Genomic DNA, 72,089 nt, shown 5'->3' with positions numbered 1-72,089 from the left:
AACTCAAAAACAGACTGCTTAACCAGGAATTTGAACACCTACTAAAAATAGAAAGTGAAGGGGTGTCACTGACTGAACCAACTTCCAAAGCTGATTTAAACAAAGGCAACCTTACAGTTGTCCAGGATTTTCTATAGCAGGCAGTTGTTTAAGTTGAGTTTTAAACAAAATTGCTCAAAAATGCGACCTTGTAGCATGACAGGCTATGAACAACCTCCCACCAAATATGATTGTTTATGCTCGTCAGTAGAATTTACTCAGGCACTTTGTTTCTGCTTATTATGAAACATTGTAGGGCGGCCACCATCCCGTAGAGATATCTGGTAAACATTTTATGAGACAGGCGTACCTTTTAGAATTCCTTTTGAGCTTTGTTAAATTGAACATGTGAAAATAAAGTTGTCCAGTGTGAAGGAGGAAAAGCATTTTTTAGTCTGGAGGGAAAGATGAAATCATGCAGGGTAGCTTGAGCTGGCAGCCCTGATTTAGTCACTGCCAAACCCACCAACATTATTCATTCTGATTGATTAAGGAAAACATTCTGTTGATTTTCATGTGAGAGATACAGCTACATCTGGTGAGTGCTTGGATCCCATTTCAATTCTTACGGGGTTTTTTATTATTATTTTGCAGAATGAAGATGGCTCTATCACAAATAATAAGAGAGTGATAAATAACTCAATGGTTTTTAATCCTGCATGAGCGAAAACAGAATAAAATAACGTGGACAAAATGAAAGCCATCCTGCCCTAATCTTGCATGTTTTGTGTAAGGAGGTTACAGCTGGTTTGGTACAACACTGTTGTTATTAGGTTAACGATACACAGCTCCTGTCAAGCTGTTCATGCTATTTTGGAAAAGCCAGTATGTATGTGTATATATATATATATTTAAAATTTTGGACCTCCATAGATCAGAGCTGTGTTTTCAGAAAAGTATCCCATCCTTTTGAGCGCTGAATTCTTCATATTAATGAATTATCTTTGGTTGTCATTCAGCCTATCTACCTCTAAACTGGAAAAGAACGAGTGATATGCTGTTCAAAACATGACAGAAGCTTTCTTGCCTTCACTTTCCTAAAATTTTATTACCCGCCACCGCCCGCCCCCCCCCCCCCCCGCCATTTGTAAAATATGTTACTAATTTCCATTGAGTGAACTCTAGCTTGTGGCAACTCGAAACGTAACGGGACAAAACAGTGTCTGGTCCTGTGCCATCTTCGTAAGTGTTGTAGCTTGTAGAATACTGTGTATGTTAAATGCTGAGTTTGGAGATACTACTGGGAAAAGACTAGCTCTAAAACCAAACCAAACCCATTACCGTCGAGTTGATTCTGATTCAGCTCTAGAACCTACCTAACCGGCTTGTGTTACAGTTAATAATGATTTCAGGTTTCTTCATGGAAATGGTAACTCCTTGTAACTTTGCGGGGTTCATAACTGACCAAAAAATAAGTTATATTTGGAAAAGCCATGTATCATATCAAAGCAGTGTCTCTTTTAATGAGCTGTAAAGTTACAAGAAAAGATTTCCTCAGTGTTCCCTGACAGCTAGTTATATGGACGCACATTCACAAAGAGACCGTAGCATGATAGAAAAGCCCTTAGAGCAGCTAAAGGAGCCCTGGCAGCGCAATGGTTCAGTGCCAAGCTGCTATTCAAAAGGTCAGCCTTTCAAATCCACCAGTGGCTCCGCAGGAGAAAGGATCTAGTGATTTACTCCCCTAGGGAACACAGCCTAGAAAACCATATAGGACAATTCTACTCTGTCCTACAGGATTGCTGTGGGTCGGAATCGTGGAAACAGCAACGTGGTTGAACTTTAAGAAACCCTGGTGGTGCAATGGTTAAGCGCTGGGCTGCTAACCAAATGGTCAGCAGTTCCAACCCACCAGCCGCTCTGCGAGAGAAAAGACCTGGTGATCTGCTCCCATAGAGATTACAGCCTTGGAAGCCCTAGGCTGGGGCAATAGGACTCTATCAGTGGGGTATCTACGAGTCAGAATCAATCCAAAAGCAGACAACAACAAAGGCTGAACTTTACCCTTTCATTATCATTGGCACAAACTATAGGCCAGCCACTTCTTAGGCCTCTGGACCTCAGTGGCAGGGTGTTATTCTGGCTCTAATGCATGAAGCTCAACAGACCTGAGTTAGAGCCTCATTGTTGTGTATTCTATTGGGTGATGCTTCCTGGATGTGTTAGTTTTGTAAATTTTTGCCTTTTCTCCCTTTATTTCCATGAGATAAGGTTTCAAGCATAATTATGGCTTTCCTGTGTGATAGCTAGGGAGCCCTGATGTGTTTGTTTTGGTTTTTCTTTGTCATATTTGGAAAACCAGAGGTTCCCCATGTAACCTAATGGGCAGGTACCCACAATAAATTACATCTCTAGTTTCCATTGACATGCCTTCATACCGCACATTGGTGGCACCACAGTGCCACTAGCATCATTGGCAGATTGCATTGCCAGATCATATTTCTCAAAATTCATATTACCAACCAAAAATTTGAACACACTCAATTAGTGAGCATACATTCCAATTCTGAAAATACATGCCATCAAAAAGGAGAAAAAATATAGTTAAGAAAGGGTTAAGAAGCTTGAGGTCAAAATGGCTTCTCTATCCCAATAAAATTTAAATTAATTAAAGGACTTTGAAAATGTAAAGTGCTGGGAACTGCATGGCAATGATTTGGAAAAAGGAAGGCTATTTTTTCTTTTGCTAATCCTTCAAGTTTACCATTGTACTGAGGGCAGCACCTAGTTCACAGGGAGCGCTTTATGGGAATTAGCAAAAGGTCCATCTGGGCAGCTGCTGCTCTGTGGACCTAAGTTTGAGAAGCAGTCGGTGACTTTGTGCTAATTTAAAAATTCACCTGCTTTTCCAGGGCGACGCAGCCTCCACCGGGCACAATGGCTTAGAGAGTAGAGCAAGGGTTGTATTTTGTCACTTAGATTGGGTGTCTTTTATAAGGTGTAGCCTTGTATAAGGAGTCCTGATGGCACAAATGGCTAAGCATTCGACTACTAACCAAAAGGCTGCTGTTAGAACCCACTCAGAGAAGCTTCAGGAGACAGGCCTGGTGATATGTTTCTGAAAGTTCAAAGCCTTGAAACCCCTGTGGAGCACAGTTCTATACTGCACGCGTGGGGTCACCATGAGTTGGAATTAACTCCAAGGCAACTAACAACAATGACAACCTTGTATAGGTCTCAAACTAGTGTAGGGTACAATTTTTCAACTGCACGACTGGACACTACTGTCTCTGTTGCTTCCTCTAGTAACTGAAGTCAATTGAATTGACAGAAAAACTTCCAGAAGACAATCTAAAGGCGGGAAGTGACATTCTTTGAAGCTTGACTGCATTGCTTTCATTAGCAGAAGAACGTTGCAAAGAGTTAAATGATGGCACTCTTCTATCAGTTTCATTCAATATTCTAAGCCAGAAGATGAGTTAATCCCAGTAATGAATCTTTTTTTCCCCCCGTTTAATTCTTGGAATCAAAATAAAGACTTGGACACTCGTTCTGTCAAAGGTGAGACATCTAAGATCAATGTAAGTGTTATTACTTTAAATGTTCAACATTAAGATAAAATCCTGTGATATTCTTCAAATGGAAAGAGAGTATGATTGTCTAAATGCACGCGTGCATATACACAGAGTAACTTCACTATATTTTTGTGTGTGCATGAGATGAAACGTACAGTGAATTTAAAAAAATACTTTAGCATTGTGACACACTCTCTTTTAGCTGCCTGTGATCAACAGGATTTTAGGAAGTTCAAGCCTTTGAAAAACTGCTTTGTAAATCATCCTTAAAAATCTACCAGTGGCTGACTCATGCCAACCCACGTGTGTCAGAGTCAAACTGTGCTCAACACGGTTTTCAGTGGCTGATTTTCAGAAGCACCTCATAAGGACTCTCTTCTGAGGTGTCTCTGGTTGGACTTCAACCTCCAAACTTTTCTACAATAGCCAGTCACACGAACCATTTGCATCACACAGGAACTAAATCATCTTTAAAACCCAGAACCCGTTGTCATCGAGTGATTCCGACTGATTCACAGCGGCCCTATACAATAGAGAAGAGCTGCCCCCCAGGGTTACTAAGGCTGTAAATCTTTACGGAAGCAGACTGCCACGTCTTTCTCCCGAGGAGTGGCTGGTGGCTTCCAACCACTGACGTTTTGGTTAACAGTTGAGCGCTTTAGCCACTGTGCCACCAGGGCTCCTAAATCATCTTCAGTGGTCTATAATTTTGTTGAATTTTTTGTACTTCTAAATGAGTCATTGGTATTTTGTTCAAAATCAGTTGGAAATGTTTAATCAAATTATTTACCAAATGGAGCCAATCCCCCTCCCACCACATCTATATTTTGAACATTTCAACTTGTGGGAATAGTATTTTGACAGAAATCCTATTTTAACTCAAATAGATAAATTTACATTCATTATCTGAATGGAATTCAATTGAGAAATCCCCCAATTTTTCAACATCTAAATTTGGTGAACATTAAAAGAATGACAATTAGAGACATTTTATTTGACAAATTTAATCTTGCAAATATTTCTCAAGTGAAGATGCTCTGAAATGAAGTAAAATAGATACATACTTCAATTTAAAAATACAGAATGTAAACTCTATTTAACCTTTTTTTTTTTTTTTTTGAGGTTACCAGCTACCTCAGCACATGGAGAAAATATTTTCTCAACTAAAAAATTATATTTAACAGAAAGTTAATGGAGGGTGCCTAAAAATTGAAAATTTTTTAACCATAAAATGCAACTTTAAGAAGATTCTAGGCTATTTTTTTAATTAAAATTTATTTTACTAAAAAATACATTATTCATAAAAATACCATTGACCTGATACTGTTGTTGTCAGGTGCCCTAGAGTTGGTTCCAATTCATAGCAACCCTATGAACAATAGAAGAAACTCCACCAATCCTGCACCATCCTCACAACTATTGCTATGTTTTAGCCCATTGTTGTAGCCACTATGCCAATCCCTCTCATTCAGGAACTTCTCTTTTTAACTGAACCTCTACTTTCCCAAGTATTATGTCCTTCTTCAGGAACTGGTCACTCCTGATAACTTGTCCAAAGTATGTGAGGCTAAATCTCACCATCCTAGCTTCTAAGGAACATTCTGGCTGAACTTCTAAGACAGGTTTGTTCATTCTTCTGGTAGTCCACGGTATATTCAGTATTCTTCACCAACACCATAATTCAAAGGCGTCAACTCTTCTCTGGTCTTCCTTATTCATTGTCCAGCTTTCACATGCACATAAGGTGATTAAAAACACCATTGCTTGTGTCAGGTGCACCTTAGTCTGTAAAGCGACATATTTGCCTTTAACATTTTAAAGAGGTCTTTTGCAGCAGATTTGCCCAATGCAACACATCCTTTGATTTCTTGACTGCTACTTCCATAGGTGTTGATTGTGGATCCAAATAAAATGAAATCCTTGACGAATTCAGTCTTTTCTCTGTTTATCACGATGTTGCTTATTGGTCCAATTGTGAGGATTTTTGTTTTCTTTATGTTGAGATGTAGTCCATAGTGAAAGCTGTGGTCTTTGATCTTCATCGGTAAGTGCTTCAAGTCTTCTTCACTTTCAGCAAGCAAGGTTGTGTCATCTGTATATCACAGGTTGTTAGTGAGTCTTTCTCCAATCCTGATTCCCCATTCTTCATAATATAGTCTGCCTTCCCAGATTATTTGTTCAGCATACGGATTGAATACGTATGGTGAAAGGATACCACTGTGACACACACCTTTCTTGATTTTGAACCACACAGTATTCCCTTGTTCTGTTTGAAGGACTGGCTGGTAATAAACCCAAAAACCCATTGCAGTCGAGTCAATTCTGACTCATACTGACCGTACAGGACAGAGTAGAACTGCCCCACAGGGTTTCCAAGGAGCACCACCAGATTTAAACTGCCAACCTTTTGGTTAGCAGCTGTAGCACTTAACCACTATGTCACCAGGGTAGAGATATGGAAATTGGACAAATATATTAATATATGTTATTGTTACGTGTCATCGAGTCAATTTTGGACTCAGAGCAACCCCTTGTGACATGGTAGAACTGCCCCATAGGGTTTTCTAGGTTGTAGTCTTTAAGGGAGCAGATTGTCAAGTCTTTTTCCTGAGAACCTGCTTGGTGGGTTTGAAGAATAATTTTTTATGTTATTTTTAATAATAAGATAAATATTATAAACAAGGATATTTATTTTCTTTTTAAAAAATATTTGTGGTTATACATTATTTTTTACTTTTTAGAAAAAAATGGATTTTTTTTAATTGAACTATTATACAGGGCCATTGAAACAGTGAAACTTATTTATGTGCTAATAAATAAAATATTTCAAAATTTTGTAACCTTATTTTTTGCACTCTTTTATTCTAGAAAAAAAAATTATAGGATGTGCTTTAAAGTATATGGTTACCCTGGGCAAATAGACTTCTTTTGGATGAGAGTTGAAGAGTACCATACTCTTTCACTCCAAATCCATTTTCAATAACTGGCCAAAATATATTATCCCAATGGTCTGTAGCAGAGCCTGAGTCTCAGGCACCTTTCCAGGAATTGTAGGAATTCATGGAGCACATGAAGGAGGATGAAGGTGGGACACGACGCACAAGTTAATTGCTAATTGCTTTAATTGGTTGCCATCTGTCAGGTGTGATCATTTTTGAGCTACCAATATTGATGTCATGTTATTTCAGATTGATATTTAATGAACCCATGAAGTGTTTCCATATGTGCTTTTGTCCCTAAAGAGTGATGATGATGTTGGCTCCACGTACCTCATTTATAACTTAGATTTTCCAGTGTGCTGTAACAGAATTGCTTTAGCGACTTGGAAGCATCCATTGTTTTATGACATTAGAGCGGTCCAGTAGATATGACTTTGGTGTCTGTAAGCTAGAGAGGGTACACTACTCGATCATTACTTTAATAAGGATTTCAGATTACAAGGAAAGTCTATTTTTATATTCTATATTAATAATTATATATATTTTTTTATATTTTATATTTTTAGTCTCATATTTCTACAGCATCAATACCAACATTTTAGAGGAATTTCTGCTGACCATAGCACTATGAATTCTAGCTTCCATAAAAAGAGAAATCACATGGTAGATGAGAGGGACCATAATTGATACATATGCTGTCCCTTGAAAAAAATTTTGTGAGAAAGATTGAATAATTTTTCCCTAGGAATTTTTGTTTTCTGAATGAGTAGGTATCTCCCTGTGTGAAAATATTTGAAAACTATTTGGTAGGAAAAATATTAAGTTGGTAGCCCAAGAAGGAGTCTTTTGCATGTAGTCCTATATGCATACAAAGATATGAGGGAAAAATCACATTCAGGATAAACTCATCCAATTGATATTATTAAATTCAGAAGGGGTTTCACTTGACTTTAAAAAAGAAATGCTTAATCCCCCATTACCTATGGTAAGAGCAAAGGAAAATCAAAAAAACCAAACCCAGTGCAATCGAGTCAATTCCGACTCATAGCTACCCTAGCAAAGGAAAAGCCCCATAAACGTTCTATAGATGATATATCGTGGAGTCATTAAAGCTTAAATTGGAATCTAGTTTTATGGGCAAATGAAAAATATTTAGAGATATTCTACAAATAAAGTAGACAAAAAATTACTCAATTCGTCATTAAACTCAATTGTGTTTATAAAAGGATAGAAAAAAAGACTGAGAGGAAATATTCCAAGATATGTTGCCTCTAGGTGGTTTAATTGTTTTACTAGATTTTCTAAGTAACAATAAGGATATGTTAATTTTATAAGAAGAAAAAAAACTCTCAATTATTAAAACCTTGAATTGGTAGATTAATTCAGAAATTATCAGTGATCAGGGAAAGACCTTTATTTGTTTAACTAATATCCCACAAATTTATTACAATGCCATATAGTATTGATATTAATTCACAGAGAATTACATCCTTGTGCAACTTTATTATCAGAATTTTTCACCCTATTATGTACAAAGAAACCTAGCCTTCAAAACGAATCCTAAATAATAGCTCTTAAACATACCAAAAGATGCTGGTTTCCACTCATAATTTTAAAAATGCAAAATAAAACCATAAAATGCCATTTTGCACATACCAAATTGGCAATTTTTTAAAATGACAATAATCTGAGTTGATGAGTCTGATTGAAGAGGTGCACTCCCATGTGCTAGTTGTACAAATATAAAAATAATTTCTCTAGGGACAGTAATTTGGCAACTTTTAGCCACGATATAGATTTGTATCCTTTGATCCCATGATCCCACATCTTGGAATCTATCCCAAAGGCGAATGTATAAATACAAAATGGCATTGAGACAAGATTATTCATTACAGTATTATCTGTCCAAAAATTGGAAGCATCTCAAATGTTGGTCAATACGAACTGTTAAAATAAATTTTGGAAAATCAAAACAATGGAGTAATATGCAGCCTGGAAGAAAAATTAAAAAAAAAGAAGACAGAATGGGGAGGATCTCTCTAGACTGTTAGAGAATCATTTTGGGGATATATGGTCAACGAACAGGTCCCTGGGTAGCACAAATGGTTTGTACTTGGCTGCTAACTGGAAGGTTGGTTGTTCAAACCCACCCAGTGGCATCATGGAAGAAATGACTGGTGATCTAATTCTGTAAGACTACAGCCATTGAAAATCCTATGGGGCAATTCTACTATGAAACATGTGGAGTTGCCATGAGTTAACATTGGCTTGAGGGCAACCGTTTTTTTTGTTGTTGTCGTTATAATCAATGAAATTAGCAAGACGCAGAACAATGGAAATTATATGCTACCTTTCATAAGGAAAGGGAGAAAAAAGAACATACGCATAAGATATGCATATATTTGCTGCAACAACAACAACAAAACTGCTAAAAGATAATCCTGAAACTAATTAAAATGATTACACATAGAACATGGTTGGTGGGAAGAGTGTATCAGGGGTAGAGACAAAAGTAAGAGTGTGCCTTTTCGTAAAACTCTGGTTTGAGGACTATGCCAGTGTTTTTACATATTAAATTTAAAATATCCAATCAAAATGAACAAAAATGCAAGACTTCAAATTGAAACCAAAATAAAACAAGAGAATCTAACTGTGTATCATATTAGCAACAAACCATCTCAGAGGGAAAAATATATTTCAAGTGACACTACTTAATTGTCCATCCTTTGTAGGATATCTTCTAGGGTAATAAAGAGCTAAAAGGAAACTTTAAACTGCATTCTACAACTAATTGTTAGCAGTATTATTGGCATTCACCATCTGACTGTCAATTTGTCATACTGTGATGGCTTGCATGAGCTATGCCACCAGTGTTTCAAATACCAACAGGGTCACCCATGGGGAGAGGTGTCAGTGGAGCTTCCAGACTAAGATAGACTAGGAAGAAAGCCTTGGAAAACTACTTCCTAAAATTAGACATTGAAAACCTTATGGATCACAACAGAATATTGTCTGATATAGTGCTGGAAGATATGCCTCATAGGTTGGATGGCACTCAAAATACACAGTTGAGGCAACAATAGACTCAAGCATATTAACAACTGTGAGGATGATACAAGATCGGGCAACATTTTGTTCTGTTGTACATGGGTTCGTCATAGGTCAGAGTCAACTTGATGACAACTAATAACAATATTGCTGTATTTTCTTTAAAAGTTTTATCTACATTTCAGGATAAAGCAAATGAGTCATAATTTTAATGTTATTAAAGCCAGAGTTTCAATGTAAGATCATATATACTCAAGAAAGTTGAGTGAATCTCTGATATGTTAAATAGAAATGGAAATAAAAATTAGTATGATTTTTTCCCACCACAGAAAAGGTCTGGTAGCCATATCATTTCCCAGGATACAGGCCAATGACAGGGGAGTGACTGAATTGAGAGTCTGAAGTAGGAGGACAAGAAAGACGAAAGGGATTGCCTCAAACTTCTTTGTAATCCTCTGTAACCCTTCTTTGTAATCTGCTTTAGACCAAACCCCATGTGCTATTCTGGGGAATCACTGGAGTCAATGGGTCTCCCCATAGTCCACAAATGGAGAGGGATCAGAGCCTCTCTACTGAAAAGAATGTAAGTATCCCTCCTCCTTTTTCTCCCAGTAACACAGCAGTTCCAGGAGGCAAAATATATTTCTGAACATCTATGTTCCTATAAACGTATGGACAAAATACAATCAATTGTCACATGGGGAACAATGGCATAGCCTGATCTGCCTCTAAGCAACACTGAGATCTTGGGTAAGTCTCTTAACCTCTAGGAGAAGCTCTGTATTTATTCATTTGTAAAACAAAGAGGTTGCAAAGTGATCCCTGAGGTTTATTTTAATAAAAGAAGAATGACCTTTGAATATTCAATGTGATTTACTTGTAATCATAGCAGAAAGCCTATTATTGTATTATTCTAACCAAGACCATTTTCTGGGAAGCCCGTGGAATCATTTTTGTCCCCAAATCACTCACTTTACAATAAGGGAAGAAATAATGTTTTTCTTAGTTTAAAAACATGCACCCTCTATTTCATTTTAAGTAACACAAAAGTTGGCCATCAAAGTACAAAACCAATGTAAAAACAATTTTTCCCTGTCAATTAGATTCTGACAGTCTTTTCTTTTTCTTCACTATATCCATAATCGCAGCAAGGAAGTGTCTCTGTCCCACGCTTTCAGCAAATAACTATTTTGAAGGTGTGAAATGGAGACTGGAGAGAAGGAACACTCTGTGCAGATTGTACATTTCACTCCTGCCCCCTTCCCCCCACAAGTGAATTGCTGTTTGGTTTTGCTTGAACAGTTTGCTCACATTTGTGACTACCTCAAAGGAGCCATGTTCTACACTAGAACAATGTGATGAAAACAACCATCCAGAGAGTAAGACTTTCTTTTAACTATCAGGCTCTAATAGAAAGAAGAGGAAAAATGGCAATGCAAAAGTCTGGTTTGTACATAAGTGCATAATTTGAAGCCAGCCAAGTTTTTTTTTCTCAGAGAGGACAGGCAGGCTGTCACGCCATTACTTTCCACAGCAGAAACCAGGGTCTCCTGCCAAGCAAAATTGACCATACTTTCTTTAGTCTCGAGACATATTTGATTTCTAAAAGATTGTTTTGGTGTATGAATCGATTAATTCATTCTCCTAGGTCTTCTGTTGCTACTGTGGATGATACAATGATCTCATCACTGCTCCTGTCTTTTCCAATTATGGCTGACGATGCTCATGAATCTACTTGTGACAACTATCGTTTTGAGTGTGAAGGGGCAGTAGGTGCCCTGGTTTCAAAAACAGAAATAGCAAAGATAATAAAATCTTTCGGTAGACCCACTTTTTCTGTGGGTTTATTGAACAAACTAGTGTGAGGGGCATAGCTTTCAATACTTTGTTGGTGACATCTGGTGAAGTTGAAGAGGACTGACTACCTGGTTCTGCAAAGGTGGGGACCTGCTCTGGAGTTCCCTTCTTGACTATCCATATGGCCCTTACCCCAACTGTGCAACGTTACTGAATCGCTGTGCACTGATAGGTCTTGGTGTTATTGTAATGTTTCATTCTTTAATGTCTTCACTCCACTCCCATTTTTTTATCCAGTGAGGACAGAGTCCTCCAAGGCATTTGAAAACTAAGCTCCCGCTTTGCTTCCCAAATTTCATTTGTAGACAATTAGTCCTAAATTCCTAGGAGTTAATAATAATAGCAGTTATACAGGTAGCATTTATTTGAATAGTTGTTGTGTACCAGGAATCATGCTAAGTTTTTTACAACCATTACTTCATTTAGTCTTTAATCTTCACATTAATCTATGAGATGTGGACTATTATTCTTCTTTTAACAGATGCAGAAATGGAGGCTCAGAGAGGTTTAATAATTCATCCTAAATTCACACAGCAAGTGAATGGCTACCTTGGAGATTCACATTCTTGTTTGCTAACTACCTGACTGACACACTCTTTACCCATCACTAATCTCTGCTGCTTCTTGAAGGAAGCCTAGATGACCTTGTGCTGCAACCCAAGACATTTTCAGTTATCTGCATGCCAAGCAGTTTCACTCTCCGCTATGGTCCGCCGCCAGATTCACTATCCTTCTTGCCTTCTGCCTCTCCTTCCTCTCCTCTATTCTTCCTGCTACCAGTTGCCCAATCTTCCCAAACCAGATATCCAGTATTCCTGAGACTGAGCCTCAGGCTAATGATCTTCGTTGGTCATTCCGTCTGGCTGGTTGGTCATTATTAACAGAGCCATCTCTCTTACTTGACTGGCCACCTTAGTGCCTACCTGGTCGGGGGCTTGGTTCTTTTGGCAGAGGACCAGGATCTGATTTTCTTCTTCCATAGTCTTCCTCTGAGGGCCCTTGCCTTGTACAGGATCCTGAATGAATTCTTAACGAAACTTCTCTTATTCAAGAATATGAAGGATAGTTCTCTTTTCCGCAGGTGTAAATACTTCCCTACTGAAATTTCTTCTGAGCCTACAAAGAGTCCAAGAACGCTCATGTTTCAACTCACACAGAACAAAGGCAAGGTCCTTTTTTTTTTTTTTCAAGAATCTCTAATTTTCCAGCCAGAGCCCAAGTTCATTCACTCCCTGCTGTAGTTCAAATAACCAGACACCACTCCTGGGTGGTATGTAAATTGTGTCCCTGCCTTCAAGTGGCTTAGGGGTTTGTTTCCATATGATTGAGGGTATTGTGCTTCCCACAAACTTGCACTGAATTGTCCCTTCCTACAGGGAATTCATTATCTTGGTTATTTCTGCGTTCAAAACCAGGACACATTTCTCTGACAGGTTTCTGCCTTACAGGGGTTCCAGCTTTCACAGGTTTTACTGTATCTTTTTGTGGGACACAATTCAATCCACAACAGGTACCCCAAACATTGAAGAAATAATATTGTTATGAGAATGGAAAGAGGCAGAGCTGTCATGAGTCAATTGATGCATCAATAAACCTAACAGTAAATATGGTAATTCTAATAGAAGATTTCCAGTAAATAATAAAAGGGTGCGTGTATGTGAATGTTTCTTGTTTGTGTTAAGCACACAAAAAATTAAGCAGCTTTTTGGCATCAATGGCCTGCTACATGCACTGTGCTGGGTGCTGGAATTAGTGGGCCTGAGGTATCAAGATGGAAAACCTGGTGGTGTAATGGTTAAGAGCTACAGCTGCTAACCAAAAGGTCAGCAGTTCAAATCCACCAAGCGCTCCTTGGAAACACTAAGGGGCAGTTCTACTCAGTCCTATACGGTTGCTATGAGTCTGAATCGACTCGACAGCAATGGGTTTTTTTAGGTATCAAGATGGAGAGGAGGTAAGTTCAGCTGAAATTCATCCAATTATTGACACACTATGAAGGTCTTTATATTAGCTACTCCCACCTATACACAAAGTGAGTCAGAGTCAGTGGTATTGTAATTATTTTGCAAACAGCTGGGTTAGTAGGATCCACCCACACTGTACAAGGAAATTTCTACCCAATAATTAATGTACATGGTATGGTACAAGGCTAAATAAATCTTTGTGATGAGGGAGAGAAAGGACCATAAGCACTTAGTTTTCATAATCTTTGAGCCTTCACTGTTACCATTCGGTTTTATTCAAAAAGGTTTCCCAGGTTAGTTGTACAATATGTTTTACATGTCAGCAGCCAAACTGAGCTTAGTAGTGTGTGCATTTGGAGAAGGCAATAATCTAGAACACTTTAACCATCTACAGAAAAAGTCTGAAAGTACCTCCCCTATGAGAATTGGTGGTCTCTTGTTTATTTCCTGCTCAGGCAAGAGGAAGATAACATGAAAGCTGCAGTCACGCCCCTTTATTCAAGAGTCTCTTAGCTGGGTCACTGTCTGCTGCAGGAAATGCTAACGTTGGCTTCAGTCTGATTAGTTGTAGTGCTCAGAACCTAGAGGGGAGCAATGAGAGGGGGAAGCCGTAGGATCATTGTTTTTGTCCCAAGTACTTGCAGAGAGGAAATGCACAGCAGGTGATACATCAAAAAAGGGTAGGTCACCGATAAAGTATGGATCCAGGGGGAGCAAATCCGGAGCAGCCCTCCCTCGGCCCGCAGATCTAAAGCAGGAGAGTATGCCAGTGGAAGTGGTGCGAATTCATCTTTAAAATGGGAATTCATCTTTAAAATATCTGCAATACCCTGGCTTTCGTAGGATGAACCAGGCCCAAGGAGACCAACTTTCTTTTATTCTCCCTATAAATCAGTGTTTTCTGGCTGCTGTGCAGCAGGCAGTCTGAGGAGTGAATTCAGCACTAAAGGCCAAGTGTTTAAGCTGCTCCAGCAAGTATTTCATTGTGATTTGGATACTAGAGCAATGCCAGCAACTTTTCCTTGACTCAACTAAAAAAAAAAAAGAGAAGGGGTCTCAAAATCCAATGGCCTGCAGTGTAAATCAGGGTTCATTGAAGTCATGTCTTCTTAAAAGTTTTGGGGACTAGACAGGAACTTGCCTTTCCTCACTGAAATGCAACATCAGGAGAAAAACTTGATAGATTAGCACAGCAACGGACAGTTTTCTAAGTAACATCAAAATAGTATACATTTAGGTGCTATGCTTACCCTAACACCTCTCTGGGAAAGAGGTTTAAAAAAATTACCCTCTTAAAGAAAGGTTTAATCTGTTTTGTTGTTGTTTTAACGAGAAAATGCCTGACTTAGGAACTGACCTGAGAACGAACAGATCCCACACTGGTGTATCAACACAAGTTCTTAAGCAAAACCACAGCCTACTGCTATCTGGGTTAAAGACTGGTATGAGGAAGGGGCCGCTGGGTAGTGTCCCGTCATGCCCCAGACCTGTGCAGCCCGTCGGAACCACGTGCTTCTGCAGGTCACTGGTTTTTCTCACGCAGGTACCTGAAGCTTATTTGAACGGAAGCAGCCAGGCAATTTTTCTTCTCAGGAGGAGCAGATTCATGTGTAGAATAGTTCTAAAAGCAGCCGACTATCAACTGAGTTTGACATTTGAAACAAATATTAGAAATTGTTTTCTGGTTCTATTTACGGTTTCTTAAATAACATGCAGCGCTGGTAGTGAGCATCTTCTAGTAATCATAACAATTTCACAGGAAAGCCAGGAATGATAGTACAAACATCAGGTAAATTCTTTTCAAGTTTCCAGAAACTCCAAAATTCAAAGTCATAGATTTTTCAATTCTTGTAAGACGTGGCAAAGCACTAAATTGAAACTATTACCTAGGAGGGTATTGAAATCCCCAAAGAATTTTGATTCTATTTGAAATTATTTATTTATAGTCTAGCACAGTTTAAAAATGACTTTCTATATCGTTTCTACTATAAAAATTTGAGTTGTGTTTTGGCTTTGCCTTGGATTAGCTGTGTGACTTTGAGATAGGTGATTTATGAAGATGGATTAGATTATTTCTAAAGTCCCTTTTAGGTCTGATCTGACTTTTTATTTTTCCAATATATCTACAGTGTTCCCATCAAAACTGTCGGTGTTTGTGTAATGATTCTACCCAGAGCGCTAATGCTGTATTTGGGATATTGCAGATGCTAAAATCCATGAAGAAGGGAACTATTAAGCATTTACTGGTGCCTTCACACACAGTGAAACCTGCAAAAACTGGAAACTGTGTAAGCTAAAAACCTGTCAGAGAAGTAAAAATCAAATCTTTTCCACTAAAACAAGTGATAGAAAAGTGGTAAGACTGTACCCTGTCAAAGTTGGAAAACTTGTGAGACCCGGAGAAACGAGGCAGTCCCGTGAAGTTTCAGCTCTCACAGGTCTCCATTTAATCCAAACAACAAGCCTGTAGGATACTTATGCCTATAGAAATTGTGATTTAGGAAAATAAGAGACATTTCTAAGCTCAACCAGTCAGTAAGGGTCAAAGTCGGGAATCAGGAATTAAATTTAAGCTTTAATAATTCCACGAGTCCCTGGGTAGGACAAATGGCTAAGTCCACTGCTACTACCAAGAAGGTTGGCAGTTTGAACTCACCCAGAAGCGCTTCAGATGAAAGGCCCAGTGATCTGCTTTCAGAAGGTCACAACCATGAAAACCTTGTGGAGCACAGTTCTACACTCGTCCACCTGGAGTTGCCAGGAGTCAGAACTGACCGATGGCAATTCATGTGCGTGTATAGGCATAATTCCAAAGTCCACAAGCTTTGAGAAACACCTTGTTCTCCCCATCCACTGAGTTTCTCATGGAAGTGGGAAACATCTTTTTTCCATAGTTTGCTTTATGACAAAGGAGAATGTCAACAATGGCATTTGGCTAAGAGAAAGACTCTAAGCTCCTTGAAGGCAATAATGTTGTTGTTATTAGATGCTGTTGAGTCGGTTCTGATTCATAGCAACCCTACGCACAACAAAAGGAAACACTGCCAGGTCCTGTCCCTTTCTTACTGTCATTGCTATGCTTGAGCCCACTGTTGCAGCCACTGTGTCAATCCACCTCATTCTGGGTCTTCCTCTTTTCCACTGACCCTGTACTTTACCAGCATGATGTCCTTCTCCAGGATCTGGTCCCTCCTGACGACGTCTCCAAAGTATGTAAGACGCAGTCTAAGGAGCATTCCGGTTGTACTTTTTTGTCTCAACAGGGCCAATGATACCATCTCAAAAATTTTCAGTAAGCATTTTTTGGATAGATAAAATCAATTGTGTTATAAATTAATAAATAAACAAATGTCCTTAAAATCCATCTAAAGGTGAGCGAGTTCTCCAAAGACACATGATTTTCCTCCCTGAAAAATCAGATAATTTGATTATTCAGTGCTTAGTATTGATGACAAACGTTTCAAAATTTGCATCTCATTCTAGAAAATTATTTTATGACATTTAAAATAGAAAAATTCCTTGAATTGTACATGCCGGTATTTAAAATGCAGAATTTTAATGTAATAAGATATGTGCACTGAAATTCAACATACGAGAAGTTGCTGCTATAACTATCGTAAAATAAAATATATACCATCTTACTACATTTAAATTATCTGTAAATGTCTTGTGTAATTTATTAGCATCCAAGAAGCACTGTTTTCTTAGAAAATCTTCAAAATGACTGAACCCTTCATCCCAATTAACATCTCCACATGAACTACTTGGTCATTTAGCAAATACGAACCACTAATTTGCTGTAAGCATTGTTTCCTACACAACTCTTATATCTTTTCTATCTTGACTGAGGCATTTCTTGAAGTGGTTTTAGAAGAGAGATTACCAATCTCAGTTTTGAACCACTTGTCATGAAGTGAATTCCAAGATATGGAATTGTGTGTCAGAGTAGAACTGTGTTCAAAAGTGTTTTCAATGGTCAATTTTTGGAAATAGTTTGCCGGACCTTTCTTCTGAAGCATCTCTGGGTCCACTCAAACCTCCAATCTTTCATTTAGCAGATAAGCACAATAACTATTTGCACCATCCAGGGACTAGTTAAGATTACCACAATTCACATAAAACAGAGTTGTAAAATCACTTAAAACAAGATTAATTTTAATTCACTTTTTTAAAAAATATTTCCAAAAATCAGTTTTGGGCCATTGTAATATTAAGTGTTACAAAATCAAAAAATCTTAAAAAAAAAAAAAACTTTTACCAAAATATGGCAGAATATTTTAAATCACATTTTAAATCCATCTAACAAAACACAAATCTCGTCTTCAACTGCCTTTATTTAACTGGCTCAAAGCTCAGATTCTTCTCATGACATTGTTCCTGGCCAGGAGAAAATCATATTATAAAAATTTACAAACTAAAACTCTATGTCCAACAAGATATTAATCCAGTTTGAGGGTAAACCCAAAAATTTTTCAGCATTCACTTTCTCAAAAAGCTTTTGAAGGACGTAGGCCAAAATAAACAATGGTATGGATCCAAAGGCAGAAACACATGGAATACAGAAAACACGGGATTTCATCTAAGACAGATGTACAAGGAAGACCTAGTGAATAGTAAGAGAGATCTCAGAATGACAACTTCCCTTGGTTCTGATTGAAGTTTGTGTGAAGTCTGTGTGATACCTGTCTCCTGGGAGACAAACTAATAAGGTGAATACCTGATGAGTTTGCGTATATTGAGATAACATGTAGAGAACTGAGTGAGCAGGTGACAGCTTGGGAAAGAATAAATCTTAAGGTCATAGAAAACTAAAAAAAAAAAAAAAAAAATTAAAGCTAGATAACTATTTACTCATTGAAAATAAAATTTATACAAAAAATCAAGGTATTCTACTTGGCTGAACTATAAATAACATTTAAAAAAAATTTTTTTTTTATGTATATCAATGAAAATCCTGGTGGCGTTGTGGTTAAGAGCTATGGCTGCAAGCCAAAAAGGTCGGTGGTTCGAATCTACCAGGTGCTTCTTGGAAACTCTATGGGGCAGTTCTAATCTGTCCTATTAGGTCACTATAAGTCAGAATCGACTCAACAGCAACAGGTTTTTTTTTTTTTTTTTTTATGTATATCAACACAGAATATTAATCTAACCAAAACTGTGAAACAACTGGGCAGAAATGATGGGAGACGGGAGATGTGTGTGTAGTTGAGTGGAATCATCTTCCATGGTAAGAGGTCAATACATAATGCTTAAAACTGAAAAAACAAAGAGTAGACCTAGAAGCTTATTGTTTAATTATGGGCACGAATAGTAAAGCAAACAGGTTTTTAAAGAGTTGGGGAAAGACTGGCTGCCTCTGGAGAACAGGTTAGGTGGAATGACAAAAAGGTGATGCTGTTTTGAAAATAAATTTTTTGATATGTGCATCATAAGAAACAAAACTCAATTTAACAAAAAGACAATGATGACTTCATTTTCAGTAATGACAAATGTTGTTAGGTGCCATCAAGTTGGTTCCGACTCATAGAAACCCTGTGCACAACAGAACGAAACGCTGCTGTGTCCTGTGCCATCCTCACAATAGTTGCTATGTGATAAAAATTTTTCTCAGGCACACATACATATGTCATTCTCTCTGGAGCTTTTTTTTTTCTTTCATATCCCGTTTATCAAAAGTTTGCAGTATACTGAACACTCTCATGAGAGTTTTAAAATAGCTGAATATCTCATCTCCCACTAAATATGACCTGGGACTAGTGACTTAACCATAGGGGATCAATTTTCCACCTCTCTAAAAAGTATATGGAGCCCTGGTGGCATAGTGGTTAAGAGCTCGGCTGCTAATCAAAAAGTTGGCAGTTTGAATTCACCAGCGACTCCTTGGAAGCTTTGTGGGGCAGTTCTACTTTCTCTTATAGGGCTGCTATGAGTCCAGAATTGACTCGTTGACAACGGGTTTTGTTTTTGGTTTTAAAAAGTATATAGTTTGTCATTAGTTGATGTCTTAAGGCCCTTTCCAGAACATAAATCCTGTTTCATACTACCTCTGTCCAGTGTTGTCATTTTGTCAAAGGATAAGTTATAAGTTATATCAAAAATTGCCATATACCTACTCCTTCTTCCTGTTCCTCTCCTCTCCCTTTCTCCCAGATTTCTCTCTTCTCATTGTTATATGTGACTGTTGCCCCAACCAAGTGAACCAATTGAGATGGGAGCAAGTAAGTGCCAACACTGAGCTGGAAAACCATACCAGTACACTCTGCCTACAAATGTCACCAAAAATAAATACTTCGTTGAGAAACAATATGATAGATTAGTTGATAACTTGCAAACTTGGACTCTGGAAGTCAACTGCTTAGGTTCAAATCTCAGCTCCAGAACTGACTAGTTCTGTGATCCTTTCTCTCTGGTCCTAGTTCCTGATCTAAGTTGGGATTAATAACATTGCCTCCTAAAACCGCTGTGACCTGAAACAATTTGATGTATTTGAATAGGACAGTGTTCTGGAGCATAACTAAGACTCACGGTGTTACCTTTATTATTATTGACCTCAATGAATAAGTATTTGAGTACCATATGCCTGGGACCAAAGAACAGTTGGTTTTATGAGAAAGTACATACTCTACTATACATTAAAATAACACCTTCCTTTTTTTTTTTTCCTACTGCAGCTCTTTATTGTGGAAAGGGTGCATTGTTGTTTCAGGAAAGAATAATTTTTGTTATACTATGGTTGTAAGATTCTACGGTTATCACACATGGTTGCAGATACTTGGCTTTTGGTTAATCCATATCTAAAGTCACGAGAGTTCATGCATCTCCACTGGATGCCCGCCGAACGTGAGTTTATAGTGATGATATGATAATCCACTAGGCTCTGAATTTAGAATATTTGAGATTGCTTTTTCTTTTTTGTAGCTTCTTAAGCTTTCAGGATTTAATTGAACAGCTTTAAAGTAATGTGAATCTTGTAAACAAAATATTGACAAGGGGCAGGTAAGAGGATGCACAGAATTGATCATGTGCAACGTCAGCATGGTAGATGGCGTAACTCCTAGGCCATTTAAGGCATGTGGACAGTATACCTACAGAATCACGTATGAATTCTAGTTCGAGAATTGTAACAGCCTCCTGAAATATCTATCTACTTCCAATCTCTACTACATACACCTACCCTTAGAATTCTCTTAGGTACCTCTATGATCTAATCAATATCCTGTTTAAACATCTTCATTACCTCCCCATTGTCTATATGAAATGAATTTCACATGGTTGATACAGGAATCCAAGGCATAGCACAGAGTGAACTACACTTTCTTACAAGCACAGATCTGTGGCTTGGCTTAGCTTTGCAAGACACCACCAAAAGGGACTATGTAACTCTTCCCAAATATGTCCTACACAGGTCACTTCAATGCCTGTTCTTATGCTTTCTTCCATAATTTATCTACATATTCTACATAAAGACCCACCTGTGTATTTCCAAAATATACTAATTCTTTATTTTCTAAGTCAAGAAGCCTTGCTTGTTTTCCCCAAGCACCATGCAATTAATTTCTAATCACTGCTTTCCCTGTATTTTGTAACCACCTTTTAATGTTCCTCATATTCTATCATATACTATCTGCATAGTAGGATCATGGAGAACAGAAACTTACCTTATAGTTCTTTTTTTTTTTTAATCTTGCACAGAATTTGCTAAAGTGCTATACACTTGAAAGAGTTTAATACTCATTAAATTAAGTTGTACTGGTTGCTGTCATACTTACTCGAATTAACCCCCTTAAAATTAGTCACTGAAATTAATTTTCAAAGTTGTAAATCTGTCTCCCATTTTATGATATAAACATAAATAATTTTCTGATACCAAAAGCTTAGAAACCCACCAATTTTTAAGTTGATTTTAGAAGATACTCAAACCTCCATTCATTAACCACCACCCCCAAAATAGTGACTGGGAATCTATTTTATGTTTCAGTTATTGAACTAACACAAGGGATTGGATTATCAAATCAGAAGCACATGAACCTAGTGTGTAGTTTTCTATTACGTCTGTAACAAATAACCAAAAATTTAATGCATAAACAACACAAACATTAAAGCTCTAGAGGTCAGAAGTCTGAAAGGGGTGTCACTGAAATAAAAATTAAAATGTTGGCAGGGCTGCATTCCTTTTGGAGGCCCTAGGAGAGAATCCATATCCATAGCCATATCCTTGCCTTCCAGCTTCTAGGGGCCACCTACATTCCTTGGCTCTTGACTTCATTCCATGTCAAAGCCAGCGAAGTCAGTCTGAGTCCTGCTCGTGCTGCTACCTCCCTGGTTCTCCCTCTTCTGCCTCCCTCTTCCAATTACAAGGATCCCTAGGGATTACACTGAATTTACCAGATATTGCAAAATAATCTCCCCATCTCAAGGCCGGATGATTAGCAACTTTAATTCCATCTACAACCTTAATTCCCCTTTTGCTCTGTAACCAAACATATTCACAGATTCTGGGAATTAGGATGTGTACATCTTTGGGAGCCATTATTCTGCTACTGCAGTCTTCCCTCTTACCTCTAAGATTCACATAATAAGTCCAGACATTATAGGTTTGTTTTTTGTAAGTAATCCTAAAACAGTAATCCTAAATCCTGCGAAACACAATCTATTAATAAGTACTCTCTTCCTATCCAGTGTCCTTAGTTTATTTACCAGGAGGCCCGTGATAAGCATGGTCACAAGATTAAACTGCATTACCCACATTCTTTCCCTGGGAGGATCCTCCTGGTAACGGGGAGGAAAATGGATTACAAGCTTGCTACTTTAGGCCCTTTCTCCACAGTCACTACCCAAGGTGCTAATGCTAAAAAGGATACATACAAACAAAGATGGAATCTCTCTTCTTGAGTAGTCCATAGTATTAGTGGAAGTAGATGTGGAAATTAATAAGAAGAATAAGTGTGCTATGCTAAAGGAAAAAAAAAAAAAACTGAGATCAGTTCTGAAACAATGGAGAGCCTTTGAAAGATCTTTTAGTCAGATAGGATTTGGAAGTGGTCATGTATGGAGACAGGGTAAAAAACATTTAGAAAGCCACTACCTTAATATAAATTAAGCCTGATGAGTGCCCAAAAGAAGGCAGAGAGACTGAGTACAAAGAGAAGGAGGAAATATAAAAATTATTGAGGAAATAGAATATATCCTACTTGGTGAAGGCTGAATATGCCAGAGATTCTATGGTAGGGGAAGAGAAACAGAAATACATGCTAAAATGAAAGAAGCAGAGTGAACACAGCTGGGGAAAGTTAGAAAAGAATCCAGCGTTTCAAAGGTGTCATCTGAGTTGAATCTAGAGGCACACGTAAGAGCTATCAAGGACAAAAGAGAGGAAAAAAACAAGCATAAACTTGTAGGGAGTCTATTTTTTTATTATCACATCTTATTTATTTCCAAAAATCAATATTCATATTAGCCAAGAACTTTATTAACTTCTCACCTTCAAATAACTTAAATTAACCCCCACGACTAAATATGTATGACCGTAATGATATCTAAAAAAGATTGATCAGCTTTTGAAGGAGATTCTAACAGAAGAGTTTCAAATTTTTTAAAATAAAATACGTATAATTTTTGCTGCACAGTTGTAAGCACTTGATTAATGTTAGCTGTTTTTATTTATTTTTAATTATGAAATATTAACAATGTTGGAACACAAGTATTACTCTGAAAGATAATTACTCATTTAGATAGAATATATTATGTGTTTAAAAGCAGTCACATGGCTTATGCTCATGAAGGATTAACTGCTACAGGAATTGCCTTCTCACCATTAACAACTTGAAAACAGGACAAAAGACATGAAAAAAAAATGCTTTTCAGACATTAGTCAACAGGTGTTACAGGACTATTACCACTGAGCAAAGAGAAACAAAATAAACCCTATGATTATTCCCGTTTACTACATAGAGGCTGTTCCCAATTCCAATTTATGGACAGGAAAATCCAAACAAAGCCTGGCTGACTCACTTAGTTGAACAGAAAAAATGATGCTTGGAGAAGCTGAGGTGGTTAGAATTTGTGTGGCAGACTACAGAAGAAGAGGAGACACACAGAGAAAATTTTCCAGAGATTTATTTAGAGGTTTCCTTGTGTCTTTGGTTGAGTATTATAAATGCATACACTACCTGAAACCAGGGAAGAATATCAGAAGGAAATAAAAAAGTTGATTCTTGGAGCTCTTACTGATGTGTTCACATAAGCCAGAGTGGTGAGATTTTGTAATACATATGGCATTGGATAGAGTACACAAAAGGATCATGTCTTAAAAGTGAGACTAAATTAATTCTAGAGTAAATGTTGCTCTGGTCGCCATAGCAAACTTTCAAAAGGATCCAATTGATCTACATATTACTTAACTGTGTTGGAACAAAAGTCAACACTCTTAAAAGGAACACAACAAAATCCAGCATCCACCAATGTAAAATTCATAATATACAGCATCCAATCAAGAATTAGAGGGATGCTAAAAAGAAAAATAAGTATTAACCATAACCACAAGGAAAAAATCAACAAAAACATACCCATAAAGGATATAATAGAATGAAAATAAATACCTAGTATATATCTTGTAAATATGCTCAAATACATAAAGGAAACACGAATATAAAGAGGAAAGAAATGGGAAATGTAAGAAGAGCCCATTTGGAATATATAGGAAGGAATAAGTCAATATATAAAATGTAAAATGCGCTGGAATAACAAGAGATTAGACAATGCAGAAAGAACTATAAGCGAATATAACCCACTCCCATTGCCATCTAGTAGATTCCAAGTCAAAATGATCATATAGGACATAGTAGAACCACCCCCATAGCGTTTTCAAGGAGGGGCTGATGGATTTGGTCGGCAGTCTTCTATTACCTTAATAAAAAGCCGAGCTCTTAACCATTACACCCCCTTTCTATTTCTAAAAATAGAAATTATTCAACATGAAGCAAAAAGAGAAGATATACTTAAAAAAAAAAAGGAGATAAAGCAGAGTGACCCGTTGACCAATGGGAATACATCAAACCTAAAATATGTGTAATTGGATATCCAGAAGATGAAAAGGAGGAAGAAAAATATTTGAATAAATAAATTTTCCAGAATTGATGGAAATTATAAACTCAAATATCCGACAAGTTCAATGAACACCAAGCAGAAGAAATGTAAAGAAAACAACATCATATCATAATCAAATTCAAAAACTGGAGGTAAACAGAAAATCTTAAAAGGAGCCAGCGGAAAAGATATGTTACATACAAAGGAACAAAGAAAAGAATTACAACCGTCTTCTCAGAAATCATGAAGGCCAGAAAACAATGAAACAATTTCTTCAAAATCTTAGGAAAAAAAATGAAAGCATATAATTCTATAACCAGCAAATATGTCTTTCCAAAATAATGAAATAAAGACATTTTCAAATGAAAGAAAGCTGAGAAAATATACTTCCAGTATACATCCAGCTCAGCTGAACTATAATATGTATTTAAGGAAGTACTTCCTTAGAAGAAAAAAATAAAATAAAACCCCAGATGAAAGTTTGGATCCATACATAAGAATAAAAAGTTCTGAAATGGTATATATGTGAGTAAACATAAAAGACATTTTTGTTCATTAAGATAATTGACTTTCTAGAGCAGAAATAGTAACAGTGGATTGTGGGATTTGTGACATGTAGGATTAAAATCTATAACAAAGGAGGAAGGAGGGTAATCTTAGTTTCCTAGGGCTGTCATAACAAAATGCCACAAAGTGGGTGACTTTAAAGAACAGAAATGTATTGTCTCTGGAAGTCCTAACTCAGGGCATCAATGGAGCTGTGGTCTCTCTCTCTCTCTCTCTGCTCTGGGGAAGATCCTTCGTTGTCCTTTTCAGCTTTGGTAGCCTTGGGTATTTCTTGGCATTCCTCGACTAATAGATGGATCCTGATATGGTGTCTTTCCCCTGTGTGTGACTTTTTCTGTGATTGTTCTCCCATTTTATAACTCACCACTCAGAGTGATTTGGACCCAGCCTATTTCTGTGTGACCTTGTTGACTGATAACCTCTGAAAAAGAAAAACCTTTCTTTAGGAAATCCTAAACAAGGTCATACTCACAGATACAGAGGTTAAGACTAAAACGTATCTTGTGGGGGGGGATACTATTCAATCTATAACAAAAAAAAAAGGGAAATGGAATTATACTTTGTAAGATTCCTATATGATACATGAAGTGATTGATATTTGAATATAGACTACAAAAATGTAAAAATGAATCTTATAAATCTGAGCAATCACAAAAGATTAAATAAAGTTGTTTAGCAAATAATCTAATAATGGAGATGAATTTAAATAATAAGAAATACTCAATTACTATCAAAGGTGACAAGAAAAGAGGGAAATGGGAATAAATAACAGATGGAACAAACAGAAAATAATAGCAAGGTATAATATTTAAACCTAACTATATCAATACTTACATTAAATATGAAAAAATATATAAATGGTCCTAATATTCAGATAAAAGCCAGAGACTGTCATATTGGATATAAAACCAAGAACCAACTCTATGCTATCTCCGAAACACAAACTTTAAGTATAAAAACACAGATATATGAAAACTTCCAATCACCCCCACATGTCTGTCAGCTTGTTGTACTGTGGGGGCGTGTGTTGCTGTAATGCTGGAAGCTATGCCACTGGTATTCAGATACCAGGAGGGTCACCCACGGAGGACAGGTTTCAGCTGAGCCTTCAGACTAACATGACTAAGGAGAAGGACTCGGCAGTCTACTTCTGAAAAGCATTAGCCAATGAAAACCTTATGATTGGAAGAGATCCATATTTATGCCTATTCCCAAGAAAGGTGATCCAACCGAATGTAGAAATTATAGAACAATATCATTAATATCACACGCAAGCAAAATTCTGCTGAAGATCATTCAAAAACGGCTGCAGCAGTGTATCAACAGGGAACTGCCAGAAATTCAGGCCAGTTTCAGAAGAGGATGTGGAACCAGGGATATCATTGCTGATGTCAGGTGGATCCTGGCTGAAAGTGGAGAATACCAGAAGGATGTTTACCTGTGTTTTATTGATTATGCAAAGGCATTTGACTGTGTGGATCATAACAAACTATGTATAACACTGTGAAGAATGGGAATTCCAGAACACTTAATTGTACTCATGAGGAACCTTTACATAGATCAAGAGGCAGTCGTTCGGACAGAACAAAGGGATGCTGATTGGTTTAAAGTCAGAAGAGGTGTGCGTCAGGGTTGTATTCTTTCACCATACCTATTTAATCTGTATGCTGAACAAATAATACAAGAAGCTGGACTATATAAAGAAGAACGGGTCATCAGGATTGGAGGAAGACTCATTAACGATCTGCGTTACGCAGATGACACAACGTTGCTTGCTGAAAGTGAAGAGGACTTGAAGCACTTACTAATGAAGATCAAAGACCACAGCCTTCAGCATGGATTACACCTCAACATAAAACAAAAATCCACACAACTGGACCAATGAGCAACATCATGATAAACGGAGAAAAGATTGAAGTTGTCAAGGATTACATTTTACTTGGATCCGCAATCAACAGCCATGGAAGCAGCAGTCAAGAAATCAAAAGACGCATTGCATTGGGCAAATCTGCTGCAAAGGACCTCTTCAAAGTGTTGAAGAGCAAAGATGTCACCCTGAAGGCTAAGGTGCGCCTGACCCAAGCCATGGTATTTTCAATCGCATTATATGCATGTAAAAGCTGGACAATGAATAAGGAAGACCGAAGAAGAGTCGACGCCTTTGAATTGTGGTGTTGGCGAAGAATATTGAATATACCATGGACTGCCAAAAGAATGAACAAATCTGTCTCTGAAGAAGTACAGCCAGAACGCTCTTTAGAAGCAGGGATGGCAAGACTGCGTCTTACATACTTTGGACATGTTGTCAGGGGGGATCAGTCCCTGGAGAAGGACATTATGCTTGGCAGAGTACAGGGTCAGCGGAAAAGAGGAAGACCCTCAACAAGGTGGATTGACACAGTGGCTGCAACAATGAGCTCAAGCATAACAACAATTGTAAGGATGGCACAGGACTGAGCAGTGTTTCATTCTGTTGTGCGTAGGGTCGCTATGAGTCAGAACTGACGCGATGGCACCTAACAACAACAACAACATATGAAAACTAAAGGATGAAAGCCTTTGTTACACAAAAGCTGATCAAAAGAAAGTTGGAGTAATGATACTACTATCCTACAAGGAAGGACAAGCAAATCACTATTATCAGGGATGAAAACTTGTATTTTATAATGTGAAGAGGCCAATTAATCAAGAAAGCATAACATTCCTAAATTAGAAACTGATAGAACTGAAAAACTGGTAAATCCAAAATTATGTTTAGAGATTTGAACACACTTTTTGAATAATTAACTAACAAAACTAGTACAGAAAAAAAAAATCAGTGCAATATGTAAGACTTGAACAACAGCATTAACAACTTATAATAAATGATACTATAAAGTACTCTACCTAACAACAGCTGAATACCCACTCATTTCACATGCTTGAGGAACATTCAAGTCTAGCTAACATACAGGGTTATCAAACAAGTCTCAAATTTAAAAGAGTAGAATCATATAGAGTGTATTCCAGGAATTAAAACATAAATCAACCAAACTAAATTCTAGAAAGACACAAACTACCAAAAATGACTCAGAATAAATATGAATAGACCTGTAACAAGTAAATAGATCGAATTAGTTTAAAAAAAAAAGCGCCTACCCACAAAGAAGACAACAGATCCAGATGGCTTCATTGGTGAATTGTACCAAATATTTTAAGGAGAATCAACGGTAATTCTTCACAATCTTCCAAAAAATAGAAAAGGAACAATAGCCCAATTTACCCTCTGAGGCTCATATTAACTCTAATCCCAAACAAAAGAAATCACAAGAAAAGGAAACTATAAATCAATAATCATTATAAATATAGATGCAAAAAGTCTTAATAAAATTCCGGCAAATCATATTTAGGAGCATACAAAAAATTGTAAAACATTGCCAAGTGTGATTTATTCCAGAAATACAAGGCTGGCTTGACATCCAGAAATCAATTAATATAATACACCATATCAATGGAATAAAGTACAAAATCCCACTGTCATCTCAACACACACACAAAAATCATCTCATAAAATCCAATGCTCTCTCACAAGAAAAGCATCTTAAAAAACTGGAAATAGTTTTCTCGATTTGATGAAGCGCTTCTTAAAAAAAATGATGAAATACTAAATGTTTCCCCTTAAGGCCAGTACAAGGCAAGGATGTTCATTCTCTCCACTTTTATTCAACATCGCACTGGAAGTTCCAGCCTGGGAAACTGGACAAGAAAAGGAAATAAAAGGCAATTAGATTATAAGGGAAGACATAAATACCTCTCTAGGAGTAGACGAGCAAGACAACGAACAAGGAAGACCAGAGAAGTATTGATGCCTCTGAATTATGGTGTTGGAGAAGAATATTGAATATTCCATGGACTGCCAGAAGAATGAACAAAACTGTCTTGGAAGAAGGACAGCCAGAATGCTCCTTAGAAGCAAGGATGGTGAGACTTTGTCTCATATGTTTAGGACATGTTTTCCGGAGGGGCCAGCCCCAGGAGAGCAACATCATGCTTGGTAAAGCAGAGGGTCAGTGAAAAAGAGGAAGTTCTTCAACAAGATGAATTGACACAGCTGCTGCAAAAATGTACTCAAGCATAACCACGATTTTGAGGATGGTGCAGGACCCAGCAGTGTTTTGTTCAGTTGTACATAGGGTGGCCATGAGTTGGAAGTGACTTAGTGGCACCTAACAACAGCAACATGAGTAGACGACATGATTTTCTGTATGGAAAATTCCAAGAACTCCATTAAAAAAACTATTAAAATTAATAAGCAAATTCAGCAAGGTTGTAGAGTATAAGATGAATATACAAAAATCTATTGTATTTCTTTGCAATTAATACATAGCAATTAATTATCCAAAAATGAAATTAAGGAAATAATTCCATTTTCAATAGCAAGTGCATATATCATGTTTTATTTTACATGATAACATGTAAATCAGTAGGAAAGTATGATTTGAAACCAAAACAAGCAACCACTACACACCCACTAGAACAACCAAAATTAAAAGAGCTATGATACCTAGTATTACCAGGGACGTGGAAGAATCGGAATACACATTGCTTGTGGGAAAACAAAATGTCACATATATTTAAATAGCAATTTTATCATTTCTAAAGCTGAACATATATTTACCAACCTACAACCCCACTCCTAGATATTTACCAAGAGAAACAACCCTATGTACAACAGAACAAAACATTGCCCAGTCCTTCACCATCCTCATAACCATTGTTATGTTTGAGTCCATTGTTGCAAAAAAAAAAAAAAAAAAAGTGTTGTCAACCCTAACCTTTTTACCTGTGGTTATAATCCCATTCCAGAATGGGTTATCTTTGTTATGTTAATGAGGCGGGATTTGTGTAGGGTGTTTCTTGAGTAGATCTCTTGAGATACAAGAGAAATCACAACAAGTGAGAAGAGGAGAGATGGGGTAACATAGATGCCAAAAAAGACACATGGAAACCTCCAAGGAACCAGGAAGCAGAAGCTGAAGAGACAAGGACCTACTTCCAGAGCCAACAGAGAGAGAAAGTCTTCCCAAGAGCCAGGGCTCTGAATTCACGCTTCTAGCCTCCTAAACTGTGAGAAAATAAATATGTTTGTTAAAGACAACCACTTGTGGAATTTCCTTTATAGCAGTACTAGATAACTAAGGCACTGTGTTAATTAACAATCTAATGAATAACCTATGAGATTTTCTCAAGCGAAAAACTTATTATTACCAGGATTTTGCATCCACCTAATCAAAAAAAAAAAAAAAACACAAGATTTGGTCTTTCCATTTTCTAGGTAATAAAATACTCCCAAAATGTGATGACATTTATTTTCTATGTTTGGGTTGCAAGGATGTTGCTAATAATTGGTGTGTGAATATTCTGAGTGGATGGTATCTAAGTAGATTATCAGGTATTTGAAAGAGATACTATTTGTGATTTAAAAAAAAAAAACTCTTTGCCATCTAGTCCTTTCTGACTCACAGAAACACTATAGGACAGAGTAGAACTGCCACATAGGGTTTTCAAGGAGTGGCTGCTGGATTTTAACTGCCGACCATTTGGTTAGCAGCTGATCTCTTAACAGCTGTGCCACCAGGACTACATTTATAAGATTCCCAAAAACCCAGTGTCGTCGAGTCGATTCCGACTCATAGCGACCCTATAGGACAGATTAGAACTGCCCCATAGAGTTTCCAAGGAGCGCCTGGCAGATTCGAACTGAGACCTTTTGGTTAGCAGCCGTAGCGCTACCCCAAAAAACTTCAGTGTACAAAGCAAGCTATTGTTGTTGTTTTTGTTGTTAATGTGCCTTCGAGTCGGTTCTGATTCACAGCAATCCTATGTACAACAGAACGAAACACTGCCCAGCCCTGTGCCATCCTCACAGTTGTTGCCATGCTTGAGTCCATTTTTGCTGCCATTGTGTCAATCCATCTCGTTGAGGGTCTTCTTCTTTTTTGCTGACCCAGGTCATATTTGGCTCTCATAGACTTGTTCTAATTTTCTTCAGTTTCAACTTGAACCTGCATATGAGGAATAGATGGTCTGTTCCTTAGTCAGGCCCTGGTCTTGTTCTGATTGGTGATATTGAGCTTCTCCATTGTCTCTTTCCACAGGTGTAGTCAATTTGATTCCTAAGTGTTCTATCTGTTGAGGTCCACATGTATAGCCACTGTTCATGTTGTTGAAAAAAAGATATTTGCATTGAAGAAGTCGCTGGTCTCACAAAGTTCTGTCAGGTGATCTCCAGCACTGTTTCTGTCACCAAAGCCATATTTTCCAACTACTGAGCCTTCTTCTTTGTTTCCAACTTTCACATTCCAATCACCAGTAATTATCAATGCATCCTGATAACACGTTCCATCAATTTCAGACTGCAAATGGATATTATCCCATCACTGGCAGTGTTGTACTTCAGGACGGATCTTGCAATGTTCTTTTTGAAGATGAATGCAATGCCATTCCTCTTCAAGTTGTCATTCCTGGCATAGTAGACCATAAGATTGTTCTAGTCAAAATGGCCAATACCAGTCCATTTCAGCTCTCTAATGCCTAGGATATCGATGTTTATGGGTTCCATTTCATTTTTGACGATTTCCAATTTTCCTAGATTCATGCTTAGTACATTCCAGGTTCCAATTATAAATGAACGTTTGCAGCTATTTCTTCTCATTTTGAGTTGTGCCATATCAGCAAATGAAAGTCCCAAAAATACCTTGACTCCAGCCACGTCATTAAGGTCTACTCTGCTTTGAGGGGGCAGCTCTTCCCTAGTCATCTTTTGAGTGCCTTCCAACCTGAGGTGTTCATTTTCCAGCACTGTATCAGACAATGCTCTGCTCCTGTTCATAAGGTTTTCACTGGCTAATACTTTTCAGAAGTAGATCATCTGGTTCCTCTTCTTAGTCTGTCTTAGTCTGGAAGCTCAGCAGGAACCTGTCCACCATGGGTGACCCTGCTGGTATTTGAATACTGGTGGCATAGCTTCCAATATCACAGCAACACACAAGCCACCACAGTACGACAAACAGACACGAGGGAGAAGCAAGCTATAGGATGAGGGAAATTGTATTATAAACTCATGACCCACACCACTATTGGCTTCTCTCCCAATTAGCCCACTAAATCTATTTCTCAGCAATGATGCCTTTTAATTTTTTTTTAATCATTCATAGTCATGCTCTTTTTAAGACCTGCTCCTCCCACTTCACAGCATTTAGAACTGTCGGCTAGTCCTTCTTTTAAAAAATTGAATTTTCCTCTTTCTCAATCTCTATTTTTTTCTGTCTCCTTTCTTACTTGTTCTCAATTTTTTTATTGCTGATGCTGACAAGGAGGCATTGCTCAAAGTTTTGTCCACAGCTTTCTTTTCTCCTCTAAATCTTCTCTCTTGTAAAGCCTGGTCATTTCAACACTTTATCGTATACATGTGAATGACTCAAAATTTATAGTTTCCATGATAATCTCTCTTCCCAATTATATTATGATATTTCCAACCTCCTGTAAGGCATTTATATCTATCTTGAAGCATCACAGGCATTCCTAATTCCTTATGTAAAAAAAGAATTTAGTTATTCTCTTTTCAGGTCAGTTCTTAGTCCTAAATTTTTTCTTCTTTTGCTCTAATGGTATCATAATTTCTTTACAATCTTCAGAATCTATCCTTTTCTGTTGTTCCTTTGCTACAAAACCAAACCAAACCCATTGCCGCTGAGTTGATACCAACTCCTAGCAATCCTATAGGGCAGAGTAGGACTGCCCTATAGGGTTTCCAACAAGCAGCTGGGAGATTCGAACTGAAGAACTTCTGGTTAGCAGCCGAGCTCTTAACTACTGTGCCGCCAGAGCTACTTCTTTGCTACAACCTGTCACTAAGTCTCACCCATATTTTCTTGATATTGATGCAATCTACCCTCCATGTTTCTCTTTCTAGAATGACGTTCCTCCTTCCAGTCCTCAAACCCAAGGCTGATTTTAACACATTGAGGATCTCTCAGCCTCAGTCAAAATAATACATGGTCATGAGATTAAACCCCTACTGGTGACACTTTACTTAAGTTTTAATCTAAGCTTTTAGCCTTCTCTCACTTTCTTCACCTACCTTCATTACAACCAAACTGAATTACTCACAAATCTCTGAGCATATGCTTGGTTTTTCCTATCCATGTGCCATTGCAGCTATGGGTTGTCTACCAAAAAAAGGACCTCTCTCATTTCATTTAGTGAAAATTCTACCCATCTTTGAAGGTTTAACTTAAGTGTTATTTTCTTCTCAAAGCTTTCTTTATTTTCTCAGGTGTTAGTCTTCCATTCTCCAAACTCAGCTTACATCCAAGATGGCACTTGGATATGAGAGTGGAGGAGGAAATAAAGGGTGTGAGTTTTGTAGCCTCAGAGTGTAGGGAAGAGTTGAGGCTTTCTGGCTTTATGTCTTCTACCTCCTCTGGCCTCTTGCCATGTCTAATACTCCTTGCCCATTCAGATGCTGCTTGCCCTGCTGGTGTTCAGGGATGACATCTGTTGCTGGTGAGATTGTATTCGATTCCTATGGCTTGGATAATTTCCAGGGATCATCAGTGTCTCCATCTTGCTGACTTTGTCCATCCGTATTTTTTTTTTTTTTTTTTAGTTTTCACAGGCTGCATATTTACATAATTGCTTGGAAGTTGACTTTTGTTGTATTTCTAGCTCCTTATTGTTTTATATAGAGGAAAGCTAATGGCTTTTTCACAATAATTTAAAATTTTCTAAATTCTACTGTTATTCATAAAGTTTTCTTTTTAGTTCTCTTGGAATTCCCCCAGACTACTAGCAGAGCTTTTTGACTGAGAGCATCACAGCAGCATCTGGTGAGCAGGCCTTACATTGCCTTTTATAATCCAGGGCAGAGCATAGGGATGGAACAGACCTGGACCTCTCCTTCTGTGAGAGGGACCCCAGGCCTTGAGCCTACATGCTTAAGAAAACACCAGCTCCCCTCTTGGTGGGATGAGGAGACTGGAATCCAAGCTTTGCAACTACAGCTGATAATGAAGCAGAATAGAATCTGTGGCCACCACCTCGGCTATAGATGCTTTCCACAGCGCTCTGTAGCATGCTAGCCTGCAAGGACTCAACCGTGGATAGGGTAATTCTTACTGCCCACATAAACTCAAAAAGTAAAAAACTTGTTTCTCTCTCCTTTTAAACATTTTTACCTCTTACTTTTTTGTCTTGCTTAACTGCATTGGCTAGCAGCTGCAAGATAATATAAAAAATAACGGTGCGGGGTTTCTTGGAGCGGATTCCGCGGGAAGGGCCCAGGGGCCTCGACCTCGGGTCGCAGGAGCGGCAGGTCTTACCCGGAGAGACGCTGCACGCCCAGTCGGGGCCACCGCTGTTCTCAGCCGGCTGAGGGGCGGGGGCGTCCGGCCCGATTCCGGAGTGGGACTGCTCCCTTGAAGACTTAAGCCATGACTAAAAGAGAAGCAGAGGAGCTGATAGAAATTGAGACTGATGGAACAGAGAAGCCGAGTGAGCAGGAGAAAGCATTGTAGAACAAACCTACACCCCAGCAGAATGTGTAAGCCATAGACATCGATGAGCCAATGGGCAACTTAAACTGCCGGAATCAAGACTACAGTGTTCATCGGACTCATGACATTTGTCTGCAAGATATCCAGCTGGATCCAGAACGAAGTTTATTTGACCAAGGAGTGAAGACAGATGGAACTGTACAACTTAGTGTACAGGTAACTTCTTACCAAGGAATTGAGCCAAAGCTAAACATCCTTGAAATTGTTAAACCTGCGGAAACTGTTGAAGTAGTTATAGACCCAGGTGCCCACCGTGCCGAAGCTGAAGCACGCCTGGTTGAGGAGGCTCCTGGGATAACCCTTGATGGCACAAAACACATTACCACCATCTCGGATAAAGCCTCAGAACAAGTGAGGAGATGGGCAGCCACTTTGGAAGGTTACAGGAAAGGAAAGAGCAAGAACGCCTGGGGATACCCTACGATCCTATACAGTGGTCCACAGACCAAGTCCTGCATTGGATGGTCTGGGTAACGAAGGAATTCAGCATGGCTAATATAGACCTTACCACGCTAAACATTTCGGGAAGAGAATTATGTAGCCTCAATCAAGATTTTTTCAGCGGGTTCCTTGGGGAGAAATTCTCTGTAGTCATCTGGACCTTCTTTGAAAATAAGTACTGGCAAACCAAGAACAACACAAGAATGAAATAGTTACAATCGATCGGCCTGTGCAGATTATCCCAGCCTCAGGGCAGTCGGCTACACCAACTACCATTAAAGTTATCCACGGTGATACAAAGGCAGCCAAAGTGCAGAGAGCTCCACGGATTTCAGGAGACGATAGAAGCCCCTCCAGGAACAGCACAGGAAACCATGGCCAGTTGCTGCTATGGCAGTTTTTGCTAGAGCTTCTTACTGACAAGGATGATGGGGACTGCATTTCCTGGGTTGGTGATGAAGGCAAGTTTAAGCTGAATCAGCCCAAACTGGTTGCACAAAAATGGGGACAGTGTAAAAATAAACCTACTATGAACTACGAGAAACTCAGCCGTGCATTAAGGTATTATTATGACGGGGAGGTGATTTGTAAAGTTCAAGGCAAGTGGTTTGTGTACAAGTTTGTTTGTGACTTGAAGACTCTTACCGGATACGATGTGGCAGAGTTGAACCGTTGGGTCACAGAGTGCGAACAGAAGAAACTTGCCAAGATGCAGCTTCATGGAAGTGCCCAGCCAGTCACGGCAGTAGCCCTGGCCACTGCTTCTCTGCAAACAGAAAAGGATAGTTGAGTCCCAGGACTTTCTGGGAGGCTGAGGTTCATTCCAGTGAGGTTCATTCCAAGGTGTGTAAATATGATTTAATATCAGGAAATCTGTTAGTAGAATTCACTACAGTTATAAGCACAAAAAGTAAAGCCTTTTGTATGTACAAAGGACAAAAAAGGATAAAAGCCAGGATAAAAATCACCTTCATAGATAAGCAAAAGTCTTTTGATATAATTGATCTTTGTTCCCGATAAAATTTTTAGTAAACTTGGAATAAGTAGATATTTCTTTAAAATGTGATATACATATATAGAGAGAGAAAGAACACAATTGTACATACATATGATTCTCAAATGTTCAAAGATGAAACATTGTTAGAAACAAAAGAAAGAATGCTTGCCCCATCACCGTTATTATTATTATAAATTTTTTTTGTAATAGCTGGTTTATTAGAATTGAATGCCTCCTCAAAATAATTTAACTTCATGGCCTCACATTATGTATAATCTATACAGTAAATCCTTAAAGTTGGCTAGATTTCCTTCTTCAGCACAGCTCTTCTGCCAGTCGACTTCTTATGGTCTTTGCTTGCAAATATACAAATTAATAACTTGATACTCTTAGTTGAGTGATTTATTAATATCATTATACTTGTATTTGATACCACTATTTCGGCTCTGCTTGGTTAGATGACACAGGCACACATGCCTTAGCTGTGAAAATGCCATTTTCTGACTCTGTGTAAAGCAACATCTAAAGCAGCATTTTTTAACTGTTTGCAAAAATAGTTAAACCAGACTTTTTTCCTGGAGATCCTTCACTTACTTTTCATCCTCAGATGGTACTGACTAGTTTTGGTAGGGCTAGACATTAATACTGACCAGCTTAGCTTTCCTGACTGTTAACCAACTACCCCGCAACGCACGTTGCCTTCACACTGAAAACATTGTGGTGATCCCTTAACATACACATTGTCTAAAATGGACGTTCAAAGTAAAAAGATCCAAATTTACAAGAGCATGAAATATTTATTTAAAAAAAATCATGAATCAGATTTTAGAGTCTAGAAATAAAAGATTCAAATTCAGTAATAAAGGTAAGAGCAATACTTGCTCTAAATATTTCAGAAAGCCCTCAGCCTCCCAGAAGGTCCTGGGACTCAACTATCCTTTTCTGTTTGCAGAGAAGCAGTGGCCAGGGCTACTGCCGTGACTGGCTGGGCACTTCCATGAAGCTGCATCTTGGCAAGTTTCTTCTGTTCGCACTCTGTGACCCAACGGTTCAACTCTGCCACACCGTATCCGGTAAGAGTCTTCAAGTCACAAACAAGCTTGTATACAAACCACTTGCCTTGAACTTTACAAATCACCTCCCCGTCATAATAATACCTTAATGCACGGCTGAGTTTCTCGTAGTTCATAGTAGGTTTATTTTTACACTGTCCCCATTTTTGTGTAACCAGTTTGGGCTGATTCAGCTTAAACTTGCCTTCATCACCAACCCAGGAAATGCAGTCCCCATCATCCTTGTCAGTAAGAAGCTCTAGCAAAAACTGCCATAGCAGCAACTGGCCATGGTTTCCTGTGCTGTTCCTGGAGGGGCTTCTATCGTCTCCTGAAATCCGTGGAGCTCTCTGCACTTTGGCTGCCTTTGTATCACCGTGGATAACTTTAATGGTAGTTGGTGTAGCCGACTGCCCTGAGGCTGGGATAATCTGCACAGGCCGATCGATTGTAACTATTTCATTCTTGTGTTGTTCTTGGTTTGCCAGTACTTATTTTCAAAGAAGGTCCAGATGACTACAGAGAATTTCTCCCCAAGGAACCCGCTGAAAAAAATCTTCTTGATTGAGGCTACATAATTATTTTTAATATGTGTTTTTTTATTTTAGTTTTGTACTATAATTCCAAGTTTTGTTGTCTGAGTCATGTGGCTTCATAAAAAGAAATTAAAAGAAGACTTTTTTTTTCCCCCTTTTGGCTTTTTTTGCTAGAATGATTCATTTACCATGAAAATTAGATGTTCCTTGATTGATCTGATAAAATTCAACCACGCCACCATCTGAGCCTGGTAACTTGGTAAGTATAACTCTCTGGCAACTTTGTGAGTTTTTACCACTAGCTATTTTTTGTTTGTTTGCTTTGTGTTTTCTTTCCCTTCTTGAATCTGTCTTAGAAATTTTAATTGCAATATACCATCATTTACTTATCTAGGTTTTTCAATTTGTTAATGTAGAGTTTTATTTTTATTTTTATTGTGCTTTAAGTGAAAGTTTACAAATCAAGTCAGTCTTTCACACAAAAACTTATATGCGACCTTACTACACACTCCCCTTAATGAAACAGTCTGCTCCCTCCCTCTACTCTCTCTTTTCATGTCCATTTTTCTAACCCCTCTACCCTCTCGTCTCCCCTCCAGGGAGGAGATGCCGACATAGCCTTTAGTGTCTACCTGATCCCAGAAGCTCACTCCTCACTAGCATCCCTCTCCAACCCATTGTCCAGTCCAAGCCCTGTCTGAAGAGTTGGCTTTGGGAATGGTTCCTCGTCTTGGGCCAAAAGAAGGTCTGGAGGCCATGACCACCAAGGTCCTTCTAGTCTCAGTCAGACCATTAAGTCTGGTCTTTTTAATGCAGAGTTTTTTTAAATAATAAAATATTATCTTAAAGTTCTGTAATTTCATCTGTGTTATTTTTCCTTCCTTACTTTTAATGTTTTTATATTTGTGCTGCATTTTCTCCTTTTCTCGTGAATGGGCAAGTCAGACGTTCATTTTATTTTTCCCCTGAGAATAAGCTATTATCAATCCTACCACCTTTTTGTTCCTTAATTCATTTATTTATGCTTTCATTTTTGTTGTTTTATTTTGTCTTCATTGGGTTCACTGTATTGTTTTTCATAACTTATGGAGATGAATGTTATTTTTATTGTTTTCATTATTTTTGTTTACAGTAGAAATATTTGAGGCCATATTATAGCAACCATATAGGACAGAGTAGAACTGCCCCATAGGGTCTCCAAAGAGCTGCTGGTAGATTCGAACTGCCCACCTTTTGATTAGCAGCCAAGCTCTGAACCACTTCACCTCCAGGGTTCCATGTTATTACCACTATTTTATAAATACTCTGCAATATTTTTTTTAAATTCCTTTTGCTCTAAGAATTCTTTAGAAAAAAATCGTACTAAAACATCAAATACTTGGAATTTTTTATTCTAAATTTGACATTCATTTTTTTTTACTTTATTAGATTGTGGTTTGACAATATGATCTGAAGTACTTTTCCTTTTTGGAATTGAATGAACATTTCTTTTTGGCTAATATATGATAACATTTTTGTAGAATGTTCTAAGGGCAATTGCCAAAGAATGTTCTCTTTGCAGATTATAGCTTTTAGTATATTTGCTTATTTACTGAGTAGAACATATCAATCTTTCATTTTACTATTTAAATTTTTTCTAGTGATAACTTTTGTATGCATGATATCTGAAGAACAAAACATTATTTCTTAAATTTTCTCTCCCTTGCTGTTATTCCCCCTATTTCTCATTTCGGTTCCTGTAATATTTTCTTCAGGTATTGTGGATGTTATGTCAGTTGGTGCATGAACGCTCATTGAGAGCTATGTAGTCTATCATTCTAGAGGGACTTTGTTCCCATTCAATGGCTTTTTTCAATATTTTATTTATGAAATTTAAATATTATAAATTCCCCCTTTTTTGTTTACATTTACTGATTATAATTTTTATTAGGTCTTTATTTCAACTTCTCAAAGTCAGTTTGGATATTTTATTAACATAGATAGGGGCTTCGTTGTAAGCCAATATGGGATTATTGTGTATTTAATATATGAATGCGTTCTCTCTGCATTTTTTGTTATACCACCTTTTTTTCATTACTCGTAGTAGTGGAAACTGTTTAGCACTGTTAGAGGCCATGTTTGTACTTTTACATAAGAGAGTTAGGCATCTATGCATCAACGAACCATCTCCCAAAAATCTGTCATGAGAGGCACCCTCTGTGGGAGATACTCAAGTAAGCTCACTGTCTCTCTTCTTTCTTGCAAATTTCCAGTTTTTGTGGTTGTATTTTGAGGTTTTGTTCCAGCTCTTTATTTTCAAATCATAAGTATTTTAAGATGTACTTCAAGAATTGCCCTTTGTGTAATAGTACTAACCACATTTATTATATGATTTATTTGTATTATAGGAGCCCTGATGGCACCACGGTTAAGTGCTTGGCTGCAATTGGAAAGGCTGACGGCTTAAGCCCACCACCAGCTCCACGGGAGGAAGACCTGGCAATCCGTTTCCATAAAGATGACAGCCTAGAAAACCCTATGTGGTGGCTCTACTCTGTCACAGGGGATCCCTGAGTCAAAATCGGCTCAACAGCACCTAACAACAGTAACGTTTATATTACATATATTTTAAAGTAATATAGTGCATACTTCTGGTGTTTTATGTCACCATTCTTAATCATGACTTATATTTTTAATTTACCTTTTTGAATGTGTAATATATTCATATATTTCAAAATTCCAAAAATAATAATAGCGCGTATAGTAAAAAGTCTGACCTGCCCCCCAGCTCCCCTCCAGCCAGTTCTTTTCCTCACAAATAACTAATGGGAAGAGTTTGGGGGAGTGGTGTGGAGGGAGTGGCTTGTGAATGCTTCCAAAAATATCATATTCACAGGTGAGACTCCTCTACTTATTGCCTGTGTGATGTGGATCAAGTTACTTAACCTACCTGAGTGTCAAATTTCTTATCTTTAAATAGGGATTCCTTCATTCACTTAGTCAGCAAATGCTTAGTGAGCACCCTAAGTGCCAGGACCAGTGCTTGGTGTTGGGAATAAAGCAGTTAACAAGACAGTTGTTACAGTTTGGGGAAAGAAATAACCCTACCTGCCTTATAGAATAATTTGGACTAGAGCACAGGGGTGCTTCGTTAGTGTTAGCAATTACATGTAGGGTCTTTTTATCCCCTCTTTCAAACAGATAATACCTCAATATTACATTCACCCCTCTGCTTCTTGCTTTTTTAACTTAAAAGTGTATCATGCAGGTCTTAACAGATCTTAATGTGAAGAGAGTCATAATTTTGTTTTACCTCTACGTAGAACCCATTGTGTGATGTACCATAATTCAGTTAATTAGTCCCTATTTTTAAAGAAGCCCGGGTAGTGCAAGTGATTTCCAATCAACTGCTAACCAAAATGTTGGTGGTTCCAACCCATCCAGCAGCTCCGGGAAAGAAAGATCTGACTATCTTCCTCTGTAAAAATCACAGCCAAAAAAACCCCTACTGAGCATTCTACCCTGTCATACATGGGGTCACCAATAGTAGGGGGCCAACTCAATGGCAGCTAAGAACAGTAACAGTAGACATTTATGTTGTTTGTTCTATTTTGCTATTAAAAGTGAGTGTGTTGCAATTAATAAGCCTTTTCATTTTGCACATAATTGAATATATTGAGGTGTAGAATTGTTGGATGTTAAGGCATGTGGCTTGTAATTCTGATAGCCATTGTCCTCCATAGGAAATGAGCCTATTTAAATATTCACAAGCAATAAATGACAATGGCTATTCTCTTCACCCTTGTCCACAGGGTAGATTATCAAACTTTGGGTTCTTTGCCAATTAGAAAAGCCAATTTGAAAGGCAACAAATGAGTATCTGACTATAGATTTAACCTGTACTTTTTTTTCTCTTTTATTATGATTGAGTTTTGTTAAGGATGTTTTCATATATCTAAAATCAAAATGTCTCACCTTTTCCAAAAACTATCTTTTTATAATCTTTGCATGTTTTTATATTTACCTATTGGTCTTTATCTTCTCAATTTGCAGAAATTCTTTGTATATTATGGAACTAGAGTTTTCTCTCTAATATTAGTTGCAAATAATTTTTCCCAGTTTGAATTTCCTTATAATAATTTTGTTTTCATTGTTGTTATTGTTCTTAGGTAGTTTCTTTATGGCTCCTGGATTTTCTGTCATAGGAAGACCTTCCCAATTTTGAGATTATAAAATTTTTACCATGAACCTATAGTATTTTTATGATTTTGTTTATATCTTAAAAGTGTTTATTAATTTGAAATGTACCCTGGTATAAGATGTGAAACAGTAAAAAAGGTTATTTTAATCCAGGTAGCTACCAAGATGTCCCAACACCATTTGATTTCAATAATCTTTTCACCACTATCAAAGATGCCATCTTTTTCATTTAGTAAATCCTCATATGTTTTGGAGCCTATTTCTGGGCTTTTTATGTGATTCCATAGATGTGTTTGTTTACTCACGAGCAGTACTACACTGTTTTAATTACTGAGGGTTAATAATACGCATTGACATCTGGTAATATCCCATTACTCTTCCTTTTCACAACTTCTCTAATTATTCTTGCTTTGGTTTCCATATGTATTCTAGAATCAATTTGCTTCTTTCCAAAATCATTCTGTTCATTTTTTTTTTAATTGAGATTGCTTTAAATATATGGATTAATTTAGGAATAACTGACATCTTTATGTTTGTTTTCCTGTTGAAGTGCATGCTTAATGGTGTGCTTTTCCATTTGTTCAAGCATTCTTTTGTGCCTCTCTGAACTGTCTCAAAGCTTTCTTGTGCTCAGCATTGCATTTTTATTGTTAAATTTATTACTATGCGTACTAGGCAGAATGATTCCTACTGTCCGAAGATATACACACCCTAATCCTCAGAAACAGTGAATATGTTAGGGTATATGGCAATGGAGAATTAAGGTTTCAGATGCAATTAAGTTTACTAATCAACAGACTTTGAGATAGGGAGATTACCCTGTATTGTTCGGGTGGGCGCAATGTAATTACAAATGTCCCAGTAGTGGAACAGGAAACAGAAGAGTAAGAACCAGAGAAATTACAGGGTGAAAAAGAGTTGGACCAACACAGCTTTGAAAAAGGAGGAAAAGGGCCATGAGTCAAAGAATGTGGGCTGCATCTGGAAGCTGGAAAGGGCAAGGGTTGGATCATTCCCTAGAATTTCCAGAATGAACACCGCCCTTGATTTTAGCCCAAAACTCGTTGCCATGAAGTTCATTCTGACTCATAGCAACCCTACAGGACATAGTAGAACTGCCCCATAGGGTTTCCAAGGAGCAGTTGGAGGATTTGAACTGCCGACCTTTTTGTTAGCAGCCAAATGTTTAACTACTGTGCCACCAGGGCCCAGTAAGACCTATTTTGGTCTTCTGATTTCCAGAACAGTGAGATAATATATTTGTGTTGTTTTAAGCCACTGTTTGAGGTAATTCATTATAGTATCCATAGAAACCTAATACAATAGATATTCTATCTTAATATAAATAAGGTATTTTTTCTGTTATATCACCTATCTTATTCTTTCTATAAATAAAGGCTATTGATTACTGTATATTAAGTTTGTATCTCAGTACCTTACTAAGTGTTGCAAATGGTTAACACAATCAGTTGCTAACTCTTAGGTTGGATGTTGGACTCCACCCAGAGGGACCTTGGGAGAAAGGCTTGTCAATCTATTTCCAAAAAATTGATCATTGAAAACCCTATGCAGCACAGTCCTACTCTGACACGCACATGAGGTTACCATGACTTGGAATCATGTTGACAGCAACTGCTAACTGGCAACCTTTATTGAATTCTCTTAGTAGTTTTTAGTTGATTGAGTTTTTTAGATATATAATCATATCATCTGCAAATGGTGACGATTTTCTCTTTCCTTCCAGTTTTTATAATTTATTTTTCTTGTCTAAATATATTGGCTAGTACCCCCAGATCCAATCCAATTAACAAAGGTAAGATTGGAGACATGTGTCTTGTTCCTGACATAGGTGGGCATGCTTCTAAAGTTTTTCCAACAAGTATTATTCCAGCCTTTTATTTTAGATGATTATTTTGTCATGTTGAAATAGTATTCATCTAGTCTTACTTTGTTTTTAAGACTTCTTATCAAGAATAAATATTGAGTCTTGACAAATACTTTTTAACATTTATGAAAATGGTAATATGATGTTTCTTATTAGACATGTTAATATGGTTAATTTTAGTCATTATTGAAATATTCTTTCATTTCTAAAATAAATATCACTTGACAGTAATATATAATGTCCTAATGTGCTGCTGACTGTTTAGAAATTTTGATTCTATATTCAAAGTAAGATTAGATAGTATTTTTCTCTTTGTAAAAACTCTTTTGTTTTTGTTTAATTAATGCTACATTCACTATTTCAGGAATAGTTAAAGGAATACAAAATTTTTAGGTACAAAGTGTGATAATTTAAGTGTGTACCTCAATAATTATGTCTTTTGGGTCTTTGATATCTTTACATAATTTTTGTCTGTATCAGTCATGGGCTGAAACCCTGTAGGGTCGCTATGAGTCGGAATCGACTCAACAGCACTGGGTTGGTTTGGGATTATTATTTTCACTGTTAATGATATCTATTTCTTCTTGAATTTCCTATACTTTCTACTTTACGGATAATGATACTAGGTTTTTGGTGTATAGATATTCGTAACTGTTAGATCATCGTTGTTGACTGCATACCTAAGCATGGCTCTTCATTGTCTCTATTAATTATTTAGGGATTGAATTCAAACTTGTCCAAAAATAAAATCATAATTCTGCTTCTTTTTGTTTACATTTGCCTGGCGTATCTTTGTGAACATTTTTATTTTTCAACCTCTCTGTGAGGTGATGAGTCACCTGGAAAAATCAATTTGCCTTTGGTCTTGGTTCCTGAGAGCTGGGCCACACTTGAAGATAATGAATGGGGGCTGGCCAGACCGAGAAGAACCACTAGGGGGCCCAAAGTTGACTAAGCCTCAGAAGGCATGATGTAACCTACCATGAGCGTGTGGTGAGGCCAGTAAAAGCCCTGAGCCCTGAGACTGATTGGTAACAACGTCTACTCTCAGGAGGGTTGCACATCCCTTTCGGACGTAGACGCTTTGCATGGGGTCTCCTCCCAGACTTTGCCCTATGCATCTCTTCCTTTACATCTTTTTCTGACATCTTAAGTCTGTAGCTGTATGGTATCCACTCTGTGAGATTCTGTGAGTCAAATGCACAGGGACAGCGAGAGCCAGCAGGGACTGGCATCTGCCTACTTGACAGTCTAAAGACTGTGTCTTTTCAATTTGTGAGCTCTGATCTAACTTGAGCGGCTAAGGTCAGGGAAGAGGCCATGTGCAGCTGGTTTGAAGGACTAACTTGTCAGAGAAAGAGCACTACCTGGGAGGCTGGTAATGAGGATAGAGGAGTGGGAAGGGGAGGACTGATCCATCTCCACATTTTGAGGATTAGATTCATGCTCATTCTTATCAGGCAGTTAGCCATGAAGGTGGGACTTTGCCCACTTTGCCTATTGTTTAGTGCAGTCTATAAATCATTTTGGAACACAAATCTCTTGTTAACATCATGGTATAGGGTTTTGCTTTGAAATTCAATCGGAAACCCTTTTCTTCTTTGATGTGTCTACTCATTTATGTGTACTAAGAAGACTCTGTTTAGGCTTATCATTTTAGTTCATATTATTTTTTCTAGTTTTATTGCTTTTGAAAAGATTTTACTGTCTAGCCTTTTAAAGTTTGTATGTTCTGATGTTTATGCTTACAAATTACTGTATAATTTTTTAATACAGTAAAGTTACACCTTCATTTTAGTAGACAAAAAAAAGAAAAAATCCATTGCCATTTACCATCAAGTTAATTCTGACTTATATCAACCCTATAGGACAGAGTAGAACTCCCTCATGGGGTTTCCAAGGAGCAGCTGGTGGATTCAAAGTACCAAGCTTTTGATCAGCAGCTGAGCTTTTAACCACTGTGCCACAAGGACTCCATTTTGTTAGACGAAAAAAAAACAGTGTCTATTAATTCAATACAAAAATCAGTGATAAATATAGTGTTTTCTTTTACTCTCCTTCCCACTTCCAATTTTAAACAATGATAATCAAGCTTAATATTTATCTTGTTGCCGTAAATTTGGTTATATATCTATTTTTTGACTGGTAAGTTTAAGTGAGTTTTGGCCTCCAGTTAGTAGACTAAATCATCACACTTACTCTACAGCTCGCTTTTTGTACGTTTGCTACCTGCATTTTTGTTTTCTTCATTGTCAGTGCATTTGGCATTTGTAGTCCATTCTGTCACCTCATCTTCATATTTTTTAATTAATAAACCAAAAAGCCAAATCAGTTACCATTGAGTTGATTCTGACACATGGCGACCCCATGTACCTCAACGTAGAACTGCACTCCACTGGGTTTTTTTGATTATAATCCTACAAGAGCAGATCGTTAAGCTTTTCTTCCATGGACCCACTGGGTAGATTCAAATTTCCAACCTTCCAGTTAATAGTGGAGAGCAAACCTAGTAACATTTTCATTTTTTCAATGAGTCCCTTTAAGTTTAGCTTGTCCCAAGGTAATCAAACCGGATACTAAATTTCCTAGCCTCTCCTATAGCTAAGTGTGCCTTTATCACACAGTTCAGGCCAATGGATTATGAACTAAAGGATGAGTTATACTTCCAGGATATTTCCTTAAAGAAGAAGCTGCTAATCACTGTCTTCCTTATCCTTCTTGGATCAGGAGCTGGGATGAGCCAATCTAAACCATGAAGACTACTTTCTGGGAGATGCCTGGCTTCCTAGAGCATAGCCTCTGCATCAGCCCTTGAATACTCATACCTGGACCATTTCATGAACACAAAAACTTTTATCCAATTTAGGCCTCTAAATTTTAGGATAATTTTGTAACAATGGCTTAGCCTCTACTAGAAGTAATACTGCAGTAAATCCAATGATCATCACTGATCCTTTTACTTCAAAATTTCCAGTCATTTTGAAAAGCTGAAGTTTTTTTCTCCAATAAATTCCTAAAAAAAAAAAAAAAACTCATAGAAAAAATATTCCCTAAGTTTATACAAGTTCAAAACTCTTTCGTAAGCCTCTGAACCTAATTTTCAGTTTACAGAAAATAAGACATGGTAAAGGAGTAGGTAAAACAACACCAAGAAAAACAATCAGACAAACTCAGATTTGGGAAAAATACGTCAGTCAGTTGTCCTAAACTCTTCAAAAAGTGAATGCTATGAAAAAAATTTTAAAGGAAGGGAGATGTTTTAGCTTAAAAGAAACTAAATAGATAAAACTGCCAATTGCAATACATCAACCACGATTCTGTCTTGAGTCCCCGAGGCCTCAAAAAAAAAAAACTATAAAATGTATTATTGCAACAATTTAGAAATGTTTAATAAAGACTAAATACTAAATGATATCATGTAATTATTTATTTTAATGATAATGGTATAATGGTTATGTAGGAAATTTTCCTTATTGTTAGAAGTGAATGTTGAGGTACTTAGGGGATAATACGACTTGATGTTTTAAACTTTTAATTAACATAATTAAAGAAAAACAAACCTGTCATCGCTGAGTCAATTCTGACTCTCGGCAACCCTATAGGACAGACCAGAACTGCCCCATAGGGTTTCCAAGGGGTGGCTGGTAGATTTGAACTGCCGACCTTTTGATTCTGTTATTACAGCACTACATAACTAAGATACTCAACCACAGTGTGGCCAATCCCTCGAGGAAAAATCGTACCCATCAACTTTCAGTCATTACATTTGTCAGTTCTTCTAGTACTTGTATCCTCTCAGATGCCTTATTGTTCCTTCACCAGTACCTCCCCACTCTTTACTTCCTCTAAAATATCAGTTGACACCAGGCCACCTTTCTGTATCAGAAGCATATATAGATTTAAGATGCCTTTCAGGCCCAATTCCATGCTGTCTTAGAAAATGAAAATAGGCCTCAAGTCTGGTGCCCCTTACTTCTTTTTACTCTTGGCTTCCCATGTTTCCACTCCTTCTCTTTCCATGATAAAGACTATTGGCAGAATATTCACAATTCCATAATTTACTTCGTTGAAAACAATACCATATTCATCATTAGGGAGTAATTGATGAATCTCTGAATCTCCTTTCATGTTGTTTAAAATTTCCTCATATCCAGTAGTCTTTAGATTTGCATCAAGAGCTTGCACAAGTTCCATGTTTTGATTATAGATTATTTTCCCCTTCTTTACATATACTGTCCATATTTTGGTGAATTTCAAAAGGAGCTAAACAAGTGTTTAGAAATTCTTCCACTGTCCTCAAAAAACCCCAACCAACCCTTTTTAACATGACAGATTTGTGATTATTTCTTTCTCCTAAATTCACATATGCTGCCAAGATGCTCACAGTCTTCCAGGAATTTTTTATTAAGAATTTCAGATATTCCAGCAAGGGATTTTTTCTCAGCTAACAAGATCAAGTGTATAACCGGAACTAATCATGCTTCATTTCACTCTAGCTTTCTGCTCTGTAGATGAATGTGAAATGTCCTTTTGTGCCCAAATGTACAACTCAGTGGAATTGTTTTGCCTCAATTCTCCAAGTGCCATGCAAGTGGCAAGTGGGAAGAGTAAACCTTTCTTGATTGATGGATGTCAACTGTCGTGGATGTATACAGCCACAAGGAAAGTTAGTTTTAAAAAAAACACTGTCTATAGAATCTAGTGAAACTGGCACGGTGTTCACCGTTCTGAGCTGTGGCCTGCCTTTGGCCTTAAGACTCTGCATTAAGACAGGCTGTCAAAGATAAGACAGGATGTGAGAGAGGCCCCGTTACAGGGCACCTCAGGTAAGGTTTGATTAGCTATCTGTGCTTGAATAAGAATTCTCCTGATGCCTACCTTTTTCTCTTAAGACAATGAAGTAATATCTCCATATTTCTTAAATGACACTTCCATCCAGGAGAAATAATAGTTCACTATGTTAATTGATATCAATTTCACATGAAATAATTTTATGGATAGTACTTTGTTCTGATTTTTCTAGATATATAAGAATGATGTAACTGGTTCTCTTTCACCAGGTAAAGAATAGGTATTACATACACACACACACAGAGGAAGAAGAAAATGACCTTGGAGGATATTGGAGCACTAGGATGCATGTAAATAATTAAGATCAGTATTCTGTGTTCCCTTGTGTTTACAAACATATCCTATTAAAATTGGTACTACTAAAATAAAGTATATGCTCCTGCAATTAATGATTGGTGTTGAGAAAATAGATGATGGGTAGCACTGGGTTTGGGGGTTTAGAGTGAGAGAGAATAGGAGGATAATAGATAGATGATAAATTATAAGAAAAATAACAGACTGAAGGGATGGATCTTTCTGCTTTCATTTTTCTTTCCTCCTGCAAATGTTCCCATGTTTTCTTTTTATAGAGCACAAGAACATTCCTTGCAATATAATATTGAGTATTTATATCTCTGCTTTGAATCAATTTTTCTTAGATGTTGCTCTGTCTTGTTGGTGAGTATTATCTCAGTGGTGTCCCAAGGATTGTCACTCAGTTACAAACATTCACTGAACGCACAGTGCATATGTTGAGAACCATATCATCTATTGTGAGGTGGTTCAGAGAAAGCAGAATACCCAGCTATAGCCCTTAATCTAAAGATGAGAATAAGAACAGAGAGATGAAATAGAATATGATAAAGGCCACACTTTGTGGGGATTTCCAAAGGCCCATTGCACTTTTCTCTTCCTCTCTCTCCCTGCCTCATAGAGATTTCATCTGCTCACAGAGGTGTGTTAGTTCACTCATTATACAGACATGTACTGGGGTCCCTTTAATGTGTTATGTACTGGGCAAGGAGTCCAGAATTCAAAGAATAAGACATATTCTCCGTCCTTAAAGGGCTTGAAGTACAGTGGCAGAGATGAGCTCAGAGATGCTATAGTAAGTGTCATTATAAAGCAAGTACAATTACAAGCATATGGGGCACAGAGTAAAGGCTCCTGTTCCTGCCTGGAGGGGAATAGGAAGGATTCCTGAAAGAGTTGGCATTTGTGCTGATTTGTTGTTGTTGTTGTTTTAGATACAGTGAATTTTAATTAGATTGACATAGTTAAGAGCAAAAAGACAAAGTGGTCATTGCTACTTTATCTCCAGCCTGTGCATTTAAACAGGCTGATGAATACAAATTGAAACACAGATGAGTCTTGCTCTGTTCCGTGAGGCAGTAGAGACTTTCCCAGTGTTTAAACATATTCATATAACCAGCTATATAAATCTAACTAAAAAACCAATCTCCTATAGGTTGTGAGATGGCATTTACCATCGTTGTGAAAAATTGAACATTACTAATCCAACCCAGCCTCAAGTCCAAACCTATCTTTAGAAGGGGAAAGGAGTGATAGCACTTGCTGAACTGAAACTATTACTAAATTTTAAAAAGTTTGATCATATTCATTTAACCACAGCCAATCTTATTTAATTCAGGACTGTCCAAGAAAAATATTCTGGTATTCGTAAGAAAAGGTCACAAGACCTTTCTGTTCTGTAATAAACAAGACAGAGGCCAACTATTTCTCATTAGAAGCTTTCTTGAGGTAAGCTATCAAGCCTGCACTTTCTGCCTTCTTAATGCCAAAGATCATTTTTGTTCCAGGGATGTGCTTCTTGGGATTCTAGAAATACCCCATCAGTGTGTCCTCTCCCCAAGTGATAACTTTGCTCTTATTGGCATCAGTGTAAGAGAATCCAGGGACTTGAGCAGTCTTCTGCCCAAACAAACCCTGCAGATTTAGCCCAGCATCCCTTTTCCACAGTGTGACACAAGGCACATTTCTGAACAAGATGTTTCTTGCCCTTCTCAACATCCCCCATTTTGAATTCACTCTCTCATCAGGCTGCATACAAAGGTCACCTCTCAGAAGCTGGATGTTCTGCTTTCCTGTGGTGAGTTTTAAAGAATGAAGAGGAACCAAAAACTGAATAAGAGAAAGAACGTATTTCAAGAATATAGACCATCGTGAGCAAAGGCATGAAAAGGAGGAACTCCACGACAAATGTTCAGTGTTGCTGAAGCAGAGCGTAAAAAATAACGAAGGTGGAATTAGAGGGAAGTCCATCACAGAGAGCTCTGACGTAGACTTTCACTGTGTCCCCTGGGCAATGGGGAGCTAGGTGGGAGTTTTAAACAACAGAATGTCAGAATTAGATTTCTATCTTAGATCCCTCTGATGGTTTGGTGCAGGACTGACTTGAAGGCAACATGATCGAAGTCAGAAAAAGTGTTTAAGTGGCTGTTGCAGTGGTCAGACTTCAAGATGATGGGGTGCAACCTAAGACAGCATTTTCAGTAATGGACAGGAGAGGGACAAATTTGAAAAACATGTAGAAGGAAAACTTAGCAAGACTCTGTCATTCCTTGGAACTGGCCTAAGGGAAAGAACAGAGTAAATGAAAATTCCCAAATTACCTGATAAAAAACCGAAACCAAATCCATTGCCATGGAGTCGATTCTGACTCACAGAGACCCTACATGACAGAGTAGAACTGCCCCATAGGCTTTACGAGGAGTGGCTGGTAGGTTCAAACTGCCGACCTTCTGGTTAGCAGTGAACGCTTAACCACTGTGCCGCTGATATCCTCTTCAAAACAGTCAAAGCAATATTCACTGCCATCTTTCCAGGGTCCAGATATCTGCCATGAGCGAGTACAGTTGTACTTTTTGGTGAACAATTTAGAAGTGAGAGGCTGTGAACACCTCTTAGTGAATATTTGCATGTTTATACATGTGTCCAAATCCTGAGAACCATGTCACTGACACAGAATGTGAGACATAGCAAAGAGAAATAGCTGTCCCAAAGCTCCTTGACTTTTCCTGGAAGCCCTAGAGAGGCTGGGCTGGTTGTCTCCTACTATGCACAAGCTTGGGAGTCTCCACATGTGTCCTCAACAACACATCATAGGAAAGAAGGCAGATGGTGCAGCAGCGTACCCTTGCACCTTCTGTACAGCGGGTTGTTTCCTCCCCTGTCTCCTACCACTGCTACAGTCACTCACTCACTGCACCTCAAAGGTGAGCAGGAAAAGAAAGGTGATTCTGAATCTGCTACCAAGAGGACAAAATGCAACTCCTGGAGCCAACTGCTTCAGTCTGCCCGCGCAGCGTGTGTGGCAACTGTTCACTCACACCATAGACAGTTGAAGAAATAGTACATAGGCTTGAAATGTAACAGACTCTTCTCTATTTGTGTCCAGAACTTCATTTTCTCAACGAGATGGGAGACAAGTGTACCGTGTTTTCTTCTTCACATTTTTAGCTGGCTCTGGAGGGGAGGTCATATGCTAAATATTATCCAGCATATTGCCACTTCTTTAATAAGCTCATAGTAATATTAATGATAATGGCAATACTTAATGCCTAGAAAACATATATGCAAATTTAAAAGTGATGAATTAAGGAATAGTTCTTCCAATAGAAAATGTCTGTAGCCTTTAAAAAAAACATCATTAATGAAGTATAGACCAACAGCCTGAGACAAAAGCCATAAAATATCCTTAATATAGAGAGATGATACAAATTAAGTCAAGTAATTAGACTCTAGTCAATAAAGCTGTAGGAAATAGTTACCTGAGCATGGAAAGAAGCTTCAAAAATTTGTCTAGGAAAATTGAAAATTCCTTTTTTAAGATACATTTGAAAGCCACTGTATAATTAGAAGTATCTAATCTAAGTATGGAGCCCTGGTGGCACAGTGTTTAAGAGCTACGGCTACCTATAAAAAATAGCTGCTAACAAAAAGGTCAGCAGTTTGCATCCACCAGCCCTCCTTGGAAACTGTATGGGGCAGTTCTACTCTGTCCTATAGGATCGCTATGAGTCGGAATCGACTCAATGACAAAGCGTTGGTTTGGGGGGTTTAATCCAAAAACAGCAAAAGGGAAATAAGGCTAGCAAGCAAAACCAAAGCTACAACAAATGCTAAAGCGGCAAAAGCCACAACCAAGAAAATAGTTCTACTATAGACTCAGAGACGGAAATGTAAGTGGAAAATTACAGCACTATCTTCCAAATTAAGTAAACATGGCTACTTGTGTGGCCCTTAAACTCATCTTATGCACAGCATGCTTCTACTTTGTATCTTGATGATTGCTAACTAGTGTAGACAAGTGCGCCAGGAAGAGCATGTCAAGAATGATGTACTCATTTTATAGCGCGAACCAAGAAAACATGTTTCTAATGAAAATAACATTGAAAAGAGACAAATTCATTTCCCCATTGATATGTTGATGACTGTATTTATTGTATTTTGGTTCTTTATCCAGAATTGCCAAAAGAACATGCAACCATCCTTCACAAGTCCTGTCCCTCACCTTTGAAGAACTTGTCAGTACTTAAAGAATTTAGGAAACAGTTCAAGACTATGCTACCTACAAAAGTCAAAATAGCAATCATTTGGATCAATAATGTCAAAGAATATCTCCCTCTAAGATTTAAGTGAGGTAGTATACTTGGCTCAAATAAAATAAAATAATTTTTCAAATATTAGCTTTTTTTTGATAACCAATGTGTAGTAAAATTTTACTGAAGATTATTCCAAAGTGGTTGCAGCAGTACATCAACAGTGAACTGCCAGAAATTCAAGCCAGGTTCAGAAGAGGGCTTGGAACATGGGATATCATTGCTGAGGTCAGACGGATCCTGGCTGAAAGCGGAGAATACCAGAAGGTATTTATCTCTGTTTTATTGACCATGCAAAGGCATTCGACTGTGTGTATCATAACAAATTATGGATAACATTGAGAAGAATGGGAATCCTAGAAACTTAACTGTGCTCATGAGGAATATGTAGGTAGACCAAGAGGCAGTTGTTCGAACAGAACAAGGGGATACTGCATGGTTTAAAGTCAGGAAAGGTGTGTGTCAGTGTTGTATTCCTTCAACATACTTATTCAATCTGTATGCTGAGCAAATAACCTGAGAAGCTTGACTGTATTAAGAAGAACAAAACATCAGGATGGGAGGAAGACTCATTAACAACCTGCAATATGCAGATGATATAACCTTGCTGCTGAAAGGAAAGAGGACTTGAAGCACTTACTGAGGAAAATCAAAGACCTTCAGCATGGATTACACCTCAACATAAAGAAAACAAAAATCCTCACAGCTGAACGAATAAGCAACATCATGATAAACAGAGAGAAGACTGACGTTGACAAGGATTTCATTTTACTTGGATCCACAATTGACATCTTTGGAAGCAGCACAAAAGAAATCAAATGACACATTGCATTGGGCAAACTTGCTGCAAAAGACCTCTTTGAAGTGTTAAAAGCAAAGATGTCATTTTGAAGAGTAAGGGCGCCTGACCCAAGCCATGGTGTTCTCAAATGCCTCATATGCATGTGAAAGCTGGACAATGAATAAGGTAGACTGAAGAAGAATTGATGCCTTTGAATTACGGTGTTGGCGAAGAATACTGACTATACCATGGACTGCCAGAAGAATGAACAAACCTGTCTTGGAAGAAGTACAACCAGAATGCTCTCCTCAGAAGTAAGGATGGCCAGACTATGTCTCCCATATTTTGGACATTATTAGAAGGGACCCATCCCTGGAAAAGGACATCATGCTTGGTAAAGTAGAGGCTCAGTGAAAAAGAGGAAGACCCTCAATGAGATGGATTGACACAGTGGCTGCAACAATGGGCTCAAGTATAACAACAATTTTGAGGATGGTGTAGGACTGGGCAGGGTTTCTTTCTGCTGTACATAGAGTTGTTATGAGTCAGAAGTAACTCTATGGCACCTAACAAAAACATGTGATGAAATATTTGTCCCCTGTCTTTGTTATCTAGTCCTAAAAAAAAAAAAACAGAAATACTGAAAGTCGATGACTTTAACACACAGGAATTTATTCTTTCACAGTCTAGGAGTATAGAAGTCCAAATTCAGGATGCCAGCTCCAGGGAAGGCCTTCTTTCTCTGTCAGCTCTGGAGGAACGTCCTTGTCATCAATCTTAACCTGGACTAGGAGATTCGCAGTGCAGGGACCCTGGGTCCAAAGGCCTTACTCTTCTCCTGGCATTATGTTCTTGGTGGTATGAGCTCCACATGTCGCTCTGCTAGCTTCTCTCTTTTATATCTCAAAAGAGTTTAGTTTAAGACACTACCTAATCTTGTAGATTGATTCTTTCCTCATTAACATAACTGCCACTAATCTCACCTCATTAACATCATAGAGGTAGGATTTACAACACATAGGAAAATCACATCAGATGACAAAATGGTGGATAATCACACAATACCGGGAATCATGGCGTAATCAAGTTGCCACACATTTTGGGGGGACACAATTCAATCCATAGCATCCCTGAATTCTGGTGGCAATGAGGCCGGCTCTGGAGGCTGAAGTCACTGGATATAGTTATCTTCTTTAACAAGCAGCTTCACCTTTTTGTCTTAGTGCACTTTACAAGTACTATCATTTTCTGTGTGTGTCATGATGTGAAAAATTCAGGCGGGATTGTTTCAGGAAACAGATTTTATTTTTGATAGTCAGTGTGTGCGTTCTGCATTTGACTTTAATATTTTGATTTATCTCTTTATTTCCAACTAGTGTTTTGGTCTTTTGTAGACACAGCTTGAAAGAATGTTCTTTAGCTGGTCATAGTCTCTCTAAGAATAATCGAGAGAGAGATAATGTAACTTTCATATTACAATTTAGTAGTATTCTACCTAGAACATCTTATTCTCTGCATATCTAGTGGCTAAAAACATCAGGTAAAAACTTGATGGCCTTTGTAGCTCCTCTTGGTTTTGTACATAGGAAAGTAGTCACCAATTTTTCTCACAGTAAATGTACTCACTCATACCTATCCTTCTCAGCTATTTGCCACAGAGAAAAATATGGAGGTAGAAGAAAGTGCTATATGTGACAATTCTAACAAATCTCCCCTTCACTCTTGAGTTTAGGTCCTTGTCTCTCCCTAATTGTCCCTGTGGCCAGTTTGAGCTCAAGGAGATAGGAGCAGAATTTATCAGGCAAAGAGACTGCTGACAGTACTCCTAGCAGCCAAAATTTCAATTCCTAGGGAAAACTACAAGTAGCATAAATAAGAGGAACACCCAGGAATTAATGCTTCCAACCATAAAGGTCATTTGAGGACATCTACAATCTTGAAGTCTCAAAGTGGGGTTTAACCTAGAACAGATTTCTTGCCTGATTAAAAACCTGCAATGTTTAGATCACAGCACCAACTCTTTATTTTGTCCCTCAATGCTCTTTATGATATGGTCCCACTTATGTATCTTGCCTCACCTTCCATTCCCACCCCAGAGCCATGACACTCCCGTCACATTGGCTTTCAAACATACAAAGCTCATTTCTACATAAAACTTTTCCACCTGTGTTCTCTGCCTAGAATGCTCCTTGCTCAAGTGTTTTATTTTCTTCATTTTACTTATTACAGTTTAATATTACTTCATCTATTTATTGTTTTTCTGTTTGCTTCTTTGCTTTTGTGTTTGCATACTCCTTGTCAGTCTCCTCCCACTAGAAGGTAAATTCAACTCTACCAAGCACCATGGTAGATTGTAAAAATAGTCACAATTATTCTGGAGCCCTGGTAGTGCAGTGGTTAAAGCAGTTGGCTGCTAATTGAAAGGTGGGCAGTTGGAACCTACCAGCTGCACTATGGGAGAAAGTTACGGCATTTTAAACAGATGTTTGGACCTCACTTGCAGATTTTCTGATTCTGTAAATCTGGGTTGCAGTGTGAAAACGTGCATTTCTAACAAGTTTTTAGGTGCTGATGATGCTGGTCCAGGAAACACGCTTTGAAAAACAGTAATGGAAGAAAACTTAAATTGAAACAAAGGAAACTTAAAACTTAAATTGACACAAGGAAAACCTGGTAGCGTAGTGGTTAAGTGTTATGGCTGCTCACCAAAGGGTCAGCAGTTCGAATCCGCCAGGTGCTCCTTGGAAACTCTCTGGGACTGTTCTACTGTGTCCTGTGGGGTCACTATGAGTCAGAATTGACTCTATGGCAACAGGTTTTGTACAAACAAACAAACAAAAAAACTCAATGGTTCATATCTTTAATAGAATCTAATATACCGAACTGGAGGAAAGGAAAAAATAAAATAAAATAGTTGCCAAAAAGCTTTTGACAGCAGGCACTCACTCTGTAAATGTTGTTCAACAAATTCAACAATCATAGTCAATAAGTTATCATTTAACTGCTGTAATGTATTTTGTGGCATAGTGGTTAAGTGCTATAGCTGCTAACCAAGAGGTCGGCAGTTCGAATCCCCCAGGCGCTCCTTGGAAACTCTATGGGGCAGTTCTGTTCTGTCCTATAAGGTTGCTATGAGTCGGAGTCAACTTGATGGCAGTGGGTTTGGTTTGGTTTGGTTTTATGTATTTTCAGTTTTTCACACACCTAAAAATCACCCTTAGACCACCAGCACTTCAAAAGCACAGAACTTCTCCGTGGAAAGACAGACTTAGGGTCCAATAAAGACATGAAAACAATCAAAGAATCAAGCCACACTTTAAAATTGCTCTTATTCAAAAAGTTGCAAATGCAAACACCTCGTGCTAAGACACCTTGGACTTTGTTCCTAAATTATAATGTTTTGGGATTAGTCTTTTTCTGGGCCATTTAATGTTATTAGCTTAGCTGTGTGACTAATACAGTTAAAGTTACCATGAAAAAGCTAGAATTAAGCCCAAATTACTCATGCAACCACAGTTACAAGCCAGAATAGCTGAGCACATTGCCAATTGACAACTGTGGTCTTCCACATTTTAATCAAGACAGCACAATCGTACGTTACCTAAAGGGTTACTATATCAGCAGATTTTTTTTTTTTCTTCTTCTTCTTCCTTGGGAAGAAAAATGTTGGGATGGGGAAGAAGGTCACTAAGGCACGCTAATAAAGTGAAATACAGTATTCATATTTTTAAATCGTCTAGAAATTTTCACACTAGAAAGAAACCCATTGCACACCTGTCCAGTTGTTGTTCCACATACTTAACACTAAAGAGGGAAAAAAAAGTTAAGATCATTCTGTCATTTTATAGGTTTGCTCTTCTTGTATATACTGGTTCCCAATAACAAGTAGAGTTTTATTTCTCTTCTTCCCATGAGAAAACATTGAATCTAAACAAACAAGAGGAGTTGTGTATGATGGCAATATAGGAGTATTGGCTGCATCTGGCACTGTTCTCACACATCTAAATAAAAAGTCCAAGTATCAGCTTCCCTACACAATGCCAGTTACCCAAGTACCTGACAGTCAGATTATAAAGCATTTCAACTGCTTTCCAAATATTTAGCGCCAGCAACAAGAGTAAACCCAGGGATCTGGTTGTCAGCTCTGGATTTTGGGGTGCAAAAGAGAGAAACGTTTGCTTCTGGGTAAACATGATCTAAACACCATTATTTTTTAAGGGACTTTGTTTTTTCCTTGCCCAAAACATTGTTTGCTTGGAGTTGACACACCAGTTATCCAGAACATTCTCAAGGATATCCTGAGCACCCTCTAAGTGCCAGAAAACCTGGTAGGCATTGGGTACATGCTAAAAAATAAGATATGATTTTTTTCTTCAAGGTTCACAATATCTAGTGAAATGTTAAGCATAAAAATAAATCATGGCGATACGCTTTGATGAGTGTTGTTTTAGAGATAAGTACTGAATAGTGCAGACACAAATGACTGTGCTTAATTTGGTATAGAAACTCTTCACAGAGGACGAAATTTAATGTCTAGGTTTTTGCCTAGCAGAAAACATAGAGGGGGGGACTACTGGAGAAATAATGTAAAAATCTGTATGCGGTAGCCTAGGAGATACAGAGTAGTAATGGAATATTAAACATCCTGACATTAGTGACAGAAGTTGAAGCTTAAGAGGCAAGCAAAACACAGTTGGTTCATTGAGGAACGTGGACACGAGAGAATACTTACAGGAAAAGGATCATTTTGATGAAGCAGGAAGATACTTGCAGCGTTTTCCAGATCACCTTACATCACTGGAAAGACTTGGGTTCAAGTGTGCAGCTAGAGAATAAGGAATATGCAAACTGGAGGATTGAAGCTGCATAAGCCAACTACCCACTTCACCAGCTTCACACTTGAGCCTCCAACAGATCCCTCTTGACAGTGTGTAGACAAAGTCAAAGAGTTCTTGAGCCCTATCAAAGCACAGAGGAAGAAACTATTTGACTGCTCTATGAATTAGTATCAACATTTATTCAGATTAGATAAGACACTTATGGTACATTGAAAACAGAGTGATTAAAAACACATTTACGCAGATCTAATTTGTGGCAGACAGGACTCTCAGATTTGGCAGCTGTACAGTCTTAGCAAATATGGTTTTAATAATGAATTAAGGTTTAATTTATGGATTTTCCACATTGGATTGTTTAGAAATTAGTGCCCATTTGGGAGAGATCCTGTTGCACTGAAATTAGTGTGTGGGGATTGGTGTAAGGTTAATGGATTCGGGTGTTTAGAATACATTTGTTCCTTCAGTTCATCAGGAAGTCAGCCTGAGGCCTTAAAAAATAAAACTATCACCATCTGCACAGTAACAGTTAGTATTCATCAAAATATATAGCCGACACAACCAGATCAAAGTCCCATCAAAGAGGACCTAAGAGGCTTCTACCCCATTTTCACAGCGTTAAAACATGAGGCACAAAGAGGTGAAATATTTTGTCTGTCGTACTTCTAGCAGAAGCAAAGCTACAACTATTTCCACATCTTCGGACTTCAAATCTAATGTCCTTTCAGCCACGCCATAAGGTCTTTGATTCCGTGACCATTTATTTTTATCAAAGGGAACATTTTTATTCTCTTATATGTAGACATCAGCCATCAGCCCAGGTAAGATATGAACGTTATCACTCTCCCTGGGTATTGTGGTTGATTAGTGTATAAATCTTATGAAGTATCTGCCTGGTTTGCCATCTCCTCTTATTTATTTATTTATTTTTTCCTAGGAATTTATCTCATATTTCAAAGAGTTGATCTCTGGCAGCCATGCTTGTACTACGTGACCAAGCCTCCAGTTCATTGGGTTAGAGATGGACAATGAGCTGGGCTGAGTTGGACCAGTAAGAGTTTCACACTAGGATTTTGAAATTGAGAGGTTGACAGCTTCTAGTACAATTTGAGCTATTCACTTGATTTGAAGTAATGTAAGCTCAGGAATTTCAGGGCTGCCAATAGAAGAAGAACTGCAGACGAAGTGTCAGCAGAAGAAAAGAATAATACTGACAGGTAGAGAGAAGCAGAGGACAAAACCAGATAAGCCCCTGGGATAGAGCACCTTGGTTTCCAATGGTTCTCCAGTTTCTGATGGCTTTCCAGTGTCAAGGCTGGCCTGTATTTCTACTCTTGCATTCTGCAAAATATTCTTGAGTCCTCATTGTAATTTGGTACTAGGAAATGGAGTCACAAGTAACTGCCTCAAAGAAAAAAAATGTGATATTAGCTAAGGCACAGCAGTGCAGACCTAGGATTCCTTCTTCCCTGGATACACAGCTGTCTGTCTTTGGAAATATCTTGAAAGGATGAGAGTGTGGTTGGTGAGTCTTAGCTATCTTGAGTATGCAAAACCAGAAAGAAAGTGTAATAGAAGCTTATTGCACTTGAAGTGGAAAAAGCTAGGGAATTTACCTAGAGACTGCTATGTCCAGAACAAGAAATATGTAACTAGCAAATTCTATGCTTCATCTCTTTATCAGCCTGGTAGGCTACCTGCTATAAAAACATTAAAACTTAAGAAACTCAGTGCACTAACAGTTTATTTCTCACTCAAGCAAAAGCTGTGTTCAAGTAGCTCCCTTGGACACATATCCTACAAATAAAAACTCAGTTACTGTGATGGTTAAGATTGTGTGTCAGCTTGGCTGAGCCATGATTCTCAGTGTTTTGGCAGTCATATAATGTACTGATCACTTCCGTGTTGAGATATGATACGTGACCACCCTGGTGATGGGACCTCCTGAATGGTACTGGCAGGGGCAGGCCCTGTGGCTGCTCACCACCCCCTCAGCCTTCATTTCTCTGCCCTCAGCCACCTAGTCCTTCCTGCTCTCTTTGCTGGGATTTTTGCTTGTTCCAGGTCCTGCAGCTGACTCCTGTTCATCTGAACTTAGGGTCTTGGGACGTGAGCTAGCAGCTTACCTGCAATCATGCCTGCCGATCTTGAGATTTGTGGATCTTTGCAGCCTGCAACAGCCCTGCTCTCCAGCCTGCTGATCTTGGGTTCACCAGCCCCTGTACCAACATGGATTCAGAGAAGGCTCTTTCCTGCATTATGGACTTGGGACATTACAACCTCTAAAAATTGCCTGAGCCGTTTTCTTGACATAAATCTCTCTCTATGTATATATTTACTTATATGCTTTACTGGTTTTGCTTCTCTAGAGAACCCAGCCTAAGACAGCTAGCCAAGGTCAGTGCCTCAGTGGCTTCACCATGCCCTCACACTTTCATTCCTCTATTGAATCCTCTATGTCCAGCAAGCAGATTAGAAGGAAAGGGAATCCAGAAATTTCGAGCCTGTAAATTAAAACACCTCCTGCTATCAGGCCTCAAACAACAAAGTTAAGGTTGAAAAAGATTCTGAGGTACAAAAGTCTCTTAATGCTCAACCCTACAAAAATAATTAGATTCAGGGCACAGCCATCCCACCTATTATTTCAAATGGCTTATGAGTAGACAATAATAAACAGAGAAGGAGACACATGAGCTAGAAAGAAAAGATATAAATGAAGCTTGAAAATTATATCTTGGAAATAACTTTGAATGACAATTATGAGCACATGAAGCCTACAGGAAGTATACAGATCAGAAGTCTACTAAGTTTATAAGGAAATTGTATTACCAAAAGCATTCAGAATCTTATATTAATATGCCTATGACTCAGTTTTTTAAAATTGTTTTATTGTGTTAAAATATGTCTGTATATATAAAACATTTGCCAGTTCAACATGTTTTACATGCCCAACTTAATGACATTGATCCTGTATATCATGCTCTGCAGCTATCACCACTATTTCTAATTATTCAACCACCACTAACAGAGTCTTAGAGCAGAGTTCACGTAACCAATTATCTTTCCTTCCCTGTCTGTAATTTGGGAGTTTTATCCCAAGAAGGGAAACCCTGCTGGCTTAGTGGTTAAGTGCTATGGCTGCTAACCAAAGGGTCAGCAGTTCGAATTCGCTAGGCACTCCTTGGAAACTCTGTGGGGCAGTTCTACTCTGTCCTACAGGGTCGCTATGAGTCGGAATTGACTCGAGAGCACTGGGTTTGGTTTTTTTGGTTTGGTGTCCCAAGAAGTCCCTGAAAGTGAGTTTTTTTTTTTTTTTTTTTTTAATGGCACAGAGTCAGCCTAAGTCTCTGAATGACTGCCTTACCACCTATAGCCAACTAGACTTCAAGTGAGTTAGAAAGTTTTATTGTACTAAACTGAGGTGAAGGAATTTATCTATCACAATACCCAGAACTGTCTTTGCTAATAAACTCCTCTTTCTGTAAAAATAAAAAAAAAGAAAAGTTAAAGAGCTGATAGAGAGAATGTGGGTTCCTGCAATTAGAATAGAAATTTAAGTGAGAGGATCCAAGTATGGAACCATTACACAGGATCCTCCGAAGAACTCTAGGATACCTTGTCCGCAGCCCATTTGCAGGGGGATAAAAATAATCAAAATAAATAAAATAAAACAAAGTGTCTTGATCTCTAAGGATGAGGATAAATACAGTCTCCACTACCTCCAAATCCACTATATAATAGATATAAATACAAATAGATATAAATAACTTCTGCATTTGCTGCTAAGAAACTGAAACTCATACTACCCAATTGGTTTATAATTCTACCCAATTGGTTTAGAAGTCTATTCCCAAATCATGAGCTTTCAAGAATTCTTGAGATGGTTCCTAGTAAAGGAAATGCTTCAAATCAAAACCGAAGTTGTAGTTATGGGAGTTGAACTATCAGAAAAATATCAGCTCTACAAAAAAGGATTCATTGGGCAAGTCAGTTGCAGAACTCTCTAGGACAGGCTACAAAGATACGAAGGTATAAAGACGTGTTCTCCTAAAGCTGTGTATCACTCCAAGCAGAAAATCCTACCCTAAATCCTTCCCAGTAGTGCCCTGAAGATCTGAAAGAAGAAAAATCCTCCCAACAGGAATAAAATAGGAGTGAGATTGATAAACCAATTACCACACATTGCTGATATAAACAGTTGACCTTTTCATTTATTTTACTGCAACTGTTGCTCAGGATTCTGTTTATCCTGTGGATCCAATATTCCATGGGCCATCCTGGAGATGTTGGTTTTACCCTATTTGCTAAATGGAATTCTTTATGACAGTTTTCTCTTCCACACCCCTGCCCACTATAGCCTACACCTGGCAGAGGTCTTTTGGCATTTCCCCTTGACGCCATATAGTTACCTACATCTGTACAATGCTACCTCTTAGGAAATGACTAAGTGTATTTGCAGAGGGGGCCATACTCAGGGACATCTGTGAATACTCAGGAAGAAGGAAAGATATTTGTGTGATGGTTAATTTTACATGTCAACTAGGCTAAGGTATGATTCTCAGTGGTTTGGCCAGATATTGAACTGGTTGCTATTCTATAATGTCATGTCATGTAATGTGATCACCTTCCATGATGTGATCTGACGTAATAACCGATCAATTGGAAGGGAAGTTTCCTTGGGAGTGTGGTCTGCCTCCAGTATAGAAATGGATGTTCTGGCAGGGCTCTCTCTCTCTCTCTTTTGACCCTGAGCTTTCTTCTCACCTGACCCATGGATTTTGGACCTGCCAACCCTACAATTGCATGAACTAATCCCTTGAAGTAAATCTCCTTCTTTCTCTCTCTCTCTCTCTCTCTCTGTCTCTGTCTCTCTCTCTATATATATATGGAGCCCTGGTAGCCCAGTGGTTAAGAGCTCAGGCTGCTAACAAATAGGGCAGCAGTTCGAATTTACCAGCTGTTCCTTTAAAACCCTATGGGGCAGTTCTACTCTGCCCTATACAGTCCCTATGAGTTGGAATCGACTTGATGGCAACAGGTTTGGTTACACACACACAGTTCCATCTACTGGCTTTGCTCCTTTAGAGAACCCAAACTGAGACAATTTGACTGTTGATTAGCCGAGGAATAAAATGAGAGAGACCCCTTTGGAAGTATCTCACAGTCCATGGTAACTTTCTTTCCATGGGAATTGACCTTTCCACCTACAGATGCAAGCAATATCTCTGGAAGTCTGTTTATACAACATGACCACATACATGCCCTATTCTGGGCATAACCGATAGGACAGAAATGGGTACAGCACTGAACCTAAACCAATAAAATTACTTTTCCTGGAATTTTAGAGTTTCAGATTCTAGTTTAACCTAGGAAGATTACCTCAACTGAGGTGATGCAAAACCAGCAGAAGTGAAGCTGGGTTCCTCTGCTAAGATCCCAGAGGTAGAGCAAAACCTAGACTGCCAAGAGTGGAGAACGATACAAGCATGCAGAGAAAAGCAGAGACAAGAGGCCGAGAGACCTAGGAAAAACAAGAAAAGGAGTGACCGCATGGACTTCGGATTAATCTTACTTAAGAGCCAGCAGTACAGGTAGTCCTCAATTTACGACCATTCATGTTAGGACCAACTGCATTTACAACCATCTTTTTTTTTTCTTCTGTACATGTTTTGTTAGTAATATGTACTACATACATGTTGCAGTGTGTAATTTGCTGATGCTATCATTCTCATGCAACCCCACAAAGACAAATAAAGATTGGATTTATAAAGATACAGAAAATAAAAAGCGATAATAATAAAAACTAAAAAAAAAAAGAGGTATTCGACTTATGTCAGAACTGACTTACGACAGAGTCGTCAGAACAGAAGCCCATGTTAAGTCAGGGGCTACCTGTACTCCAGGACGTTCACTATTATGAGATAACTCTGTATCTTCCTAATGAATGCTTCTTTTGATTTAAGCTAGGTCAAGTCGGTTTCTACTTCCTAATGCCAGAAGCATAGGGCAGCAACTAGTCACTCTCTTTGGGGCCAGGCCCTTTGTGCAATTAACTCTCTAACCTTAACCTCACCCTGCTCACTTGTTTTATTTTCCCCGTTGTCAATCTCTTGAGGGCCAGCATGCCCCCTGGTCAAGTCTTATAATGGCTAGAGAAGGAATCATGGTAGTCTTCACCAGCCAGTCCTTTTTTTTTTTTTTTAATAATTTTGCTGACTGCAAAAATTCCTTTCCCTTTGCTTTCCTGAAGTCAGATTTCAAAGGATTATTCTTTATATGATTTTATAGCTGCTATTTTATTTTTTTTATTCTGCTACTAATTCTGTTTATCTAGTTCACATTTGGCTTTGCTTAAGTAGGACATACTTTATCAAATCAGAAAATATGGGGATTTTTTAAAATCATCTTTTTTTGATGAATTGAACTCATCTGTGCTTAGTTCAAGTTTTAAAAAAAAGAGTTGTCTTCAAGTCAACTCCAACTCACATCCACCCCATGTGTGTCAGAGTAGGGTGGTGTTCCTTAGTGTTTTTCAATGGATGATTTTTTAAAAGAATATCACCAGACCTTCCTTTTGAGGTGACTCTAGGTGACTCAAACCTCCAGCCCTTTGGTTAGCAGCTGAGCGTGTTAACCATTTGCCCTACCAGGGGGCTCCAGTTAAGTTTCACTATATGGTATTTGGGTTGCTCTAGCCACTTCCTAAGGTCCCTGGCAAGGACAGGGTACAGGTCTCCTAATCAGCTCGGCTCTGCTGGTTGGTAACCACACGGCCAATAGTAGGTGGGACTGGTCTACTCCAACTAGGGCATAGCTCCAATTTTTTTCTAACTCTCACATCTCAGTGACCCCTCTAGTCTCCCTCCTCACCTGATTGAGTGAAGACATTTTATCCTATATCTCTTATTCTAAAATAATAACTCTGGGGGAAATGACACCAAGAACTATCTTCTCCCAAAGAACAAGGCTTCTTTCTCTCCGGTTCTTGATCTATTTAAAATTTCCTCATATTTTCCCACATCTTAAGGGTCAGTTACAAAATGGACACAGTTTTTAGGCAATAGGAGGAGTTAGCATGCAAGCTGTACTGTCCCAAAAATAATTCCTTTGAACACCTGAAAGTACTTAGCTTCTGGAAGATTAAAAGAGCAACAAAGTAAATTTTGTTTTCTTTACAACTTTGCTTTGGGTAGTATGTTGTTATTGTTTGGTGCCCTCAAATCAATTGTAACTCATAGCTACCCTACATGACAGGGTAGAGCTGCCCGCATAAGGTTGCCTAGGCTGTTGAAATTAACTCAAAGGCAGCGGGAATCTTTAAAGAAGGAAATCGCAGAGTCTTTCTCCCATGGAGCTGCTGGGTGGGTTCAAACCTTCAACCTTTCAGTCAGCAGTGGAGCACATAACCACTGTATCACGAGGCTCCTTTTGGTATTATGATTTGGTACAGGCTCATTTTCCAGTTAATGGAGAAAGGTTAGACTTCACTGAGTAATTCTATCCCTGTGGCCTATGTTATGCTGCTTCAAGATTTCCACTAAATATTTGGAAGCAAGGAAGAATGAAGAAAACTAAAGATACAAGGGAAAGATTAGTCTAAAGAACTAATGGACCACATCTACCACAACCTGCACTGGACTGAGTCCAATACAACTGGATGGTGCCTGGCTATCACTACTGAATACTCTGACAAGGATCACAGTACAGAGTCCTGGACAGAGATGGAGAAAAATGTAGAACAAAATTCTCACTCAAAAAGGAAGACAAGACTTGCTGGCCTGACAGAGACTGGAGAAACCCTGAGAGTATGGCCCCCGGACACCCTTTCAGTTCAGTAATGAAGTCACTCCTGAGGTTCACCCTTCAGCCAAAGATTAGACAGGCCCATAAAAGAAAAAAAGACTAAAGGGGCACACCAGCCCAGGGGCAGGGCCTAGAAGGCAGAAGGGAACAAGAAAGCTGTTAAGAGAGAGTCCAAGTTTGAGAAGGGAGAGTGTTGACATGTGGGGTTGTTAACCAATGTCATAGAACAATGTGTATACTGACTGTTTAATGAGAAACTGGTTTGTTCTGTAAACCTTCATCTAAAGTTCAATAAAAACTTAACAACAACAACAAAAAAAAGATTTCCCCTAAATAAGTTATTATATTGGACACTGGAAACCAGAAAGGAAACATCAGTGTGCAATTGGTTCTGAGGTTGACTGGGGATTTGCTGTTCTAGGCTGGGCTCGGAAGGACAGCTCATCTGAAAGAGCTCTGCCCCACTTGACTCTTCATTCTCCTTGGGCAAATACATTTTATGAGGATAACAGAAGCACAAGAGAACAAGCGGAAATTTGTAAGGCCACTTTGGATTTACAAGGCACTATATATATTTTTTTATTTTGAAGAGTTGGAAGTAGAGAGAATCTAAAGAAAAATCCAATCCAATTTCTTCATTTCAAATATGGTGAAAAAAGATTAATTGAGTGGTGGCCCCATTTTTTTTACTTTTGGCTTTGCACTGGAGGTTTGAATCCACCAGCAGCTCCACAGGAGAAAGATGTGGCAGTTTGCTCTTGTATAGATTTACAGCCTTGGAAACCCCACAGGGCATTTCTACTCTGTCCTTTAGGGTGGCTGAAGCAACTCAATGGCATCAATTTTGGTTTATTATGTGAGGAACTCCAACGCCACATGTCAAAGGCCCAGATAAAGGAAATGTTTTAAAAAAAAAAAAAAAGGAACGCCTATAGTTTTATAGTACAATCAGGAGTCCCTGGTTGGTGCAAATGATTAGGCCCTTGACTACTAACTGAAAGGTTGACAGTTCAAACTCACCCAGAGGTGCCCCAGAAGAAAAGGTTTGCTTCCTAGATATCACAGTCTGGAAAGCCTTATGGAGCAGTTCTGCTCTGCATATACGGGGTTATTATGAGTCAGAATCGACTTGACAGCAACTGGTTTGATTTTAGTTTCTATAATGCAATCCACCACCACCCAACTACTCTTTCATCATATTTGAAATGAAGAGATTAGATTAGATTGAAAAATTGGATTAGATTCCTTTAGATACTTTTAGCTCTAAGGTTTTGTATAAACTTTTCAACATATTGCTTTGTAAATCCAAATCCTTTTTATTACTCTATGAATCATGGATATTGTGCAAATTAAGTTTGTAACACACTTTAGATGTTTCAAGGTATGTGATACATTCATTACTGTTTCCAGGCAGGACAATTAAATTACATTAGAACAACTATTAACTATTTTTTTTTATTAAAAAAAAAATGATTTCAGGAAACCAAAAATTCAAAGAATAAACAAGTCTACAGGACTAATAGCCCACATGAACTACAGCCTCTTATACCCTGAGACCAGAGGAACTACATGGTGCTCGGCTACCACTACTGACCATTCTGATCAGGGACACAATAGACGATCTCAGTTAGAATGGAAGAAAAATGTAGAACAAAACTCAAATTCCTGAAAAAGGACAGACTTACTGGACTGGTAGAGACTGGAGGAATCCCCAAGACTATCACTGTGAGATATCCTTTAAAATTGGAACCGAAGCCACAAAAGCTAACTATTGTTTGGTTTTAAGAAAACTTCAGGGAATATTTTTGGTTCAAGTTTCAAAGATTATCTCAGGGCAATAGTTTCAGGGGTTTATCTACCCTCCATGGCTCCAAAAAGTCTGGAATCCATGAAAATTTGAAATTCTGTTCTGCATTTTCCCTTTTTTGATCAGGAGTCTACTGCGGAATCTTTGATCAAAATGTTCAGTAATGGCAAGACAACTGGACATGAGACATCCAGTTCTGGTCTCATGGCAAACTAGGCAGTTATTCACGGAGGCGATTAGCCACACATTTCATATCCTCCTCCTATTTTTGACTCTCCTTCTGCTGCTTCTTCAGGTGAATTAGAGAACAATTGTGGTTTGAATGGCCACTTGCGAGCTTTTAAGACCCCAGGCACTATGCAACGAAATAGAAGGTAGAACAGAAGTGCTAAATACATTATTAGGCCAATTAAATGGAATGTCCCATGAAACCATGACCCTAAACCTCCAAACAAAGGAACCAAATCCCATGAGGTGTTTGATTGTACATAAACAACATCAGCAGTTACTATTTTTTTTTTGTCCTCATTGTAAACATAAAAAATCTTTTTAATTGTAAAACATACCTATCTCATTACTTCTTTTTATGAGTTATTTTTAATGATTCCACTTATTTCCACCCTTTGCTTAGTAATTTATGTCTTTGCCTAATATAGTTGGTAGTTGTTGAATGGGTTATAATAAGAATCTTCAAATTATCATAACCTACCTTGAAAAGATTATATAATACCACTTCTTATATAATGTAAGAACCTTATATTTCCATTTCTCATTTTTATCCTTTGTACTATTGTTATAGTGAAAATATATATAATTTATATTTTAAAAAATTGCAATCCAGTCAATTCCAACTCATAGAGGCCCTATAGGACAGAGCAGAGCTGCCCGATAGGGTTTCCAAGGAGTAGCTGGTAGATTTGAACAGCCGGGCTTTTGATTAGCAATTGAGCTGTAAAATATATACATATATGGTTGTGTTCTGGGTATGTGTGTGTATATATATTGTGTGTATATATACCCACCCACCCACTGCCATTGAGTCAATTCTGACTCATAGCGACCCTATAGGACGGAGTAGAACTGCCCAACAGAGTTTCCAAGGAGTTCCCAGCAGATTCAAGCTGCTGACCTCTTGGTTAACAGCCGTAGCACTTAACCATTACACCACCAGGGTTTCTTGTATATATACAAGTTTTTATGTATTCACCTAACCTCACAGTCCATTAGTATTACTTCTGTTTTAAGCAATAAATTGTCTTTTTAAAGAAATTCAAAAACCAGGAAAAATATATATATATGTATTTTTATATTTACCCATCCACATATTTAGTATTTCCACTCCATTTCCTGTGTAGATCCAAGTTTCTGTCTGGGATCATTGTCCTTCTATTTAAAAACTATCGTTAACATTTCTTGTAGTGCTGGTATGCTTATGATAAATTCTTAAACTTTTGTTTGTCTAAAAAGGACTTTTCTTTTGCCTTGATCTTTGAGAGGTACTATTGCTGGGTGCAGACTTCTAGGTTTATAGTTCACTATTTTTGTTTTTTTCCATTGTCTTCTCACTTGTATAACTTCTGATGAAAAGTTTTTAGTCCTTCTTATCTTTGTTCCAACATACATAATGGTTTTTTTTCTCTAGTTGATTTTACAAAATTCTCTTTATCACTGGGTTTCTGAAATTTAATTTTAATAATCCTTGATTGTATGCGTGTGTTTATCCCATTTGAAGTGTTTTGAGATTCTTGTACACTTTTAATCATATTTGAAATAATTTTGTCTTTGTTTTTTAAATCTTTTTTCTGATTCTTTCCCCTTGTGGAAGTACTGTGTTATAGTACTTTATAATGTGCAAGCCATTGAGGGTCTTGCACAATTTTTCACACTTTGTTTCTTTCTGTTCTTGATTTTGCGTAGTTTTTATTACTATGATTAAATCTGTTGATTTTCATCTGGAGTTTCTAATCTTTTGCTAGTACTAGTCAGTGAATTTTTCCTTTCATATATTATATTTTTCTAGAAGTTTGATTTTGTAGACCTTTTTTATATCTTCTATTTCTTACCTCACTCTCTTCATACTTTTCTGTATATAGTTGAACATATTTCTAATAGCATATTTGTAATTTCATAACTTCTATCACTTCTGAATCTGATTTTATTGACTGATTTATCTCCTGATTTTTTTTTTTCTTTTTATGTTATACTCCCTTGCTTCTTAGCATAGCTAGTAATTTTTAAGTGAAAGCTAACCATGGTGATTTTTATGTTTGTGAGTGTCCGATTATTACTCATTCCCTTTAATAGTTGTTGTTCTTTGTTTTCTTAGTCAGTCAAGCTATTTAAGGTTAAGTTTGATCCCCCCAAGTTTTGCTTTACTTTTGTTAGGGTGCTTCTATGGTAGCTTATACTCTGGGTATTGTTTAGCCTCATTTCTAAGGCATATGATTTTTGGGTATCTACTGAATGCCTTATGCCTTAAATGATCAGCGAAGACCCTCAACTCTGACTTGTTGAAATTCAACACCTTCGAAATCTGTTGTGCATGGGCTGGGAACAACTCAGCTCACAGCTCACTGGTGCCTCTTTGTCCAGCCTTCTGTGGTTTCATCCTATGCATCCTACGCATCCTATACATGCTTAATATTCAGAAAAGATTGAATTGGACCCCAATGCATATATCTGGAGTTCTTATGTTGTATTACTCCCTCTTCTTGAGAATCTGTCTTCACAACTGTTGATCATGATCTACTTAGGATTTTCCTCCCTGACCTGAGGTCTGGAATGAGCTCCATCCAGGCTGAAAGCCAAGATGATTGCAGGGCTAACCTTGTTTGTTTCCTCATCTCAAGGAACATAGTACTGCACTGCTTATTACTCAATATATGAAAATTACTGCTTTGTATTTTTTCCTATTTTCTAATGGGTTGTCTTAGTTATTCCATGATGGTCAAGAAGAGAAAACTTTCACCATTGTATTTTTATCTGAGCAGTGGATCTCAGCATATACAGGAAATAATCTGCTGGGAGCCATTTTTATAAATGGGCACAGCATGAAAAACAGTAATGATTTTGAAATTACCCCAAAGCAAAAGCCAATAAGGTATAATATATATCTTGATAAACTGACTTGCAATCAGAATAACAAGCTTACCGTCAAGAGCAGTGGAGTAGAGTAAAAACATTTTGGGAAAACTTTAAAAATGTTTCTCTTATTCAAAGTCATATGCCAACAACTTGGAAAGGTAGCCCTTGACTCATATGACTCCAGGAAAGCCTAGAGAAAGATCCACCAAATAATCGTTCAGTGTCAGAAGTCTTCTTACAACTCCATTACACAGATGAGTTGCTGAACAAAAGATAAAATGTCAATATCCAAACCTACTTCAAGTTTTAAGGGGATAATTTAGGTATCAGAGAAGAGAGGTGTATAATAGTTCAAGTAAGAACATTTTCTACTTTAAGATGAGTTCAATTAACATAAAATATGCAGTATTTCTGAAGACGAGTATGGGGAAGAAAAGAAAAATATTATGAGGAAAGGCAGATGATGGTCACGCTTTGGGAGATTTAATCTAGTAAACTGGAAAGCAGGAAAAAAAAAGTTAAGATAACTGACTCACGCTATCAAAGACATAGAGGAAGACGTGGGTTCTGAAACAGAAGGTTCCAAATCAATTATTAGGAAAGAAAACAAGAGGGAACAGTACTGAG

At 37.9% G+C, this 72,089-nt stretch overlaps 1 protein-coding gene and 2 pseudogenes across 1 annotated transcript; 1 reads left to right on the top strand and 2 right to left on the bottom strand.

Annotated features, from left to right (window-relative positions):
• Positions 1 to 34,487: 34,487 nt before the first annotated feature.
• On the top strand, positions 34,488 to 36,026 carry LOC100671085 (GA-binding protein alpha chain-like; annotated as a pseudogene).
• A 692-nt stretch (positions 36,027 to 36,718) lies between these two features.
• Positions 36,719 to 37,675, bottom strand: LOC100656295 (GA-binding protein alpha chain-like; the record flags this gene model as incomplete). The annotated part of the gene is given in 1 exon segment (XM_064270255.1): positions 36,719 to 37,675. A coding segment is annotated over 1 exon segment (699 nt), but the record flags the coding sequence as incomplete, so codon positions are not given.
• Positions 37,676 to 50,152: 12,477 nt separating this feature from the next.
• On the bottom strand, positions 50,153 to 50,568 carry LOC135227964 (cytochrome c-like; annotated as a pseudogene).
• Positions 50,569 to 72,089: the final 21,521 nt, after the last annotated feature.

The sequence above is a fragment of the Loxodonta africana genome, chromosome 17 (assembly GCF_030014295.1).
Source record: "Loxodonta africana isolate mLoxAfr1 chromosome 17, mLoxAfr1.hap2, whole genome shotgun sequence".
NCBI lineage: Eukaryota > Metazoa > Chordata > Mammalia > Proboscidea > Elephantidae > Loxodonta > Loxodonta africana.
Note: the sequence above shows the minus strand (reverse complement) of the source record. Positions and strands in the feature narration are given on the sequence as shown.